This window comes from Pistacia vera, unplaced genomic scaffold (assembly GCF_008641045.1).
Source record: "Pistacia vera cultivar Batoury unplaced genomic scaffold, PisVer_v2 Contig338, whole genome shotgun sequence".
NCBI lineage: Eukaryota > Viridiplantae > Streptophyta > Magnoliopsida > Sapindales > Anacardiaceae > Pistacia > Pistacia vera.
Genome location: NW_022196155.1, coordinates 1,611,365 through 1,673,058, shown reverse-complemented (window position 1 = coordinate 1,673,058; position 61,694 = coordinate 1,611,365). Strand labels below are relative to the sequence as shown.

At 33.8% G+C, this 61,694-nt stretch overlaps 1 protein-coding gene across 1 annotated transcript; it reads right to left on the bottom strand.

Annotated features, from left to right (window-relative positions):
- Positions 1–8,538: 8,538 nt before the first annotated feature.
- LOC116138065 (RNA-directed DNA methylation 4-like) lies at positions 8,539–13,656 on the bottom strand. The gene is made up of 10 exons (XM_031423783.1): positions 12,810–13,656; positions 12,624–12,704; positions 11,610–11,698; positions 11,357–11,431; positions 11,194–11,235; positions 9,773–9,927; positions 9,574–9,692; positions 9,034–9,112; positions 8,884–8,954; positions 8,539–8,792 (listed from the first exon to the last, which is right to left on the bottom strand). Exons 1-10 carry the CDS (start codon positions 12,919–12,921, stop codon positions 8,539–8,541), a joined length of 1,077 nt encoding a protein of 358 aa, XP_031279643.1. The 5' UTR covers positions 12,922–13,656.
- Between the last annotated feature and the right edge of the window lie 48,038 nt (positions 13,657–61,694).

Sequence of the window (61,694 nt, the reverse complement as noted above, 5' to 3'; positions counted from 1 at the left end):
AGTTGAGCTTGCCATGTCTTCCTTCAGTTACAGACGGAGCTTCCATCACGGTCACTGCTCATATTTCCTCTTTTTCAATCAAACTGTTAAGGACAGGGGACAAAACGCGAAAGCCTCTTGTAGCTTTCACCAAAGAGGACAGACAGGGGAGTCAGTTTACTGGTGTAAATTTTTATTTGCATAAACAGAGTAACACCCTTGATTTTCATAAAAACAATGCAGCCAACATCTCGGCAGTCCGGTTTCTTCTCCTTGGTCAAGCAGGTATCTCTAGTGCTCCAGTTCTCAATTTAATTCTCTATCAAGCACGCTCTTTTTTTTTTTTTTTAATTAATTTGCGGACAGGTTGAGAAAAGATTGACACTTGAACATCAGACACAACACCCCTTTTCTGCAAAACCAGTTGAAGAAAGTAACTCTAAGTTCAAATCATCAACAGAATCGCTTGGCTTCCCCATCTATCTCCATTTAGACCAAACCCACAGCAGCCCAACTCTCTAAGAAAGTGGCAACAGTGAAGCCCCACAAGCATTTTTATCTTTGTCTCCTAAATTACCACCTTCAACCCAACAAAGGCCTTCGCAGATAAACCCAACAACGACCGATGATCAAGAATCTAATGATGTTGATGACATTAAAATATTAATGCAGCTTCTGGGTATATCCGATCATTTTGAAGAGAGAAACGAAAAAGAGGAAGACAGGGGTGGTGTTGGTCATTGTTGTGAATGTGAAGGTGGGGTTTTATGAAAGGATTGTTGGAGTTAAGGGACCCAAGTGTCTGAAGGAGTGGGGAAACTGGAGGGATGCATTAAGTACTTTTTGGGAAGTTGCAAAGATGAGGAGCCTTTGTGGTGGGCTTATAAAACTGGTCAAACTAACTTATTATAAACTCTAAAATTAAATTGACCTGTTTGTTTATAACTTTTTTTAGTTTATAAGCAAAAAAAAATAATAATAATAAGTTGGGGGGAGGTATTTTTTTTTTTTTTTCCTTATAAGTAGAGTTTGACCAAGTATATTACTACATTATCCTTGTTTAATTTTAAAATTCTATAGTATACCCTTGTTTAATGCAGTACCATTTTTAGTTATTTTATAATAAAATGTACTTATAAGCCACATTTTATCAAACACGTCAACTACTTATCAGTAACTTATAAGTATTTTAACCAAATACGTAATTGTTTAAAATTTCAAATGCTTATAAGTTAAAATTAGCTTATAAGCACTGTTGCTTATAAGCTAATTTTCATAAACTCAGACGAAAACCCCTTTATTTGCTTATGAGCAAAGCTGATTTTGCTTTAGATGGTGATGAATGTCGATTTGGTGGCTTGGAGTTTCCTTGTACTTTATTTAAATTTGCAATTAAATTTTAGGATTTTTTATTTATTATTATTATTATTTTGTAAAATAAACCATTGCATAAACATATATTTAACCGTTTTTTATTGCAATATGAAATCAGTTTTAATAATATACTAAAAAGTTTTGCAGATTCTTATACTTTATAAAGAAATGATATAAATTCAAATTTTATAATTAAAAAAAAAAAAAAATCAAATTTATCGACTTTGGATGAACTCCACATGCAGTATCCTTTGCAAATCTTTCTCAGAGCTTTGGATTGTCAAACTTGCAATTGAAAATGGCCGACGCTTTTGTTCATGAACAAGGTCATGCCATTACCAATTTCTTCTGTCTCCGAATTTCCACTTGCTGAAATAAAGCCATTGGCCAAATTCATCTAACCTCTCAATAATCTCTCTCATTCAATTGCCAATCTCGTGACAAAACAAAATAGTAGTGGGACGAAGCCTGTTAACGAAAGAAGTGTTTACCTTGTTGATGAACCTTGAATTTTGGCCTTTAGACTCTAACCAGGAAGCTTCCGTTGCGCAATCATCCAAGATGTCATTTACCTTATAAGCTGCTGCTTTAAGCTTTCGCAACCAATTCTGAATTGCCTTTTCTTTTAGTTGCACGTCCTTGGCATCTTCAAGCATAGCTTGAATAGTTGATAGCAAGCTCGAAAGTTTTTTCATTTCATCGTTAACACCCCAGAGCAACCCAACCTCCTTTCGGATGGATTCAAATTCTCCAGCAACATTTGAACGAGAGCGTCAATCATTTTCACTTTCAATATGGAAATCCAACGCTATGAGTGAAGTTTGTAATTGCAAAAAGATAGAACAGGCCCTCGAAAATAATACGAAAAGGCCTTTGCGTTCTTGGAAGTCGATGAAAATAAGACTCTAGGACATAAAAAAAACTTGGAAATTTTACTCCCTGTAGTTATCTAGAATTCCGATTCCCGGCTAAGAAAATTATAAACTGACTTAGAAAACAAATCGAAGCCTTAAGTTGCCAAACTTGCCAGAGGCCTTGAGGCATATCCCTGCTCCTTTGTGTATATCCGGCTACCCTGATCTAGCATCATTGCCTCAGTGATTGGGAGACCTTACATCTCTTCAGTCTTTGTACATTTTATATTTGTCCTAAGTTTGTTGGATATGGTTCATGCTTTGCATGGGCTTGAAGCCCCCTACGTAAATGCCTTCAGGGGTAGGGTTTTCTATTATATATTTATGATGTAATAGTGAAAAACCAAGATTAAGAAAGAGATAGAGAGAGTGAGCTGCCGTCACCATAGATTGGAATTATTGTAGAGCTCTTAAACTTAATACAAAATCTCTATTTGAATGTTAGACGTAGTTTCTTAATCGGAACGAATCAAGATAAATCAAGTGTTCTATTTACTTTTTTGTTTTATTTTATTGCATGTGTTTGACTGTGGCTTTAACACTAAGTTTCTCATCTCTTCCCACCAGCACTCACAGTCTTAGCAATCTAAAAAGTTAGTATATTTTTAGTTTGCCTTGTACTGATTAAGCGATGTGAGATTGGTAGAATATAGCTCATATTTATGATGTTGAATTGAAAATGGAATAAGATGTTAACATGCAAATATGGAAGGTTGATATTCTGTTTTCTTACCCAGGAACATTACAAGCACTATTATGAGATATTCCAGTTCATCACTTATTGTAGCAATATTATGTTTCCTTACATAGTTATTGTACTTTTATATAAATAGGTTGTATATTCACATACATTTCACAAAAACTCAATTCAAATAATTCAATAATAATCGAATTCACTAAATTATCTCTTTGAATCTCCTTTATCTATCTTTTACTGTCCTAATCATAGGTTCTGATAACTCTTCACCACTCATAATTATGACATGGTATTAAAGCCTAGGAATAGGATAGTGAGTAGCTATTTATGACATGAGATTAGGATAGTGGATAGCTATACATATGGTTATATGCATATCTAGGAAAATTTTGTCAACAAAAAGATAAATGTCTAAGACTGTTGGGTTTTAAATGGGACCGTTTATGACTCCTCCAATGTTTCCTAGGAATTTTCCTAGTGCATATTAAATCATTTTCAGCACTTACTACTATCTTGGGTTATTGAGTTATTTCAAAGTTTTCATCGTCTTAATCAAGCTACCACTAATCAACCCACTCTAGCCTTAAATTCTACTTCAGCCTGCAAGACACATAGACACTCGGGTTAGATAACCACTCCTTGAGTACTACTTATCCCACATCTAATGGCAGACAACATTCTTATCTACCATGCAAGCTTGAAGTTTATAACTTATACAAATCACAAGTTTAAGGGGAGTGTTGATATGCGAATATAGAATGTCAATATTCTATTTCTTTACCTGGAAAGATTACTAACATTATTATGAGATATTTCATTTCTTTACCTATTAAGATAATATTATGTTTCCTTACATAGTTACTGTATGTTTGTATAAAATAGATTGTGTATTTACATACAATTCACAACAACTCAATACAAATAATTCAATTTAATTTAGTACAAGCTTCTCTCTTAAAGATATCTCTCGGACATACTTCGACTCTCCGACTCTCTTCAATTGTCTCTTAAGTCTTTTAAAAAATATCTCTCGAACATACTCCGACTCTATTCAATTACCTCTCTTGTCCTCTCAATTTTGACAAGATAGATTGCACAAACAAACTAATTGTTGCATGAATTTGAGAGGTATGTGCACCCTTAAGTTCATATTCTGCTTAAATTTAACATTATCCACTCATAAACCTCATGTCTTCAACAACTGCAGATATGATGATGAACAGTTGATGTTGTGCAAGTGTTGGGGGATTGTTCCTTCCTGTCAATTTATCGTACCGGTTGAAGCATGGAATTGTAATTATGAGTCTTCCCTTCTACAAACATTGCCTATGTGTTTCCAATTCAGGGTAAATAGTAGTCCTCTCGTGCCAATTCAGGGTTTTTTATTTGCAATCCATCTAGAGGAAATACTGGTTATTCAGTATTGGACCATCTATAGCAGTCATATCAATTCTACTAAGTTATTCAGTAATTCCTTTTAGTTATCACCTTGTTTTAGCTGATTTCAATATCGATATTTTTTTATGGATTGCCATTTCAAGTATTGCTCTTATTGGACTTCTTATGTCAGGATATGGATCAAATAATAAATATTCCTTTTTAGGTGGTATGCGAGCTGCTGCTCAATCGATTAGTTATGAAATCCCACTAACTTTATGTGTTTTATCAATATCTCAAATTCATTAATGGGTTGGGCTTCTCAAGATGAGTCCAGTTTTTGTTGATAGCCCAGCATTTCCACTTGTTGAAATAAAGCCATTGCCCAAATTTCAGAATATGGTCTTATTTTTTAAACAGAACGCCACTGATTTTCCCTTGTTTTATAGCGCATCAAGCTTCCTAGAGAATTCACAGCTAGAGGCACACCTTTACATTTCTTCACTATCTCTTTCCCAAACGCTACAAGGTCTGTACGTTCTTCTTTTTCTTGTCCAAATGCACGTTCTTTGAATAATGACCAGCATTCATCCTTCGATAAACATGACAAGTGATATGGCGGAAGCGTTCCCATAATGGATGCAGCCTTTTTATTTCGAGTGGTTACAACGTTGAATCACCTTTCGACCCACATGCTACACACACCTTTATCTATCCCATTTCTCTTCCTCTTCATTCCACACATAATCCATCCAACACAAGCAAAAACATTTCTCTTTTCATTAAGTTCTGAAGGCGATTCTGCAATGGGTCTAAGTCTAAAGATTCACATTGTATAGTTCCCTAAGTTTATTGAAGTTCCTATTAGTCTTTTTTTATTTTTTTTATTATTATCATAAGGTGTCCAGACCAGCTTACGTATACTTCAACTAATTCTTCTGGATCCTAAAATTAGCAATCGGATAAGAGTTCTAGTGGTTACTTACTGTCCCTATTAACAATTGATGAGAGACTCGAATTCAAGATCTATTTAATAATACACCTAAGAGTTTCTATCGAATCATTTAACCACCCAGAGAGAGAGCTAAAGTTACTATTAGCCATTATAACCATGTTTACAAAATCTTTTTCTGCATAAAATCAAATTATTCACGCTGAATAATTTAAAAACTTGACATGATGCTGCGGTAACATGTTGAAATGACCGTAGAAAGGAGTGCAAATAGTAATTCTTTCGTGCCTTATTTGCAATATCAAATTCATTAATGGGTTGGGGTTTGAAAAATGGGCTTCTCAAACGGATAAAGAAAGAACAGAAGAGCAACTGGGTATATCCGATCATTTTGAAGAAAGAAAAGAAAAAGAGGAAGACGGGTGGTGTTGGCAATTGTTGTGAATGTGAAGGTGGGGACCCAAGTGTTGAGAAGGAATGGAGCATTAAACACTTTTTGGGACGTTGCAAAGATGAGGAGCCTCTGAGGTTGGCTTATTTGCTTGTGGACAAAGCTGCTTTTGCTTTAGATGGTGATGAATGTGGATTTTAACTATAGATGAATTCTTAATGGCTGATCAAATTCCATTAACTGTAATCTTATCATCTTTAGGGACCGGCTAACTAGGAGTATGACTGGGCCACACTATAACAGAAAAAGTAAGTTTTTGTAGAAGCTGTCGTTTCATTTTTCTCCTCAATCATCAATCTGAAGTTAGTGAGTTCTGTCGGTGAAGGCATTTATCACCATTACTGTTACACTAAATGTGTCCTTAACATTTTGTCCCCATAAACATAGATTATATTTTGTTTTGTTGCAGGTATGAAGAGCTACTGATATTGCAGGAATGCCGTGAAGGTATGAACTGTTAGTTGATGCTTATTGTATAATTATTAATTAATGTGAAACTTTCATGTAATAGTATATGTATATACATGTTTCTGCTTTAGTATATAACCTAAAACCATGAAAAGGCTCTGTGACCAATTTCATTTTGGTTATGCTTTTCTCCTTGTATGGAGAGAACTAAACTAAATTGCCACATACTGGTTTTTCATATTCATTTGTATCTAAATTTTTGTTTGATTGTTTGCGAAATTCTTATGGAATTCAACTGGTATGACAAGAGTTAGCGGTTTGCTTGGAAGGAAGAGTTATTTAAATTTGCAATTAAATTTAACAATTGAAGAAGGTGACAGTTTCAAGCCTCAAAGACTTAAACCTTTGGGTCAACTTAAATTAAATTCCGGCGATGGAGAAACTGAACGACTGTTGCTGGTCCATAATGGCATTCGTTGCCATTAGCGTTACAATTTTCATAATTCGTCTTCTTTACATTCTTTATTTAANATTAAAAAAAGAATGCAAAACTGTTGAATTATATTATATAAAGAATTTAATTAAAAACTTGTATTTATAGAATAATATTAAGTATTAAGGCTCATCCTTTTAATATAATATTTTCGTAATTATTATCTTGCTTGAAATAGATAGGTTGAAAATATTAGAATAAAAAAGCGAAACTGTCTAATAATTGTATCTACATCAATTAATATTCATTAGATTCTAATTTCACTCTATTAAAAACATATTAAAAAAAAATTCCCCGGTTAAATTAATAAGGTCATGAAAAGGATTTCTATTTTTTCTTTTTTTAATAATATAATGGATTTGCCTGGACCAATACATGATTTTCTTTTAGTTTTTCTGGGATCTGGTCTTCTAGTAGGAGGTCTGGGAGTGGTATTACTTCCTAACCCAATATTTTCAGCCTTTTCCTTAGGATTTGTTCTTGTTTGTATATCTTTATTGTATATTCTAGCAAATTCCCATTTTGTAGCTGCTGCACAACTCCTTATTTACGTGGGAGCCATAAATGTTTTAATCATATTTGCTGTGATGTTCATGAATGATTCCGAATATTCCATAGATTTCAATCTGTGGACTGTTGGGAATGGGATTACTTCAGTGGTTTGTACAACTATTCTTTTTTCATTAATTTCTACTATTCTCGATACGTCATGGTACGGGGTTATTTGGACTACAAGATTAAACCAGATTTTAGAACAAGATTTAATAAGTAATAGTCAACAAATAGGAATTCATTTATCAACAGATTTTTTTCTTCCATTTGAACTCATTTCAATAATTCTTTTAGTTGCTTTGATAGGTGCAATTTCTGTGGCTCGTCAATAAAAAAGGTTCCAATTAGTAAAGACCAAAGAAAACTTTGTGTTTGTGTATGTTATGATATTTTTTTCCGTTCATTCAATTTGATTTGATTGAATACTATTTCATTTTTTAAATATAAATTTTTATATTATATATATATTTGAAATTTTTTCCCTAATATCTAATATAGTTTTTATTCGTACTTTGTTGTTATATTCTAGTTGATTGAATCCGGTGAATTGTTTTTATTATTCATATTGAATAATGAATCAAAATTGATAAGGAGTTGCTCAATGATACTCGAACATGTACTTGTTTTGAGTGCCTATTTATTTTTGATTGGTCTTTATGGATTGATCACGAGTCGAAATATGGTTAGGGCTCTTATGTGCCTTGAACTTATACTCAATGCAGTTAATATGAATTTCGTAACATTTGCTGATTTTTTTGATAATTCCCAACTAAAAGGGGATATTTTCTGCATTTTTGTTATAGCAATTGCAGCCGCTGAAGCAGCTATTGGATTAGCTATAGTCTCGTCAATTTATCGTAACAGAAAATCAACTCGCATCAACCAATCGACCTTATTAAATAAGTAGCATAAATCAAAAAATTATAGGTTTAAATTTGCATATATGATAGGTTATGACTTACTAGATTAAATTTGTGAAAATTTAAGAAATCAAAGTATTTTAGCCCCATTTTTTACCAATTGAGCCAGAATTCATTAAAAAATTCTATTAAAAGAAATCATTGCTTCATCTAGTATTTTAATTTAATATATCATTTAGTTATAAGTTTACTAGATTGAAAATTTATGACATTCAAAAAACTATAGATCCAATGTCACATTCAGTAAAGATTTATGATACATGTATAGGGTGTACTCAATGTGTCCGCGCCTGCCCCACAGATGTATTAGAAATGATACCTTGGGATGGATGTAAAGCTAAGCAAATAGCTTCTGCCCCAAGAACCGAGGATTGTGTTGGTTGTAAGAGATGTGAATCTGCCTGTCCAACGGATTTNTCAATTAGCAATTAGAATACAACCAGTCATCGTCATCATCATCATCATCATCCTCTTCATTACCATAATAATCACGATGAATACCGTCATCACTAAGATCATCAAAATGTTCACTGAAACGGCCTACATCACTTGGAGTGCTGCTACTCTCTCTCTCACTCTCATCTTCTGATTCATATTCTTCTTCCTCTTCCTCTTCCTCTTCCTCTTCCTCTTCCAAAATCTCATCTGGATATTCATTTCGTGGATTATCTTCAGCTGAGAAACACCAAGAAAAGAACATATAAGTCATTTGGGATCATTTTAAAGTTCAAATAAAAGAATGAGCAAGGACAATAAATTATGATACCATTCGAATCCTCACTATCGTATTCTGATACATCAGGTCCATCGTAGAAATCCTCTTCATCAACTTGGACCCTGAACCCGGAAAAAACATCAATGTCAAAGAAATAAAAAGAGGTGCATATAAAGAAATAACATTGTATACAACACTTACAGAGGAAATGAATGCGAAGCTACTTCTTCGTCAACATTCATGTCATCATTCACAGCATAATAATCATAGACATAATCATCTGAAAATGACATGAATGTCATCATTCACAGTATAATAGTCATAGACATAATCATCTGAAAATGACATGAATGTCATCATTCACAGTATAATAGTCATAGACATAATCATCTGAAAATGAGATTAAACACGGGAGTATAAACCATCAAGGAGTAATCTAGAATCAAACAGCTACTTACTGCCTCTGATATTAATAAAATGACTAAAAATGTAACCACTGGTTCCCCCACCACCCCCCCATCCAAAATGTAAAGCTTTTCCGGCACACTCAAAGTGGAAATAAGCTTTTCTCCCTCACACCAGCCTAAAATATTATTTAAATCAGGTGGCACCCAGCTGTGGATCTTAATTTCTTTACAAAAGATTGAAACCACTTTAAATCAAATGACCAATTGCTTAAGAACAAAATCAATGTATTACGTAAAATTAAAGTCTTCTATGAAAATGGAGTAGAAGCAGAACCTAGTGTGGACATATAAGAGCGCACATCAGCTTCAATCTCTTCAGCAGCACCCGGTATAAATTCTCTCAGCATGGGCAGATAACTAGACAACAATCTGCTATCCTCGAATGATGTATCTCTGCCATAAAAAGAGAGTATCATTTTCAACATCATGCAAGATATCATACAAGAGATAAAATCCATGATGACAAAACTTACTTCTGCTTTTGCACCTCATTGGGTTTTTGTTCAACATCAACACGAACAACATCATAAAACTGACACATTTCATGTAGTGCTTCATCCCTCATTTCCTCTTTGTTTCTATTTCTGCTCCTCCATATTTGTTCAAAGCGTGCAGTTTTTGCCAATGCCTAATGAAAAATATAAGAAATAAAGAGAAATTTCAACAGAAAATGAATAAGAAAAAATGCATTTTCAAGAAGTAAATGATATACTAGATTTATGATGCTGTTTTGTTGATAGTCATTTTTCTGTTCAGCCCAAAATCATGTTAAGAAAATCAAAAAACTTCGAGAAAATATTTTATAATAAAGCTACAGGCCCAAAAAAAGATACTAATTTCCTAAGGTTAGGTTAAGTCACACAAAAATATATAAAATTCATATCATGGTTGCATACATTGATGCCTTTAATACTCAAGGCGACTAGTCCTAGGAAGTTCTCAAAATAAAAGCAAGAACATCTATAATACCAAATTAAGGAAACTGATAGGAACTCACCCCAACAACTCAAACAATTGGGCTAGGCCATGAGTCTTTCATTGTCTTGGATAGAACTCTTCTTTTAAAACTGGTTTGCCAAGGTAGTGTTCCCAAGCCTTTATAACCCACATGCCTATCTTTTTCCCTTCCAATGTGGGATCTTAACAAAAACGCAATATAGAAACGGTCAAGTAGGAGGGGAACACATTATGCTTTCTCAAAGATGCTAAACTAATAAATCTAACACCCATCTAATTAATTATTAAATCCAGAATTCTTAAACCATAGTAAATTATCTCGGTCAAGTCACTGGTGTTCCTATTTCCCATCATCATTATTGTGATTATACTTCTTCAAGCTTGAATATCTTCTTTTCTTTGAGTTCACAAGTTTTAGAACATATTGAATAGGTCCCTTTAAATATTTAATCAAAAATAAAATCTGCATTACTTAATTTAACATTCAAGATTCCAAATCATACAGCAAAACTCAGCTTCAAAACAAATTATTATGGGCAACTCCCACTAAGATGAGCTTCATTACCACTTGAAGAATTAAGTAGATGATGAACCTAAAATAAAATCCAGGATTATGGAAATAAGTGAATTCAAATTCTTCAAAATTGAATGATTTAGCATCTGGCATAGTTTGATGAAAAACAGAAATGCAACGACAGAAGATTCCCGACAATATTTTAAACCAAAAAATATATATATTTATCTAAAAAATGCGCAGACTACAACAACCACAAAAATATATGGAAATGGAGGTTTGAATAAAATTCCCTTTGATATGATTCATAGCATAATGAAAAAAAAAAGTTCAGATCTTTCTAGTAAAGAAGAAAAACATCCTTGTATGTTAATGAAATACTAAGTTTACAGTCATCATCAACAGCTCTTCCATGTGACATACCTCCTGCTGTTGCCTGGCTTTAAACAAGGTCTGATCCAGCCTCTGCAGATATTAAATTGGAACCGCCAACATGTTAGATACAGAGAGCAATTGAACGACCTAAAATTGAAATGCAAATCCAAGAAGTACCCACTAATTGGTAATTAGCGAAAAAAGCACTTACATTCTCTTTCTTTAAAGAACATCTACGTTCCTTACTCTTTGTTTCACCATGGTGTGCATCAGCAGAATTAGACAGCTAAAAATAACAGTTACCAATTAAAAAACCTATAAGCATATCATCATAATGTAAGATGAAAATGAGGACTGGGCAAAATTTGGCATAATTTCTTCGAGAGGCAGAGAAAATAAAATTGAAACCCAATCTACAAAATGTAATACGTCAACAGAACCATGATATGGATCATCATACTGACCACAAATGATTGCACAATATCAACAGTGGCCTCAGAAGTGGTAACTGTCTCCACATGCTGTACAAAAACCTTCTTAGCCTTCAACTCCTCTGGTAAAAATCAGCAACAATGCATTAGCCAGTTACACAAAAAACTGAATCACGTTTAAACCACGAAATCAAATTTGTCAGTTTGCAACAAATTTCGGTAAAAATCATATGAATAGCAGATTCAGATTACCAAAAACAAAACCAAAAAAAATATCTGATTATTGTCACGTTCAGCCATGTTTCTAGACAAACTGTCCAAAATTTTGCCCAAAATTTTACAGGTTAAAGATATCAGCTCTGTATTTACAAAGTTGAATACAAGTTTCTTACGATTATAAATTACATTATAAGACATAATTCAACATGCACCCACCAGTTGCTTGATTGTTTGATTACAATTAAAATACAATAAAATAAAATGAGAGTTAAAATTAGGAGAAAATAACTATGAAATCAAATTTTCCTTTGCAACTAATTACATATGAATTGCAGATTCAGGGTGAACCGGTTATTTCTTGTTTAAATTAACTGAAAAAGAATAAATAAGTCAACAATAAATAACTAAATTTGAATGTAACCAGACACCTTATGGCCTTTGAGAGAACCTTTTGAATCAAGTAGTGCAGTGATTCAAAAGATTCTCAGCAGCTTCCACCAAGTTTTGTTTCTATATTTGCGCTGTCCTATGTTTGTATTCATCAGTCCCTTTCCTTTCTTCAATTCAATTGGATGTTAATTTAATGAACCATAACTATGTAACCCGATTCCTAATGAATTGACCCTGATGTAGCATACCCAAATCATAAGAAAGCCCATAGGAGCCACAATTGCAGAATTATTCAGCCAAGGTTCTACACAAACTGTCCAAAATTTAAAGATATCATTTCTACATCTATATAATTCAACACGCATGTACCAGTTACTTACTTATTTGATTACAATTAAAAATAAAATAAAATGAGAGTTAAAATTAGGCGAAAATAACCTTTCCCAGATGATTGAGAGATTGATAACTTCTCAAAGTCCAACAATGGCCGCTTCAATGGTCGCTCATTGATTTCAAGCCCTAAAAAAACAATCAATTACGATCTAATTAACACCTGCATTTTGTTAAAAAAAAAAAAAAAAATAAATAAAATAAAAGAGTGAAAAGAAAGAGTGAATGAGTTACAGAAAGCGTCGAGCCGAGATTGCGTGGCTTTGCGTTTAACCCTAACAATGACAGGCTTGTCGCTTGTGGGTTTTGGCGGAGACGAAGAGCTCTCCCCGCTTGTGCTCGCCATTGGAGTGTGAATTGGGACTTGGGTTTGGGTTAGGGTTTAGAGAGATTGATATAATTGCTGTTGTAGTGTAAACGGTCGGATGACGGACGTTACTATTTCTAACTCACCTTTTTAATGCCTTTCAACCTTTAATATAAACATATTTTGAATATTAAAATAAATAGATAATTTTAAAAAAAAATTAAGTAGATTCAAAAAGTTCCCAAAAAGGCCACCAGAGTTCGTCACCAACATCAAAATTTCATCTCTTCTATGACCAACACAGTCCACCACCATGAGAGCATCTTCTTCCTACCGCACACAATTGAAACACAATAAAATTAAAATCATCTCTGCATATCTCAACCTATGCCACCCACCAAACTTCAACCAATGTCTCAACAAAACTGAAAATTTTGTAAACAACTCTCAATCCACCCACTTCTATCAATCCATCACCATCAGCAACAACAACAATTCAATTAAAAGCATAAAACTATTTAGTATGACTGGATAAGTTGTTCAACAAAAAAAGAAGAAGATTAGGAGCAATAAGATGAGAGATTAGTCAATGAATTTGGCCCTCATACCGAACGGAGGTTCTATTGGGCGTGGACGTTGGTGCGGCAGCCGTCGCCTGGTCCTGGCAGCGGCAGCCAAAATCGGGACGGCAGCCGCCGATTGAGATGGGGAGATGGGAGATGACGGGGTGAATTAAAGGTTTTGATTTTGAAATTGGGGGTGACGGAAATCTTGGCTTAGAATTTTTTAGCCTTTTATTTATATTTCTTTTTTAAAGAAATCATTTTTATTCTGTTTTGTAATTTTTAAAACTTGTCAAATAGTTTAATATGTAAAAAGTTTAATTCACCGGCAGTATTCCTTTTTATATTTTTAAACTTTTTTGGGTGGGTTTTTATATTTTAAAAGTTGCAATTAGATGACAAGTCAAATGTGCCCTCTCTCCGTTTATTTAACACTAAACGTCAATCAAGTTGAAAGATGATTTTGTAGGGTGGGCGGGAACCGGAACCTAAAAATGATCAATTACCCCCTACTTTCTAAAATTACAATACACCTCCAATAGTTTATAACAATTACAATATACCCTAATTGTAGCTGCTTACAGAAATTACAAAAGCCTTTCATATTTCAATCCAAGGGTTCTCCTTTCATCATAAACCCTAGCCGCCACCCCGCTCTTCACAAATCCACTTTGCTCTCCCTCTCACAACCCAATCAATTCTACTTTGTCCTTTTCCAATCGGTTCTTCTTCTTCTAATCGATTCTTTTTCTTCCAGTCGGTTCTTCTTCTTCTTCTTCTTCTTCCCCTAAAATTTCAATTGAATTGTAAAATATCCAAACGGTCCCCATATTTTATAAAAAAAATTAAACCTCGATTCTCGGTTTCGATTTCAGTTCCTAAAGTAGTGGAACCAAAACTGGAACTGCACAATGTTGGTTCCACCACTCCTGAAACCGAAAACGAACCTATGAAGGCCGATTCTAGGTAGGAACCGAAACCAGTATCCTGGTTACCCGTCAGTTCCAATTCGGCCAATTCTTTTGCACACCCATAATTTTGTTAGTAAAAAATAAATGAGAAAACGACTGGTTCCCACCCAAAGAATAGTGAAATGGCAAGTTTACACCCCTTGTTTCATTTATTCCAAATTCTCATCCTTGAAGTAATAGAAAATTGTTTAATGTAATGGTCAAAGAATAAAGTGGTCATTTTGCACTTCCTAGCCTAATTGCCCTTAATTTTTTTTATCTCAACTAGTTGCCACTAGCCTCACCTACAAGCCTAATGTTGACCAATTTGCGTTAATCCAATTGGATTCTTTGCCAAAACTGATGGAATTCATCCCCAAGCCCGATTGCACAACCCTCTTGCCTCATTGATCACCTTTTTGCCCAAATTTGGCCTTTTTCGGCTAATTTTCTCAACCACGCATGTTTCTATCTTCAGTCCGATTTGGCCGGAATTCAGAGTTGTTGGCCTTACTCGTCACCACCACAAGAACCCCTAGCGTCCCACCATCAAAACCCCACCCTTTTCCCCCTCATTGCACACGTCGTTCACCGGCCATAACAATTGCGGCGCTCAACTGTTCTTTGCCAGATTTTGGCCGATTTTGGCAGCAACAGCCCTCCCACCACCACCTCCCGACTCACCTGTTTTTCCCTTACAAAACCCCCATCCTCCTCGACGATGGCAACCCACTGTTCACCGTCTGCCACTCAACCTAGAGTTTTTGCGTTTTGTTGAAATTGGTTGTTAAAGGTTGGATTTTTTTGTGAAAATGAAGCTTGGGTTTTGGTTTGATTATTTGAAGTGTTTTTGCCTTTGATTCTAGCTTGAAAACTAAACCAATCACTGTCGATCACCCTGCCAACTTCACTTGCCCACCACTTGTCTACTGTTTTGCCTCAACCAACCCAGACACGTACTTCACCAACCGTACGCCATAAAACGCACGCCAACGCACCCTTCCAACACGTGTGCATGCATGCCTTTTGCATACAGCAGCAGGCAGCCCTCGATTGTCTATATTGATGTTGATGGCGGTTTGTTGACTGATAACGGTGGTAGATTTTGTTGATTTTCATTTTTTTCATTTATTTTACCCTTTTATAAATAAAAATGTTAATTAAAAAAAAAAGGCTAGATGGTGACAATGGTTGGGTGCCGACTATGTCTAGGTGGTGGTGGCAGTGGCAGTGGCAGTGATTGGGTGGTTGGAAATGGGGATGATGTGAAGGTTGAAGAAGAGGGTGTTATTGAAATAAATTTGAAAGTAAGATAGTTATTTTCTAATTATACTAATTTAGGGGTTAAAAAGTAGTTTATTAATTTATTTGTCAAGGGCAATATGGTAATAGCACCCTCACATTTGTGTTAAAACCTAAAATCGCTAACGATGTCACTTTAAGGGTGAGAATCTGGAATAAATGAAACCAGCAGTGGAAACTTGTCATTTTGCTAATCTTTGGGTGGGAACAGTTGATTACTCAAAATAAATTTATCCTTGATAGTAGACCAAAAACCAAGGGACTAAAATTAATTAACTTCGTTTTATAATATTTGTTGGGGAGAATTTCACAAAATACCCCTAAGGTTTAACTAATATTTAAATTTGTTAGAGTCTTACAACAAATCATCAAAAACTATCCTTAAATCTTAATTTGTGTAAGCTTGTTGAATTAAAATTTTAAATATATCTAAGTTATAAAATATGTCAAATTAAATGACTAAAATATCCTTAAACGTTAACTTTACTTTGATAAAATGAAGATTTGAAAGTAGTTTTTGATGATTTTCTACAAAAATATCTTAGGTTTAAATATTAGCTAAACCTTAAGTGCAGAATCAAAATATTTCCTTAGATATTTGTTATGGCTATGGGTAATATACGTAAGTGTACATAAAGAATGAATAGTCGTTGGATAAATCCTTATTAGAAATTTGATGACAACAGAAGGCAAGGTCCAAACGAGTACAGGTAAAACAAGTGGAATGTCTAAAGGGGTAATAATGAAACCCTAAACCCGAACCCAACCTTGCAAGGATGGGTGGATGCCTAGGTCACCTATTTTTCTCAAATCTACTCTTGCTTTTTAAGATTCATCCCAACAGTACCTTGCTTTTCTCAAATCTAACATTTTTTCCTCTTCATTTTGATTTCAAATCTTCTTTAAAATCGTATAATATTAGTGGAAGTTCCAGTCTTTCCATTTTTGCTTCATTATTCTTTTCTTTTCTTTTCAAGCACAAGCACAACATTATGTTAATCTCTGACACTTTTTACTAGGGGTGAACATGGGTAGCAGGTAGAACCAAAATTGGAACCTATTTGTAATCGGCTTTCACAAGGTCGATTCTGGTTCCAATTTTTTAGAACCGACATTGTGCGAGTCTGATTTCGGTTTCTGCACAGACCTAGACTTGGAATGAGAATCAAGGTCGAGTACCCAGGTTGGAACCTGTCTTGGAACCAATATTGAAATGTAGTATTAGTAAAGAATGGGGGTCTATTGTAATTTTGCATATAAAAAATTAAGAATAATACTATATTTACCGACCCAAATACTGATTTTTATATACCGACTCACTACCCAACAACCCAAATCTGAAAATTTAACTCAAGTCGGTATGTAAAATCTGTGGCTGAGTCGGTAAGCCTAGCATCACTGAAAAATTAAAATGGGATGAAGACACTTGGGTGACGTGGCGAAGAAGTAGGTGGAGGCCCCTAGTTGGTTGCTAAATAATCAGTAGATTATATTAAATAATAAATATTATAGGGCATGTTTGGCTTATTATTATTATCCATATTCCCAATCCTATTATCCAAATAATGTTTAACACATTATTCCAGAAATATTACCCTATTTTTTTAATTACATTTAGACCTCAAAAGGTTATTAATTTCATTAAATACCCCCTGAAAAAAGTTTAAAAATTAAGAAAAACACCCCTGTGACCCATACTTGCTAGATTCTGGCTACCACCGTCGTTGGCTTATTATTATTATCCATATTCCCAATCCTATTATCCAAATAATGTTTGACACATTATTCCAGAAATATTACCCTATTTTTTTAATTACTTTTAGACCTCAAAAAGTTATTAATTTCATTAAATACCCCCTAAAAAAAGTTTAAAAATTAACAAAAATACCCCTGTGACCCATACTTGCTAGATTCCGGCAACCACCGTCGGTGGTAGCCTGAATCTGCCACAACGGTGAATTACCGACCGAAACTGGACGGTAATTCACCGATCTGGCCTTTTCCAGCCAGATCCACGTGGATCTGGCCAGAAAATGCCAAATCTGGCCGTCAGCGATAGCTAAAGAAATGGCCGTCGTTGACGGTCAACGATGGCCAAATCTTGGCCATCATTGATCGAAAACGACGGCCATATCTTTGGCAGTCGCTGACGGCCAAAGATGGCCGTCGTTTTGGCCTTTTCCGGCCGTCGACGGCCACGGCAGGCTGTAGATCTGGCCTGAAAAGGCCATAATACGCGTTACGACATAGATCCAACCGGTCTGTGTCGTAACGCGATTTTCTGGTCACATTCTGGCGGTGGTGGCCGGAATCTGGCACTGCAGGTGGTGGGGGTATTTTTATCATTTTATATGTTGGGGTATTTATTAAATTAGCAAACTTAGGGGGTTTTTTGTATAAATTTTAAAATTTTACCTCGTAATACTCCCATATTCAATTATCCAATACTATCCCCAAAATCCTATCCAAAATAATAAATCAAACGCACCCTATATATATATTATAATATTTAAGTTTTGATTAATTAAGTGTACAATTGGAATTATGATCAAATTAAAAGTGTTTTAATGTTATTAAAAGAATTATTTTTAAATAAAATAGTATATTTGATTGAATAATATTTTGTTCAATTATCAAATTCTAAACATATCTATAATAAATAATTAATTATGTATGATAAATTGATGAACATTAGTACATTACTTAATTAAATGATTATTATAACATTATAGTATGACAACTCATGATACAATATATTAAGAAAGGTAAGTGTTTTGTAATCAAACTTAAATTAACGACATAAAACAAACTTAAAGTAATACTAATTATTTAATTAAAGATTCATAAATTATATTAATATGAATATTTAATTTGATTCTTTTGTCACAATTAATGTTAGCTTAACTTATGGGCAAGTTCAAAAACTTAATTTTCACTCTAGTAATTACAATATTATATAAATTATCTATATCTATTCATAAGTATCAATCTTTTGAGGGATGAATTGATAAAGTTTGCAAGAAAAATTTTATCTTATGTCAAATGGATTGATTAAAAGACAAAATTTTATTAATTTGTACCCCTAAAAATTAAATATGTATGCATATATGACTTACATCTAACCCAATTGTAACTTTTTACTGAAAATATTATTTAAAGTAAAAAACCCTAATGCATCCTCAAAATTTTCCATTCAATTTTCAATTGATTTAGACCATTCAACTAAAAAAAAATTAATGAATAATACTATATATACAAAATTCATACACAAAAACTTTCATACAAATGTGACAATAAGAAATAATGGATTAATTAACATAAAAAATTAACTTAATAAATACATAATAATAAGGTTGTATGATATGTTAATATAAGAAATAATAACAAATCACTTGAAATTTTTAAACATTACCAAGTTCTTAAAACTAAAGCGGAATGGGTTGTTTTGTTGATTTTAGTGTTCATTTTTCATCATTGCAAAACAACCAACCATGAAACAAAATAAAGAACACTATGGGTTTTTACATGGTTCGGTAAAATGCCTACATCCATGGGACCAAGTCCAGATGAAACCAATCCACTATTGTAAACATTTATAATTCAATTACAAAGCCAAAATTAAGCATCAGTTGCAAGAACACTGCTTGTTTTGTAACACTTCAAACTCTACCCTTTGGTTGAACTTCAAACTGCCACAACAAGCTTCACATTCACAAGACCACCTGGTTAGCCTTGAGCTCCTCTCAAGGATTAACACCAAAGATGCACTTCAGCTCTAAAAGCTTGAAATCCCATCAAACATTACCAATGGAAACCCATGTTCTAGCCATAAACAAATAAACAAAGTTTATCAAAGGTATTTGTAAGCCCACCTAAGGCATACAAAATCTGATTCAAAACAAAAGAAACCTTAAGGAATTTTCAGAGTAATATCAGAGAAATAATCAGGCCTCAGAAGAATTGCATTGGAGAAGACGAATATATAGAATACTTGGGCTCCGATGGGCTCCAATGTAAGGGGACAAGTGGCCAAAAAAGATACTTTATGCTTTTAACTTTATGCAAAAGTTTGTTCCATTATCTTGATGCCACCTATCCAAGAGAATAAACTTTCCAACACATTGAATATCAATTTGACAAGTGTTATGGACCACACAAATATCTCATAAAACAATATTGACAACCCATTGGAATTTAGAAATACAACACGTATTACCCAAAATATCTGTCAGATGCATTGTGATCACTCTGACTTAAAGGTGCTAACTCGATATAGCAGATAAACAACATAGTAGAAGGTGGTCACTTTAACACAAGGTGGTCACATTGGAAATTTAAACAAAACAATTGTGCTAAGATAAAGTGAGGTGTTCATGCCATGACTTAGTGTTACACCACTAGAATCATAAGTTGACAAAATAACTTACAATCTCCCCCTTTGTTAAACTTATGAACAAAACACAAGTTTTTTCATCTATAAACCTATCTCAATACATATCAACAATCAATCAACAAGAAACAAGAATAAAAACAACACAAAAACATATCTCATAAGGACATAATCATCAAGGCACAGAGATAAGTATAAATCAAAGACAACAAGCAAAACATAATCAATATGGTTCAATTAAAAAACAGTTTTGCAAGATAATAAATTGAACTAAAAAACTCCCCTCAATTAGTATACTTCCCTTGAGTAACTAAAACAAGTCACATTCAAGTCATTATCAATAAGAGCAAAAAAAGGGGTTAGTTTAGATAAAAAAAACAAAGACTTTGTTCTCTGCACATGAAAGAACAATATTAGCAATGACAATTTAATCAATATCAAACATGCAGTTTCAAAACTATAACAACTTAAAAAAATCGCTGCACAAACCATAGACCATAAGAACAAAAACTGTGTTAGTACCAACAAAAATAGATTTTAAAAGTTCAACAAAAATATCAGCAAGTGACCACTTCTGCTTAGAGTGATCACATCAGAAGTAACAACCAGCAAGAAAAAGATTCAGCTTTCACTCCCCCTCTTTGTTCATAATTTCTCAACCCTTGCGAAGCACATAAAATTGAAAAAATTTAAGCAACTCATCCATCAGGTGGTGACACAGATGTCAATGTGAGCATACAATGATCATTTTCTCAATTCAAATCAACAAATCAGTGAGTGATGACTATCAAAACTCATGTGAGCATCGTGAAACAAGCAGGTTATCACATGAATACTCAAGGTGTTGACAAAGACACAAAGGCAACAGACTATAAACACTTAAAATTTAAAAATAAAGACAAGATAGTCACAAGATCAATCAAAATTTTCACAAGATTTAAAGAGACAAGTCATATTGATCTGATTAGAAGATATAAAAATTCATTTCTCAACCTTTGAAAGAAATGCATGAGGAGTACCTCATCCAATGAAAATTCAACAACTTAAAGTAATCACTCCTTTAAGTCATATATGAGTAACAAAAGCAAGCATTCTTTATCATATGTGTGTGTAGTGTCCTCAAGGGGTGAGTATGACTCATTGGTTAATTTTGAAATAAAAACAACTCCTCTTTCCGTCATGCCCTTTTTCTTTTTGATAATTCTTTTTCCTTTTGAACATAATCTCAACATTTTGTATTTTCTTTTTTCATATCAGTAGAGATTAATGGGCATAACTCTCAAGAGGTAAGCAAGTGTAGCTTTCACACTTTTAGCTTTCACACTTTGCAAGTAGGTAGTCCTCTAAATGGTTGATTTTCCAAGGACATAGGGGTCTCTACATCCTAGAAAATTACTCAAGTATAACTTTCACACTATAGACAAGGTAGCTCTTTCCCATGGCGACAAGAAATATGCACTAAGCACTCAAAGATAAAAGAAAGTCATTATACTTCTTAAGGTGAAAAAGAAGGTGGACACATCATTTACCACTCACATTTCAAAGAGAGACAAATCTTTATGATAAAAAATAGATCATATATACTTGTAACTTTAAAAACAAAGAAAAGATATCTCATGACATTAGTATTAAAATAAACTACTCAAGTAGAGTTAGTCCAACGAACTTCCTCAAATTCACAAAAGTTTGAAAGTCTAAAGCCTTTGTAAATAAGTTAGCAAGTTGAGACTCTGTGTTTACATGTGCAAGTGAAATGACCTTATCCTCAACTAAGTCATGAAGATGACCATCTCTATAGGTAACATGACTATTTTCCAAGTATTCAAGCTCAACCAATAAAGATTTATTACTTGTCATGTGTCTAGAACAACCACTATCAATTTGAGAGGCAGGCAAAGAGGTATGGGTAACAAGACAGTTAGCTCTAAACTTGGGTCTCCACACTTTTCTATTTTTGAAAAAATTGTTTTGGCATGTTGACATGAGAGATTGAAGTGGTGACCTTATAGAATTAAAATCATGATTTTCAATGCATCTTTTTAAATAGGAAATGAGTTTAAAGCAGTTTGGTCTGATGGAAAAAAAAAAAAATTAATGAATAATACTATATATACAAAATTCATACACAAAAACTTTCATCCAAACGTGACAATAAGAAATAATGGATTAATTAACTTAATAAATACATAATAATAAGGTTGTATGATATGTTAATATAAGAATAATAACAAATCACTTGAAAGTTTTAAACATTACCAACTTCTTAAAACTAAAGCAGAGTGGGTTGCTAAGTTGATTTTAGTGTTCATTTTTCATCATTGCAAAACCACCAAACATGAAACAAAATAAAGAATACCATGGGTTTTTACATGGTTCGGCAAAATGTCTACATCCATGGGACCAAGTCCAGATGAAGCCAATCCACTATGGTAAACATTTATAGTTCAATTACAAAGCCAAAATTAAGCATCAGTTGCAAGAACACTCCTTGTTTTGCAACGCTTCAAACTCCACCTTTTGGTCGAACTTTAAACTACCACAGCAAGCTCCGCATTCACAAGACCACTTGGTCAGCCTTGAGCTCCTCTCAAGGATCAATACCAAAGATGCACTTCAGCTCTAAAAGCTTGAAATTACCAACGGAAACCCACGTTCTAGCCATGAACAAATAAACAAAGTTTATCAAAGGTATTTGTAAGCCTACCTAAGGCATATAAAACCTAATTCAAAACAAAAGAAACCTCAAGGAATTTTCAGAGTAATATTAGAGAAATAATCAGGCCTCAGAAGAATTGCATTGGAGAAGATGAATATATAAAATACTTGGGCTCCAATGTAAGGGGACAGGTGGCCAAAAAAGTTACTTTATGCTTTTAACTTTATGCAAAAGTTTATTCCATTATCTTGATGCCACCTATCAAAGAGAATAAACTTTCCAGCACATTGAACATCAATTTGACAAGTGTTATGGACCACACAAATATCTCATAAGATAATATTGACAACCCATTGGAATTTAGAAATACAACACGTATTACCCAAAATATCTGTCAGATGCATTGTGATCACTCTGACTTAGAGTTGCTCACTCGATAAAGCAGATAAACAACATAGTAGAAGGTGGTCACTTTAACACAAGGTGGTCACATTGGAAATTTAAACAAAACGATTGTGCTAAGATAAAGTGAGCTGTTCATGCCATGACTTAGTGTTACACCACTAGAATCATAAGTTGACAAAATAACTTACAATCTCCCCCTTTGTTAAACTTATGAACAAAACACAAGTTTTTTCATCTATAAACCTATCTCAATACATATCAACAATCAATCAACAAGAAACAAGAATAAAAACAACACAAAAACATATCTCATAAGGACATAATCATCAAGGCACAGAGATAAGTATAAATCAAAGACAACAAGCAAAACATAATCAATATGGTTCAATTAAAAAACAGTTTTGCAAGATAATAAATTGAACTAAAAAACTCCCCTCAATTAGTATACTTCCCTTGAGTAACTAAAACAAGTCACATTCAAGTCATTATCAATAAGAGCAAAAAAAGGGGTTAGTTTAGATAAAAAAAACAAAGACTTTGTTCTCTGCACATGAAAGAACAATATTAGCAATGACAATTTAATCAATATCAAACATGCAGTTTCAAAACTATAACAACTTAAAAAAATCGCTGCACAAACCATAGACCATAAGAACAAAAACTGTGTTAGTACCAACAAAAATAGATTTTAAAAGTTCAACAAAAATATCAGCAAGTGACCACTTCTGCTTAGAGTGATCACATCAGAAGTAACAACCAGCAAGAAAAAGATTCAGCTTTCACTCCCCCTCTTTGTTCATAATTTCTCAACCCTTGCGAAGCACATAAAATTGAAAAAATTTAAGCAACTCATCCATCAGGTGGTGACACAGATGTCAATGTGAGCATACAATGATCATTTTCTCAATTCAAATCAACAAATCAGTGAGTGATGACTATCAAAACTCATGTGAGCATCGTGAAACAAGCAGGTTATCACATGAATACTCAAGGTGTTGACAAAGACACAAAGGCAACAGACTATAAACACTTAAAATTTAAAAATAAAGACAAGATAGTCACAAGATCAATCAAAATTTTCACAAGATTTAAAGAGACAAGTCATATTGATCTGATTAGAAGATATAAAAATTCATTTCTCAACCTTTGAAAGAAATGCATGAGGAGTACCTCATCCAATGAAAATTCAACAACTTAAAGTAATCACTCCTTTAAGTCATATATGAGTAACAAAAGCAAGCATTCTTTATCATATGTGTGTGTAGTGTCCTCAAGGGGTGAGTATGACTCATTGGTTAATTTTGAAATAAAAACAACTCCTCTTTCCGTCATGCCCTTTTTCTTTTTGATAATTCTTTTTCCTTTTGAACATAATCTCAACATTTTGTATTTTCTTTTTTCATATCAGTAGAGATTAATGGGCATAACTCTCAAGAGGTAAGCAAGTGTAGCTTTCACACTTTTAGCTTTCACACTTTGCAAGTAGGTAGTCCTCTAAATGGTTGATTTTCCAAGGACATAGGGGTCTCTACATCCTAGAAAATTACTCAAGTATAACTTTCACACTATAGACAAGGTAGCTCTTTCCCATGGCGACAAGAAATATGCACTAAGCACTCAAAGATAAAAGAAAGTCATTATACTTCTTAAGGTGAAAAAGAAGGTGGACACATCATTTACCACTCACATTTCAAAGAGAGACAAATCTTTATGATAAAAAATAGATCATATATACTTGTAACTTTAAAAACAAAGAAAAGATATCTCATGACATTAGTATTAAAATAAACTACTCAAGTAGAGTTAGTCCAACGAACTTCCTCAAATTCACAAAAGTTTGAAAGTCTAAAGCCTTTGTAAATAAGTTAGCAAGTTGAGACTCTGTGTTTACATGTGCAAGTGAAATGACCTTATCCTCAACTAAGTCATGAAGATGACCATCTCTATAGGTAACATGACTATTTTCCAAGTATTCAAGCTCAACCAATAAAGATTTATTACTTGTCATGTGTCTAGAACAACCACTATCAATTTGAGAGGCAGGCAAAGAGGTATGGGTAACAAGACAGTTAGCTCTAAACTTGGGTCTCCACACTTTTCTATTTTTGAAAAAATTGTTTTGGCATGTTGACATGAGAGATTGAAGTGGTGACCTTATAGAATTAAAATCATGATTTTCAATGCATCTTTTTAAATAGGAAATGAGTTTAAAGCAGTTTGGTCTGATATGACCTTTCTTTTGACAAAATTGATAGATTGGAATGAATCTTTCTACCTTCAAGGTCTGATCACATGAGGCAACAACAATTTCTGAAATTGATTCAGAAGCCTTGACGAAGGTAGTCACACCAGGTTTGGAGGTGCTCACACCAGAAGAGAATCCCAACCCGATTTATCACTGAAGATCTTCTCTTGGCCAAGAACTTCGTCAAGCTTGTATGAACCTGCATTTAACCTTTTAACAATGGCCTTGGCCTCAGTTAGTTCATTTAAAGCTTGATTCAACAAAATTTCCTTATTGGATAAATCAGATTATAAGGCTTTTAATTTATCATTCAAAATCTTCCGATCTTCTATCAAAGAAGATTTTTCAGATTCAAGAGACTTGATCCTCTTGATGGCTTTTAACCAGGCCTCATACATTTTGTCATAAGCCTCCTGTTGCTCTTTATAAACTTCACTTGAGTCATTCGAGCACACACTGTCACTATGATCCTTATTAACTATAAAGGCTAAACGGTTTTCATTCTCAACTGACTTATCTTCCTCACTCTCTTTTTCTCCATCATCTCCCTCACTCAAGATATCAGCCATTGCGTTACCCTTCTTCTTTTTTAGAGTGCTAGCACACTTAAACTGGACATGGCCTTAGCCCTCACACTCAAAACACCTAATGTCTTTGTTCTTCTTTTCATTTTCTTTTGAAAATCCTTTTGAAAAGACACCTTGACCAAAATGGTCACCAAATTTTTTAACACAAGAATGTTTGCCTTTTCTAGCCACATTTGGTTTTCTCATATTCTTTTTCAAAAAATTTGTATAGTTTTTTATGAGAAAGCTACATTCATCATCATCCACATCACTATCATTAACATCATTAAAGGTTTCAAAAATTATCTCATGTTTAAATGCAAGGTCATTACCTAATTTTTGCTTACCCTACCTTTTCAAATTCTGCTCATATGCTTGAAGAGATCAAATCAGTTCATCCAATTGCATCATATCGAGGTCACGACATCCTTCAATAGAGGTTGCTTTGGACATAAATCTTTGAGGCAAGGAGCACAACACCTTTCTAACAAGTTTAGCATCAGAAAAGATTTTACCTAAAGCAAAAAACTCATTAGTGATATCACATAATCTGCCATGAAAATCAGAGATTGATTCATCATCATGCATAACAAGGTTTTCATAGTCGGTTATTAATCTACTAAGCCTAGTCTTTTTCACAAGATATGTTCCTTCATTTTTTTTTTTACTTGGAGTCTATCCCATGCATCCTTTGCAGTCTCACAGTTAACAATATTTTTCATCTGACTTATACTAACAACATTAAATAAGGCATGCAAGGCTTTTAAGTTAAAGCTAGACTTTTCTAACTCAGCCTTGGTCCATTGATCAATGGTTTTTCCTTTGCTCCCACTTGCTTCTTCAACTTTAGGTTCTTTCCAACCAACAATACAAGCCATCCAAGCCTTCTCATCAATGGATTTAAAAAAGACACTTATCTTAGGTCTCCAAAAAGCATAGTTGGTTCTCTCCAACAAGGGTGGTCTATTGGTAGACCCTCATTCACTAAACAAACTTATGGTAAACAAAACAGTCAGTGTGGTCACACTAAAAACTGAGGTGGTCACCCTCAAGTTCAAAAGAGAGAGGTGACAGTACACACACAAAGGTGGTCACAACCAAAAAGTTCAACACGGGGTGGTCACACAACTCCAAGGTGGTCACCATAGGTCTGTAGCAAGAAAACTGCAGAAAAACGTGAAAAATAACCATAATGTAAACAAAGATAAAAGTGTGATAAAAACACAATCAACAAGCAAAGATCAACTGAAATAACTTTCCAAAACAAGCTCTGATACCAATTGAAAGTTTTAAACATTACCAAGTTCTTAAAACTTAAGCGGAATGGGTTGCTAAGTTGATTTTAGTGTTCATTCTTCATCATTGCGAAACAACCAACCATGAAACAAAATAAAGAACACCATGGGTTCTTACATGGTTCGGCAAAATGCCTACATCCATAGGACCAAGTCTAGATGAAGCCAATCCAGTATGGCAAACATTTATAGTTTAATTACAAATCCAAAGTTAAGCATTAGTTGCAAGAACACTCCCTATTTTGCAAAGCTTCAAACTCCACCCTCTAGTCAAACTTCGAACTACCACAACAATCTCCACTTTCACAAGACCACCTGGTCAGCCTTGAGCTCCTTTCAAGGATCAACATTGAAGACGCACTTCAGCTCCAAAAGCTTGAAATCTCATCAAGCATCACCAACGGAAACCCACGTTCTAGCCATGAATAAATAAACAAAGTTTATCAAAGGTATTTGTAAGCCCACCTAAGACATATAAAACCTAATTTAAAACAAAAGAAACCTCAAGGAATTTTCAGAGTATTATTATAGGAATAATCAGGCTTTAGAGGAATTGCATTGGAAAAGACGAATATATAGAAAACTTCGGCTCCAATGGGCTCCAATGTAAGGGGACAGGTGGCATGTAAACCCCGCGTCAGCGTTCCAATGCTAGGATTTTATAGGCCATTTTGCATCAATAAAAGCGTAAAATGGTCATTTTGCATGCATTATCAGACGTGAATGTTGTAAAGTGTTAGGAATTGATGATACTGATAAGAAATATGGTTAAAGGGTCAGAAGGAGGTTAGTAGGGTTAAACGGCATAAACAGTTCCCAAGGGGTATAATGGTCTTTTCACAATAATTTATAAGAATCAAGTATCCATGAAAGTGTATTATGGGTAAATTAGTTAATTATCTTATGGAATTACTTGGTTACCAAATAGAAAAGAGAAGTCAAATGGCATTAAAGGAGTGTAATAATTATGTTGTAGTGGAAATGACCAAAATGCCCTTATATGCAAAATTTATGCCAAATGACCCTTATATCTAACTTTTGATGGTCAATCCCATTTGGGAATTAAAAAAATGAAATGTTTATAAGATTTTTTTTAGTTAAGTCAGCCAACACTCTTAGAACAGCAAACTTTCTTCTTTAAGTCTTATTTTCCTCCATTAAAGGCTTTAATTCAAGCTTTCTCTCTCTCTCAAAATTTTCATAGGATTTCAAGTTGAATTTTGAAGGAGATCACCACCCACACTTAAAGAACTTCAATTTCAAGGTTTAAGGTGAGTTTTAAAACCCTGATTGTTGTGATTTTTAGTTAAAAAAGATATTCATAAGTGGTTACGTGTGTAAGGTAGAAAGGGTGAACCTTTGGAGCTACGGAGGAGTGTCTTTGTGCTTTGAATACTAAGGTAAGGAAAAAAAAGATATCCCTTGTGACTAAAATTGATAACACCTAGGTTTAATGACACTTACATTTATTTATGTTAATTTGAGTGTGATGCTATGTTTTGGTTATGGATTGTTTAAATGGGTGTGTTGATTGGTGTATGTGTGCATATGGAGGATGATTATGCCAATTAAGAGATTTGTGGTTGGACGATGTCTTGGCACATTTTGGTTTTGTAAAAAGGGAGGTTTTTATGGCCTTTTATACTAAGAGTGATATGACAAATATTATGAATTTGCAAATGAATGTGACATGGTTGAAAATGAATAGAATTCAGATTTGGCTTTTTAAGACTTATATTGTACATGCTTTGCTGAATTAGTCATAACTGAAGTTATAAAAGTCAGATTGAGCTGATTCTTGAAATATTAAAAAGTTGAGAAATAGACCTAAAACTTTTATGTTTTAGCCAAGAATCAATTCGAATTGGAAGATGAGGAAAAAACTTCTGGAAAAGTGATGAACTATATGGCATCCACCTACTTAATAAAAATTTCCATCTTTTTTATAATTTCTAATAAACTACTGAATAATCCTATGGTCTAAAAAAAAATTGATAAAAGGCACCTGTTGAAATTTCTTGTGTTTTATGAGAAATCGAATGAATTAAGTTAATGAATTTAATAGGAAAATATTCATGCCAAGGAGATTTGCAAAATTGATTGATGAATTGTACAATTGGCCAAGGGTACATGTTAAATGAATGAATAGTATGATTAAGCTTTTGAGATGTTATCCCATATGTTTGCATTCATAATGGTAATGCATATAGCTTATTTAGTTGACTTATGAAAAAATTTATGAAATGTTAAAGGATGAATTCTGTGAGTCTCTTGAGGTGTAAACCAAGATTAGAGGAATGGAATTTTTGTGAAACCATGATTTCTTTGAGGTAACGACCAAGAACAAGGTAACGGTTCAAATGAATCCAATCGGATAATAAAGAGTAATGAAAATGTCAAGTACAAAGACAAAAGAAATAGGCATGCCATGTTTATGAATATTGCATAAGTCATCTATGTTCTATGTTATATTATGTATGACTATGTTATGACTTATGTTCATGAGGAAAATCCAAAGTGTATGACATGTTTTATGAACTTGATAATGTCAATGAATGAAGGTCATGTCTTGTAGGTAGGTAAAGTCCTGAGTAATGTGTTTGTTTAATGAACCTTAATAGTTTATAAATGGTCATATTCCCTTACTGAGCGATTAGCGCTCACCCCATGAAATTTTTAAAATGTTTTGCAGGTAAGGATTAAAGCTTGAAGCTGGGAGAGGCTACTGGGGAATGATATGCACATGAAAGAATGCTTTTGCTATGTTTTGAGTTTTGATGTAAAATAATATCAAATGGTTTTTGGTTTATGGATATTGAAGTAAATATGTTTTAATAAACCTAGTATGACCATTTCCTTGTCAAATGAATGAAAAAGGTTAAATGATTTTAGTAAATGATATTGTATACTTATGTTATTAACTTCATGGGAAGCTAAATTTCTTGAATCATTTTATGGATATGGGATGTTTAATAATATGTTTAAAAAAAAAAAAAAAAAGAGAAAGAACAAACAAAAGTATAGCTTTTGAAACAAACTCATTTCCTAGGCGTGTCTTTTCTAGGTTCTCATGGTCAAGGGATACTTAGGAAATACCTTGCTAGGGAGGGGTTTTACATGGCCAAAAAAGATACTTTATGCTTTTAACTTTACGCAAAAGTTTATTCCATTATCTTGATGTCACCTATCAAAGAGAGTAAACTTTCCAACACATTGAATATCAACTTGACAAGTGTTATGGACCACACAAATATCTCATAAGAGAATATTGACAGTTCATTGGAATTTAGAAATACAACACGTATTATCCAAAATATTTTCCAGATGCATTGTGATCACTCTAACTCAGAGGTGCTCACCCGATATAGCAGATAAACAACATAATAGAATGTGGTCACTTTAACACAAGGTGGTCAAACTGGAAATTTAAACAAAACAATTGTGCTAAGATAAAGTAAGGTGTTCATACTATGACTTAGTGTTACACCATTATAATCATAAGTTGACAAGATAACTTACATCACTTATATGCAAGACTGTATAAGCATATTGTACATCAAATATTTATTTTAAAGCTTTTAGAAAGGATCACTTCAAGTTATAGTGACACATCCACCAAATTAATTACATCTACTCTATTTTACATACCATATCATTCTTATTTTATAAGTTATGTAATTTCATAATTTTAATTTTGGAATTTACAATTTTGAATTTCTGATTTCTCAACGGTTTAGTGTCATTTTTTATTTGAAGTTTTTAGTTTCTGTAAAGTTGAATTGGAGGTGGAAGTTGTAATTGAAATTTTAGTTAATAGGTGGGGGATATTTGTAATTTTAAGGGGTTTTTTGTCATTTTTAAACTAATAAGGGGTAAAATGTAATTTGTTTGGGTACCTGAAATAGGAACCTATGTTTCAAGTTTTGGTTCTAGTTTCTCGGAACTGGAACTGACTGATTTCGGTTCCTTAAAAAAGGGTAGGTACCCAGACCCGCTTCTCTATCTTTTACTTGAAAAAAAAAATTGATTCAAGCCCCTTCATAAGTAGGGGTGAGCGGTTCCGAGTACCCTGCATTTTCCGGAGGAACCGGAACCGGAACCACACAGTGCAGGTTCCCAAAAAAAGGAACCGGAACCGGAACCAGAACCGCACAGTGCAGGTTCTTCAATTCAAGGAACCGGAACCTAAAATGCAGGTTCCGGTTCCTTTCCAGGGTACCCTATAAAAAATCAATTACCCCCTATTAGTTTAAAAAATAACAAAAACACCTTATAAGTTTACAAATACACCCCTAACAAAGTTTCATTATTCATTCATTTGTGTCCAATGTAACTCATAACCTGTAATCTCTAAGCAACACTTAAATTGTTAATCATTTAATTAAGTATTGTAATATTGTTTATAATAGAATGTTATAATTAATTAAATAATAATACCATAAATTTATAATATAATGTTATAATAATTTGATTAAGTATTGTGTAAATTAGTAAATTACTAATGTTTATAATATAATGTCATAATCAATTAAGTAATCATTTAATTATGTAATGTTATATTAATTATATGATCATACTATAATAGTATAATGTAATGTTATAATGAATTAAGTAATCATACTATAAATCTATAATTTAATATTATAATTAATTAAATTTCAAATCATTTAATTAATATACTAATGTTTATAATGGAATGTTATAATTGATTAAGTAATCATATTACAAATATATAAAGTAATGTTATAATTAATTAAATTTTTAATCGTTTAATTAAGTAATGTAATANTTTTTTTTTTTAATTTTGTGTGGGTACCCACAGGTACCTACAAGCATCACTCGACCCACCGGAAAAAATAACGGGTGGGCCGGCTATGAGTACTGTTCCCATAGGTCCTAAATATATTGACTCATACTCACTTAAATTACACAGGTACAGGTAAACCTGCAGGTATAGTACCTGTTTTTAATTACCCGAGTATTGGCAGACTCGTGAGTACAGTTAAGGCTGTAATCGAGCCGAGCCGAGCCAAGCCAAGTATCTAGCTACTCAATCTCGGCTCAGCAACTACAATACCAAACTTGAGTTCGAGCTTGAGGCCAGTCGAGCCTGGTGAAGTGGAATCGAACTCAAATTCGTGATCGACATTTGTTATGGTCTATACGAGCTCAAGCCAGCTCAAATTTGATATAGGCTTGATTTCTCTCGAATGCTAATCAAACAGGAAGAAAATACAAAACTTTCAAGGAAATTCTACATGTTTAACAATTAAACAAAAAGAAAATGAATGCTTTTAAAGATCTGGTGTCATATTAATAAGCCAATAATGCCAAGAGATGGAGTTTTATAGAGAATTGAAATTTATAAGACAATCGTTAATCAAAATTGAAACTTAATTCACCACCAAACCAATGTCATTAAATTCAATAAGAATGTATAAACAAATATTTGTTTCAAACAGGGATGAAGAAGAGACATATATTTAGATAGATAGAGAAAGATGTACAATGTAACCATTAACAGATCATGTATAAAGTATAAGCACTTGTTTCTTCGTTTTCAACCTACCTGAGAAGGTAAGAGTGGGACGAGAGAAGCAGAATGACGACTGAGAAGGAGAGGGAAAACAACGATGGAGAGATGGCGAACGGCAAACAAGAAAGAAGAACAAAGTAAATTAGGGAAGAATGATCGAAGGAGCGAGACAAAACTTTTAGAGTTAGGGTTTATTCTAATTTAATTTCCAAATTGATTTTTACTTTTTGAATATGGGTGGAGGTAAAATTTTAAAAACTGATAACATATCATAATTCTATGGCCCCCTGTTATATGAAAGTTGGCGAATTAACCCTCAAACTAGGAAAAGCTCGCAAGCCTCACGATTCGAGCAATTTGTGTTCGAACTTGGCTCGGCTCATTAGTCAAGGCTAGCCAGCTCGAGCTCGACTTATCCAGTGATAGGCGAATTTGAGTTTTGAGCGAGTTGAGCTCGAATAGCTAGACTCGACTTTCACCCCTAGGTATAGTATCCGTTTTGCCCAGTCTAATTATAATCGACCTGTCATATTATTAATTTCCCTTGAACTTTTAGGCAAACATTAAACTTCCCCTGCATTTTTTGAGATCCGTGCTTTACTTCCATTGAAATTTATAAATTTTGGAAAAGCTCAACTTTAAAATATAATTTATGTACTTGAGGGACATAATTTTTTTTTTCTTCTCTACGTATCCTTATTGTATACAGGATTATTGCTTATTGAATATTTCAGATAAGTTTTGGTAATTGTTCCTTAGCAATTCTAGGATTCTTTGCAAAATATTGATTCAAATATGCTTTCAGCCTGTCAAGCTTATTTCCAGTATATCTTCTCCCAAACTCAATCACAATTAAATTGAATTAATGTTAAGGACTCCGTATGTTCACACCGTTGGATTTAAAGCACTAACACCATTTTTACTTAAGTGGCATTTAGTAACTAGTCTGATAGCTATATAGTATTGATTATTGAATAAATTTGAATTACTAAGATTGAATTAAATATTTACGATATACAGGACGTAGCCAGGATTTTTAGTCAGTGGAGGTCAAAACATCAACTATAAACCGAAGTCCCAAAAACTTAGGCTTTTCAAACAATTTCTATTTACCCATGAAAACTCATCAAATCCAATTCTAAATATCAAGTAATTAACCAATATATCAAAATTAAATCAAATCCCCAAATTTTTACAACTTAAGGTTTCATCAATTATTTAAACATATTCAAAATTAACTCAATAACTAACCAAAATTTATCAAACCCAACTTAAAACAACTAATTAACTTATACCTCAACATAAGAAATATTAAATCAAAACCTACATCAAAATCAAGGAATTTAATGTTTCAATTTCAAACCTATTTATTAAGCTCAACAAAAACTCATAGCTCATGATCTTTTATCAATTAAAAAAGTTCAAATAAAAGATTTTTAAGCAAAATTAAAAACAAAAAATGAGCATCATCTTGCCTTGTAACCTCCAAAGGAGTTGCATTTTTTGAGTAATCCGATCAAAGGAAGAAGAAAGTATGAGAGAAAATGAAGAAGAAAGAAAATGTGAAAATTGTTAATTAAAACAAAATTTTGTGGGATCAATATAAATTTAAATGGGGTCAAAATTGTCAATACTATAAAATATAAAACTTTTTTTAAATTTTTTTTTAAGTTTGAGTGGGTTCAATTGAACCCATATTTATATACTAGCTACATTCGATATATTTGTTTATAATTTTTGAATGTTTGATTATAAGTATCAATTTATTGCTTTTACAAATTTTAAATATCTAAAAACTAGTATTTTTACATCAATATCTTTATCAATATTATGAATGATATATATATTTATAGTTTCAGAAAGACCAAAACATTTTATTTTCGAATAATTAATAGATTTCATTAGAATTTTTCCTTAAAATTAGTGTTTACCTAAGATCACTCTTTTATCTTTTCAAATTGGAGTGTGACAATTATTATCTTAGCCAAGCCATGTATGCCTCATAACCTCTTTTTCGAGGTGCAATTATTGCCAACAAGATAGGTCATACTGTTAAGGGAGAACAACATTTTCCCACCCAAGGTTTGGCAAAACGACTCTTTTGCATCCTTCAAGTTTCAAAATGTCACTTTGCCACCCATCATTACGTTCTGTTATGTTTTTTGTTAATATTTGATTGGAAAGACAAAAATACCCTTAAATATTTTACTTTATTAATTTTTTATTATTTTTTAATTAACCAAAAAGTCAAATATTAAAAAATCAAAAAACAAAAAAAATAGTTAACCCCAACTAAAAAGTTAGGAGTAATGCTATGAAATTATTTAAAGTTAAATGACCTTAATATTTATTTATTTATAATGTCATCAATAGCCCATAACTAGTATTCAATAATCTACTAAATTTATAATATTTTTCATTTTTACTAATTAACATAGAAAATCAATATTCCTAATTAATTTAAATCAACAAAGGAAAAAAAGTATCTTTACACTTGAACTAATAAATAATCACTTTGATTTAACTAAATTTTAATTTATAATAAACTATTTAAGGGTATTTTTGTCTTTTCAGTCAAATATTAACAGAAAACACTAAACAAACCTAATGAAGGGTGGGAAAGTGTTATTTTGAAACTTGACGGGTGGAAAAGTGTTTCGCCAAACCTTGGGTGGGCAAATGTTGTTCTCCCTACCGTTAAACATTTTCTTTCATGTCAATCAACATGTAAATAAACATAACATATAAATTCATATACATGTTTATATGAAGAAAGCAGCAGAAATTCAATCGACACTAACCTCTCGCCATAGCAATTCGGTTGTAGATCACTTGCTAATCTTCACAGTATTGTCTTCTTGAAGTCTACAGATTCTTCCAATTCAATAGCAATTATCAGTACAATGGTTTTGGGAAATAGAGACAATTGATCACATGAATTGGGGATTTGTGAGGTTCCATTTTTTATATGCAATTGTCTTTCCATCAAAGACAACTACTAGAAAGGACTGCTTAGTAACCGTTCAGCCGTTTATAAAACTACTTTAATTAAAAGTGCAGGACCAAATGAATTTTAATTAAACTAAAATTCTAACATTCTCCCACTTGGTCCAAACTTTTATTGCACAATCCACAACAAAGTAGTTTTATATTCTTTATGTTTAATTAGAAAAATAGAATTGCATGAGTCATAGAGATAAGTCCATTTTAAACAAGTATTACCTTCCATGTATTACTAGGCAATTTTTCTCTTTCTAAATAAACTCAAAATGTGGAAATTATTATATGAACAAACCTCAAATGTCTATTCTAGGTCCTTTAGAATGTTTGTTATTCTCCAACCAAAATGTATACAACTTAAAGAGAAAACAAACTAAATTACAAAGTTTTAGAGAATTAAAGTATTACCTTTCAAAGGGACAAAGTGGGACGTAGTCCCATTTGAACTACATGATCCTTGAACGTCTTTGGTGGCATGTCTTTTGTCAGAGGATCAACAATCATCTGCTTGGTATGTATGTGTTCAATGAACACTTATTTGGCTTTAATGTGCTCCCTTATTGCTAAGTACTTAATGTCGATGTGTTTACTTTGACTTCCACTCTTATTGTTCTTAGCTAAGAGCACAGCAACTGAATTGTCACAATACAACCTTATTAGTTTAGAGATAGACTCAAAAACTCCAAGCCCAGAAATGAAACTTCTCAACTAAATACCCTATGTAGTAGCCTCAAAACAGGAAACAAACTCAGCTTCCATGGTATAAGTGGAAACCAAAGTTTGATTGACACTTCTCCAAGATATAGCACCTCCAGCTAGCATAAAAACATATCCGGATGTTGATTTCCGAGAATCAACACAACCAGTGAAGTCTGAGTCTGAATATCCGACGACCTCCAAAATGTCGAACCGTCTATATGTAAGCATAAAACTTTTAGCTCCTTAAAGATACCTCATGACCTTCTTTGCAGCTCTCCAATGATCTAAACTTGTATTACTTTGATATCTTCCAAACATTTCAACTGCAAAACCAATGTTAGGTCTAGTACAGACCTAAGCATACATTAGGCTTCTAACAACTGAAACATAAGGAATGATTTTCATTTGTTCCTTTTCAATCTCAAGTGTAGGACATTGGTTCAGATTGAACTTGTCACCCTTAACAATGGGTGCTACACTAGGTGAACAATCCTTCATCTTAAATCTCTCAAGAATTTTTTTAATATAGGCTTTCTGAGATAGTCCCAAAACATTTTGAGACCTATCCCTAGGAATCTTAATGTCAATGACATAAGATGTCTCACCCATATCCTTCATACTAAAATGTTGAGAGAGAAATTGCTTCAGCTCATGCACCAAACCCAAATCTTTGGTTGCAAGTAGAATATCATCTACATATAACATAAGAAAGATGATTTTGCTCCCACTGACCTTGTGGCATATACACTTATCCATAACATTCTCTACAAAACCAAATGAAGAGATAACAGTGTGAAATCTTAAATACCATTGTCGGGAGGCTTGTTTAAGTCCATAAATGGACTTCTAAGCTTGCAAACCAAATGCTCACCATCACTTAAAATGAACCCATCAGGCTGTTTCATATAAACCTCTTCCTCCAAATCTCCATTGAGGAAAATTGTTTTCACATCCATTTGATATAAATCTAAATCAAAGTGGGCAACTAATGCTATGATGATGCTGAAGGAATCTTTTTAGAAACTAGAGAAAAAGTCTTTTTATTATCTATTCCTTCCCTCCTTTTGCGTGAACCCCTTGGCAATAAGCCTAGTCTTGTATCTCTGAATGTTGCCTAATGAATCCTGTATGGGAAAAAAATCATCTTGGGCTTGACGAGACCCTATAACAAAATAAACATGTCATGACCCAAGGCCTTAGCCCAATTCTGGTTGGGCCTACTCTTGAAGTCACCTTGTGAACTGCCCACTCTATGAGTTGGGTTATCCTACAAGTTAAGCTAAACTGAGTTTTGGCCTATTAGCCTACAATAGTTCATAAATAGGAAATCAGAAATCCATTTTATTTCCTCTTCTGCTAAAATCCTGAATCTTACTCAAGCTAGTAAACCTAATTTGATAAGGACAAGAAAACATCTTTTTTTCCTGATAGGGATTATCTCCCAAAGTAGGACTTAGGATTCCAATCCCTCGGGTTCACTATATAAATATAGGCATGCCCTCTCATAATGCATTCAATTTCCACTACTCAAAACCACTTACTTGCTCCTAAGTTCTTGCTTCCGAGAACCTGACACCTTCGCCGTAGTCCTGGTCTCCGAAAAAACTCATGGTAATCCTTCTTTCCCTTATTTCTTATTAAATAGCCTTGCTGACTTGAGTGTCAGAGTGCCTACAACAAACACCACCTCAGTGTTTATCGTAAGCTTCATGATTGTCTCTTAGTGTCTGCAGGTCCACCAAATTGTCAGTGGCCTCAACCTCACAAGAGCAGTTTGTTTCGTGATCATAGATTTTTTACAACTACAGTTTGGTGCCTATCGTGGGGCCCTGATAATCATCTGCCAAAGACGACTTGCAACATGGAGGAGGCACAAAACTCCCTTTGACTGACATCGTTAATCAGAAAGTTTCATCACAATAAGAAAAGTTTTACTTTACTTTTCTTCATTTGTTTTATCTATTCGCATGTCATATTATATTTATTCAACATATCATAATTTGTTTTATGCATATTATTTCTATTTAGCGAGTAATATGACTTTTTCAAATCACAATTAATTCAAATATGGATGCTCACCTCTTGACTCATACAATTATTCTTCTTTTTCCTTAGTTCTCTAATTGCTTTTATTTTTGCCTTATGTACTTTTTGCTTCTTGATGATAGCCAGACCCTCTTCCACCATTCTTGATATTCCGCCATAACCCAAAAAAAAAAAAAAAAAAAAAAACAAAAACCTTCTCCTGCCCAGGCATCATAGCTATTTTTGTTCGCCTCCAACTTATTCTCCACCAACAGCACCAGTGCAAAGCCCCTCGCCTCTAACTTATTCTCCACCAACAACACCAGTACAAAGCCCTCCGCGTCTAACTTATTCTCCACCACCAGCACCAGTACAAAGCCCTCCACCTCCTACCCATTCTCTTCCTCTCGAAACTCCCCTTCGAAAGTCACAAAATCCCAAGAATCCTTGACCTTCTTTTTCTAAAATCTCAATTGCAGTACTACAAAATACCCCCATTAACATTCTGTAGATGTAGTAAAGAAAACAATCAGTTCGACCAAAATCCCCCAGCATCTTTCACCAGTCGCTCGGTCAAAGTGAAGAGCCAGGAAACTTCTGCTTGATCTTCAATAATTCATTTAGGAAAAAAGCCGCTATCTGGCAGGACAGAGTTGTTAGTATCAGATTTAATACTCAAGGCTAGTTTTTGCAGAGCCTTTATTGCAGCTTCAACTTCCAATATATATATATAAAATAAAGTATTTCAAACTTCAAAAGTTACAAAACCTTTTCATGTCATTTAATGCACCTTGTTCCCAAACTGCCATATGGAAACTCTTTTTGAATGGTGAGCATTCTATTCTCGCCTCCTGCACAATGAGCCCATATTCATGTATTGTGCTCACATGTTGTGATACTCCTTAAAGTATTATTTGAAATTTTTTTTTTTTTTTTTTTTTTTTCATTTGCTGAACTGAGTCAACGTCCCCAATCGACTCGATTTGCTAAGGGGGCATTAAATAAGCAACACATGAATTTCGTCTCAATTGGCTCTACAAGTCCCACTCATCCTACCGAGTGGATTCAGGCAAAGATATATTCGTCTTGCCTGAGACATTTTCATGCTATTATTCCATTCAACCTCATGCTTTCAATGAAAATGAGCCCCACATAGCCAACACGTGTCACCAAATTCGTTCTCTTGGCATGGGGGACATCACTCACTCCAATATGACGGATGAATGGTTTTCATTCGACTAAAATTCTCCATTTGGTTCAGTCATCTCCATTTGGCTCATTCACCCTCATTGGTTTTTTTTTTTTTTATTTCTTTCTCCATTTGACTTATTATTCATTTGGTTTGTTACACATGTATGCCATGCTGCCATGCATATTATTTCTCCCTACGACTTATTCTCCATTTGACTTACTCGGTTTATTGTTGATAAAAGCACTCCATGCATGTCACTTCTCCATTTAAATTTTATTTTGCATTTGGTCTTGCACATGCACGCTATGAATCACCTGTCCATTTGGCTCAGTCAGCTTCAAACGAACATCGAAAACCTCATGTACACAACCTCAAGCTTCATTCAAACTCAATGGCTTAAAGAAGATTGATTCAGCGTCAGTCGGCTTTAGACTCCATCTGGCCAAGCACCTTCATTAGGCTACATGCATCTCCAGTTGGCTAAGCACCTTTACTTGGCCGTATGCGTCTCCATCTGTCCAAACAGCTTTATTCGGCCGCATGCATCTCCATCCTACCAAGCACCATCATTCAGTCGCACCATTCGGCCAAGCACCTTCATTCGGCACTTTGCATCTCCATTCAGCCAAGCACCTTCATTCGGCACTTTGCATCTCCATTCGGTCATGCACCGCCATTTGGCTCCATACAAGCTCCACTCGACATACATTGTCTACTCATCAGCATGAGCCGAGTTGAGTAGAAGGTACATGTCACCATCTTGAAATGACTCCATAATACTTTGCCTAAATCCATACGTGGACGAACCAAGTCGAATCGACTCGACCCTTAGAGGGCTATGATTCACATATTCTTACACCTCCGGAAGGAACAACATACTCTCCGAGATACTCAATACTCCCAACTCAGGTTGGTCGAGCGAACCTCCATATTTCTCCCAACTCCAGTTGATCGAGCATTCACCTCCCAACTCAGGTTGGTCGAGTGACCTTTCACGTTCAAAAAAATGGTCCATTCAACCTGACAAGTTGCTATCACTGATCTGCTTAGTCCGCACTCATTCGATTAAATTTACTCTTTAAGCTAAATACCCTTTAACTTAGAGAGTGGAGGGGCTAACTATAAGGGTAGAAAATCGTTTTAGGCCCGATGAGGCCCAATAACAAAATAAACATGTCACGGCCCAAGGCCTTAGCCTAATTCTTGTTGGGTTATCCTACAAGTTAAGCTAAATTGGGTTCCGACCTATTAGCCTACAATAGTCCATAAATAGGAAATCAGAAACCTTTTCTATTTTCTCTTCCACTAAGACCTTGAATCTTACTCAAACTAGTAAACCTAATCTGATAAGGATAAGAAAACATCTTTCTTTCCTTATAGGGATTATCTCCCAAAGTAGGACTCAATGTCCTACTAGGATTCTAACCCCTTAGGTTCACTATATAAATAGAGGCTTGCCCGCTCATAATTCATTCAATTTCCACTACTCAAAACCACTTACCTGCTTCTAAGTTCTTGCTCCCGAGAACCTGATGCCTTCGCTGTAGTCCTGGTCTCCAAAAAAACTCCCAGTTTTCCTTTTTTCCCTTAATTCTTATTAAACAGCTTCTTTTAGCCTTGTTGACTTGAGTGTCAGAGTGCCTACAGTAAACACCACCTCAGTGTTTCCCGTAAGCTTCACGCTTGTCTCTTCATATGTGTAGGTCTAGTAGATTGTCAGTGGCCTCAACCTCACAGGAGCAGTCCATTCTGTGACCATGGATTTTTTGCATCTACAAATCAATCTTGGTCTTAAATACCCATTTACAACTAATATGTTTCTTTTTAGTGGGCAACTTAACAAGGTCCCAAACTTTATTATCTGTCGTAGAATTCATCTCGTCAATCATGACATTATACCACAACTTAGATTTACTGTTGTGAATACATGTCTACGTCATCTTCAACACCTATGTCATAGTCAGACTCTTGTAGATACACTACATAATTAGTAGGAATTGCTGATTTCTTTGTTCCAGTAGATCTCTTTGATGTTGTATCAATAGTCTCTTGTTGAGACTGTTGCAAAACTGGTTGTTCCTCTTGTCATTACAAGAAAAATGACATTCTGCAACCATTTTTTTTAGCAACTAACCAGAATTAGTTGCAAAAAGGCTACATTTACCAACTGAATTGCCATTAGTCGGACAAAGAGCAACTCAATTTTGGGGTCCACATGTTCCAACTTTTTGGCGTCTAAAGTTAATGTTCTGCGACTATTTTGTTAGTTGCAGAACAAGTTGCTTTAGTGACTAATAAATTTAGTTACAATTTTTGGTTGACCATTTTTCCCTCCATAATTTGACAATTTGCATCTAAAATATTTATTTTGCATCTACATTATTGGTTACAAAAAAACCTTTTTTGCAACTATCCTTTAGTTGCTAAATTATTGCAATTAATTGAGAATGTATTAGTACTATTTATTAGTTACAGAAAAATTAAATTACCAAAATATCCCAATTTGGACAATAATTACAGGCCCTGAGGCATTTTTAGCGACAAATGTTTGTGTTAGTTGCAAAAAATTATATACAGCAACTAAATTCGGTTTAGTTGCCAATTTAGTTGAAAAATTCATCTTCCCCCCAATTATTTGTTCCCGCCAGACTTGCAACTATAACTAATTTTTTGCTGACTAAAAATTAGTTTACAAATTGATTTGTTTGCAAAATATATTATATTTAAAAATTAAACAACTAATTACTAGTCATTCTTTTCAAGTTATTTACAAAAAACCCTAACCTATATAAAGCAAACCTTTCCCCAATTCCCCAAATTCCCAATCTTCTCCACGCACGCAAATCCCTACCCTATTTCCCCAAATTCCCAACTCATAACCTTACCTACCTCTTCTCTTCTCCACGCAAATCCCTCCCTGTTTCCCCAAATTTCGAATTCTTCTCCACGCAAATCCCTGGCGATTACCCCAATAGAAGAAGTTTCAGTTGCTGCTCATTTGATGATTGATGCCCCACGCCAGACTTGTATGTATTGTGTTAGAAACTGTTATCTGATTTCACTCTACTGGGTTCTAAATCTTTGTACATTTTGTGCACAAAATACAAACTCCCTTTTGTGCTTATTTAATTTCTTCTATGATATCCCCAATTTATTTACATCTAAAGTCATTTGTGCCATGCTTTTCTTTTTCTTGGATCATTCTAGTGTTTGCTTATAATATTCTATTAAAAATACATTGGTGCTGCTTGTTGATCATATGAAGATAAAAATAGCTAATTATGGGGTTGAACTAGAACCAACGACAGTAGCTTCTTTCGGGTTTACTGAAGAATATGCCACAATAAACTTCTTGATTGAAGTCTAAATTGTCAACATCCATTTCTATATATATATTTAGTATGCTCTGAGGTTGATGATTTTACCAAATACTGTAATTTGCCTTGAAAATGAACCGAGCATCCTGTAAGTTACACTAAATTGCAAATCAAGGGCAGTTTTAGTTATATGCTATTTTTATTTATCCATCAAATCAGAGGTTTGCTCCTCCAAGAGTTAATGCTTGCTCATTCCGACTAAAGTGATCTGACTTTAGTCAAATGTGCATTGTAATTGTATATGATAATTATCTTACTTTCATTAATGTTTGTTGTCGTTCTTGTATAACCATAATCAGAACCCAGCTGCTTGGTTCCTCTTCTTTCACGTGTGCTCAATGAAATTGCAATTACCTGCAATTATGATATAGTAGATTTCATGTCATAGAGTGCGTTGTGAAACAGTTATTCAACTTGCAGTCTGCATCAGATTGCACAAACAATGTGTCTTATAAACATTAAATAACTTGTAGGATATGAATTATTGTGTTAGTTGTGTACATTTGCTCGTTTCCAATATTAAACTGATATTCTCATTTCCCATGGAATTTCGATTAGGTTCTCTTTATAGATGTTTTATGGTTACTGTATTTTCTTATTTGTACTTATTCTTATTATGTTTGAGTCTTGTTTGTTGGTGACTGACTGAACATGGTCTGGACATGCTATTTCTGGATGTAATGTTCGTTGTTGTATCAATATAGAGAATTACTTCATTCTGGTTCTGGATTTGATTGTGGTTGTTGGACAGATTCTTGCTGTTGTTGAGTCATTTGCAGTCAGGTTCTATCAGATAGTGAATGTATGGAACTTGACCTCTGTCTTTTTACTCTTAGTTTTTTTTATTGTTTTACCCTTATCTAACTAGATAGGGCCACGACAACACAATTATTTAAGGCTGAAATACAATGAAAAAGAGTGATTGTTAATTAATTAATAAATAAATAATAAACTAATTTGAATTTATTTATGTGTTTTAATTAGTTTAAATAAAAAAAGTTTTTAATTTGATTTCTTGATTCAAGTGAAAGAAAAGCATTGATATGGCTTTTCCCAGAGACAATTTTCAGAACAAGAAAGGTAGCCTTTCTTTGCAAGGTTTTATTTATATTATGGTTTATTTATTCAACTTAACCTTAATTAAATTAGAATTTTATAAATTTATTAAGCGAATTCAAAATATTCTAATTTAGTTCTCCCTTCATGGTGATTATTTTAAATTAGCATATTTTGCAGGTCAAGTTCCTTTGACTTTAATTTTAGCCTTTGCTTGCTGATTCATTTAATTTAGAGTGTGGTATTTATTTTCATATAAGGAAATGACATATTCTTGATAATTATAAATTATAACCCAATTATTTTGTTGTAAAAGGTATTTAAGAATCTTAAAGTGACTTGAAGACCGAGGCTAAAAGTGCGGGCACCACTGCTACTAAACCATAAAACAAAGGTTAAGTTACGTAAATTGATAATTAATTAATTTATTGATCGTTTATACCCATTTACATTATCACTAGTACTAATTCTTTGTATGGATGAATGTGGTTTATTTGGGTTGAGTATTGTCTTTGTATAGAACATATTTATGATACTGAATTTATGTTTTGTTTGCGAACCTAGAAGGTCACAATGGATAGAAGATGGATTTGGTTGTCTAATAGGTTGTGCGATGAATTATTCCAGGATTGACTCTTTCAGACATTGCAAAACAACATTTGATACTGAGGGTAAGACCCGCTGCCCATGTAGATCTTGCTTGAATACAAGATCACATGATATAACACATTCGCTACATTTGTATAGACATGGGTTTTCAAAGTTATGATGTATGGACTTTTCACGGGGAACACTTGAATGTTGGAACCATATTGATGTCGTGTCTGGCGACGAAGTCGACAATGAATATGAAGATGATGATGCATCATGGACATGCTTAATGATGCTCGTGGTCCAGTAAACATGCATATGGATGGGATCATCAAATGTGTGGTAGTACAACCCATAATTTTAGGACGGTAGACTATGAGAAATTTGATGACATGTTTGCATATGCTCAACAAGAATTGTATCCAGGGTGCACCAACATGTCAATCCTAGAGTTCATAGTTAAATTGTTGCATATAAAAGTCTTACTCACATGACTGATAATCATGTGACTTGATAATACAGTTGATAAAAAGTGTGTTGCCTAAAGGATCCAATCTCCCCGAATCCTACTACGAAGCAGAAAAATTAGCAACAATTAGGCTTAGGCTATATCATACATGCATGTAGGTTTGATTGTGCATTATTTTGGAAGGAGCATGCGAATGCTGATAAATGTCCTGTATGTGATGAACCTAGATATAAGATTAATGATGGAAAGGGCAAAAAAATTGCACATAAGGTTTTGCGTTACTTCCCACTGAAACCTGACTCCAACAACTCTTCATGTCAAGGCACACAGCTGAAGATATGTGTGGCATAAGGAAAAATGATTAAATACAGAAGATATGTTGAGGATCCTGCTGATCTGAATCTTGGAAAGAATTTGACAAGATATACCCTTCATTTGCACAAGATGCCCGAAATGTCCGGATGGGTATTGCAACTGATGGTTTTAATCCTTTTGGGAACATGAGTCTATCTTATAGCATGTGGCCAGTGGTACTTGTCCCGTACAATTTGCCTCCATGGAATGTATGAAAGACCCTTACGTTATGATTCATTGCTCATTCCAGGGCCTAAGCACCTGAAGAGATATTGATGTGTATTTGCGTCCATTGATTGAAAATTAAAAAGTTATGGGTTGATGGTGTAGAGACTATGATACAGCTGGGGAGAACATTTCGTTTACACGCCGCTATGATGTGGTCAATTAATGATTTTCCCGCCTTAGGCAATTTGTCTGGATGGAGAACCAAGGCCACAAGGCTTGTCCTGTATGTAATGAAATACTTCATCCCAATTGTTGCAAGTAAAATATGCTACATGGACATCGGCGATTCTTGTCTCCAGATCATCGGTGGAGGCGAAGCAAGCAATTCGATGGGAAAAGAGAATAGATCTCCGCCAAAACTAATTCAGGGATGAAAGTCATGAACACATCTCATGTGAACGATGTGCGTTTCGGGAAAAATTTATTATCAGTTGATAGAGGTAGAAAAAGGAAACGAGTCCTGGTGCATCAAATTGACAAAGAAAGTATATTCTTTGAGTTGGAATACTGTTGTAAACTTAAAATCAGACATAACCTTGTGTGATGCCATTGAAAAAACATATGTGACAACATCATTGGTACATTTATGAACATGAGGGAAATCAAAAGAACTGTAAAGCTAGCCTGGTTGGCTGATATGAACATACGCGCAGAGTTACATTTGCAACCTCATGTGATAGATATTTGAAACCACAAGCATGTTATACTCTTACTTAGATGAGAGAAGACAATTTTGCCAGTTCCTGAAATCAGTGAAGTTTTCCAGACGGTTATGCAAGTAATATCTCCCGATGTGTCAATGTAAAGACGGCAAGGTTCATGGTTTAAAAGAGTCATGATTTCATGTCCTGCTACAACAACTGCTGCCCGTTGGAATGGTCCATTTTTGGTCAAGACGTTGTACTGCACTTGTTGATTTGTCCTACTTTTTCCAACAATATGTGCTAGGACGTTGTCTGTAAATGATCTAAATAGATGGGAACAAGATATAGTCCTAATTCTTTGTAAGCTTGAAATGGTTTTCCCTCCGCATTTTTTGATATTATGGTTCATTTGGCTATACACCTTCCATTGGAAGCTAAATTGGGTGGTCCAGTTGGATATCGGTGGATGTATCCAATTGAAAGGTTTTTGGGAAAATTGAAAAAATATGTTAGAACACAGCTAGACGGAGGGCTCTATTGCGGAGGGTTATTTTGAATGAAGCACTAACATTTTGTTCAATGTATCTGTGGGGAATTGAAACTAATTTAATCGAGTAGAGAGAAATGATGACAGTTTGCATGGACAACCAGAAGAGTATTATCAGTTTTCTGTCAAAAGGCTCGTCCATGGGGTTCAAGGAAGTTAATCGAACTTCCACCAGATGAATTGCAAAGGCTCATTGGTACGTCTTGAACAATTATGAAGAACTGCAACCTTTTCTAGAATGAGTCCCTTTTTAAGTTTAGTTGAACCTGTTGACAAACAAATGTTTTAAACTGTATATACTTGAGCATTATAACCATAATTGTCTCTTTTCTTTATGTAACAAACGAGAACACTTAAAGAGTTGGAGGCCCTAAATTGTGATAACATATTCAAAACACAAGAACAGTTATTTCCTAAATGGTTTGCAGATCGTGTAAGTATGCCTTAATCGTTTATAAAACATACAAAACAAGGTTTAATATGTTTTAGGTTATGCTTATGATTTGGAATTGATGTTTTTGTGTAGATGAATACCTTGCATGTTGACAGGTCAATGATACACTAAGGAACTGTACTTCTTATCTTGTGGTCCTGATTTTCGTGTTAATGTTATAACAATTGTATTGTCAATGGAGTGCGTTTCCATAACAATGATCAATCACATTGTCGAGTTACACAAAATTGTGGAGTGATGGTGCCAGGGGAGCATGATGATGCCAAGGGAGCATGATGGTGATCCAATTGATTTTTATGGTGAATTAAGTGGTGTGTAGAGCTAAATTATGTTAATGGGTTTCGGGTTATGTTATTCAAGTGTAATTGGTTTGACACTGATGCAAAAAAAAAGAGGATACAAAAAGATTATCATCTCACTTGTATTAAGTTTGGAAATTGTGGTATGAAAATGAGCCTTTTATACTTGCCATTCAAGTTCACAGTATTCTACGTTGATGATTACAAACTCGGGACTAATTGGAAAGTGGTTCGAAAAGCTCAACATAGAAACCTATGGGATGTACCAGGATGATAACACAAATGAAAGAGGAGATATTGTTCCTGTTCAGGAAGATGAGTTTGACAGGACATTTCATGGACAGGATATTGATCCTGACTTGGTTGATGCAACAATTACACATGTTGGCTGAAGTGGTGGGAGATGATGCCAATGCTGATGTTAAGAAGAAGATGATCATTGATTGATTATTGTACTGATAATGAATAGATTTAATGAGTGATTCTGATAACAACTTCTGATGGTATGCTTGTATGATTATATGTACCTTTACTATTTTCTGAATGTGTAAATATAGTTAATGATCTAATGTCGTGAGATTAATTGTATAAATTGACATAATCTACCTGGTACAGTTTCTCTTATGTTGATGTTTGCAGATTCCGAAGATGGCTCCTGGTAGAAGAAGGACCGTAGTCGACGTGCAAATGTTGTTCAAGAGATCTGTCTTGTACCGACACCTGAATTGCTCAATCACTGGTAAAGTTATGATATTGGTCCATATAAGCATACTGAAATATATACTTGGATTTTAGATATCGAGTACAATGTTTGTTTAAAATTTAAGAATACATTTTACTTTACCACATGTAAACCGTCCTTGTGATAACATAGTATTAACTGTTGATGCATTATTTTGATTTTGTAGAGAATATAGTGGCGAAGAACGTGAGAGGGAAGACTAGAGGAGTTGGATGTGAAAGACTCCTACAAACAGCGCAGTCAAGTTGCATGTAGACTTTCAGAAAGAAGATGGAGTACCTACTGGAGTAAATGCATCAAAGTTGAGTACTGAGGTAGGAATAGTTGCAAGGACTATGCCCCCGTAAGAGTGCTTACTTGGAAGAAAGTTTCGTACGATGTCAAAAACAAATGATTGCTCGGATCACGGTAATGTAGTTTAATATCATTATCCATATTGTCATACTTCCTTACAAAAATAATATATAATACCCATATAAGTTTAATGCATGTACATTATTGATGAATTTAGACCAAGTTTGACATTGATGTCCAGAGCCCCATGTACTGAAATGGCTGAAGCACAAATTGTGTAAGAGATTCAACAGCTTCCGGAGTGCCCTACACAAGAAATTCAAAGCAATGCTACTAAGGAGGAAGCATTACAGAATAGACCAGAAGAAATTAAAGATCCTGATGATTGGATTATCTTTGTGACCTTTTTTCGAGTGAAAAGTTTCAGGTAAGGTCAACATGGCTTTTAATGCTGTTATATATGTATTGTATTTTATTTCCTGATTTTGTGTTGTTAGGCACGGTCAAAACTTACTCTGAGAACCGGTCGAAGAGAGGTGTAACCACCGCGTGGTTCCACGAACTTTATCCAGCCCAAAAAGGAGAAGGTATTTAATATGATTCACCTATACAATATACAACATTGTTGTCCTATTTACTAATTTATTTCAATTTATGGTCAATGACGATATGATTGTGTAAGGCCACAGTTGGGGAATCTGTCGGTCCTATACAATTATTTCATGACACTCGTTGGAGCGCGGAGAAGGGTGGATTAAAACAAGCAAGAGGCTATATAAGTTGATCATTTTTCGTAACTGTTCCATTTGCCATGCTGGATTTGTTTTATTTGAGTCTCATTGCATTTCTCTGTCATCTTTTGTCACCTGTAATTATGTTGTTGCTTATGCATTTGTTTGATATGGCATTAGTTTCCTGAGTGTACCAAACTTTTAATACTTGCTGTGGTTGGCTAGTAGGAAAAACTTGTATCATGGTTTATAACTTTGCTGTGGTTGGCTAGTAGGAAAACTTGTATCATGGCTAGTAGGAAAACTTGTATCCACTTTTAGTATGATTTTTCTGAGTTCACTACACCCGAAACATAGATACATGGGAGTTTTATGAAGTAGCTGCAAAAAATTAAAAAGATAAAATTATGAAGTAATTTTCAGATCATTCTGCAACAATAAAAATGAGATGCCTCCAAAGAATCTAATATCCTTTACGAGCATTAATTTGATTAATGTCTCTCAATTTACATGCTACAGCTAAAACCTAGATCCATCAGAGATATCAATCTCTTTGTTTCTCATCTCAATGTCGCATGTAGGTAGTTGTACTACATAGAATTTACAGTATTATAATTATATGTGTTGTTAGGCTATGCATTTTGATCAGAACTTTTGATATGAAAATCCATTAACTTATTTTGTAATAGAGAACTGAATGAATGGAAAGCAATTAGATGAAATAAATACTGTTGACACCATCAGTTATCCATCAATTTGATAATTTTTTGCTGGTATGATGGTACATAATTGACAATACATTAAACAAAACACCTTTTGACACCTAAACAATTTTTTACCACAGTACTCTTTTGTTTTAACATATAATTTCATTTGTAGACTCCAATTATGCCTAGTAGAACTGATATATTAGACTTTGACCTCCAATTAGTAAAAAAGATCCATCTATGCATTCCATAGAATCTTGTTAAGTTTTTCCTCAAGATCCATCAAATCAAATTTTCAGAATAGCCATTCCAAACTTTTGTTCAACACAATTACCATGTTTGCATGTCATGAAGTGCACGGCTGAAACATATACAATAATCTGTTGCTTATATGGTTATAAGAAAAACTTTATGTCAGAAATTTCCTTTTAGTATTAGATTGATAATGTTGGAGATACTTGCTTCTCTACTCCATCAGACTTATTTTTCTTGCTGCTGTTTATTCTTTTATGTTCTATTTAGTTTTTTTGGTTGACTTATTGATTATGCATTCAATTGATGGTAGGAAAAAATGATAGAGCTGCAAGAGAAACACACGAGGGAAAGTGAAAAAAACGAGCTGAGATATGTAGGAGTTCTGGGTAAAGCTTCCGGATTTAACAAGAATTTGCATTTTCACAATTGAGCATCAATCCACTGCAGCAGAAGCTGAGTTAAGGTGCATTGTGCAACAACAAGAAATAGATTAAACAGTTGGAGACCAGCTAATCTTATTTGATCAACAAAAAGAGAAAATAAAAGCCTTGAACACCAACAATTCATCCTGTTAGAGATGATGAAGCAGCTAACTTATCCCTTGAGCTAGAGAAATCTGATAAAGCTCCAACTCGACAACACTTGCCTTCTCGAAGTGATGATGACTCGTCCTCATCAGCTACACTATTTCAAATACCGGAAGTGGTGACACTTGACTGCTAACGGTATTGAAGTTTTTTTTTGTTTTGTATGACAAAAGAATTTTGACATGGGGGTAGAACCATCTTTTTAGGATTGTTTGCATATATGTGTTAGATGGTGGTACAGGGGTGGCATTTTTTTTTTAGTTATGCACAGATAGATAGGTAGAGAAAGGAAAATATGGGTGCATGCTGTTCCTTTGGGTTATGCACATGTGATAGTGCATTTTGGATTTTTTGCTCATCATGCATAAAAATCCATGTATGGACTATATATATATGTATGAAAATATGATTTTGATTTAGTGATCAGATTTTTATATTGTGTCTATTATTTTGTTCATGTTGAATGTATAATGTAGTCAATACGAAATGCTGAAAAAAACACATTCTGCAACTAATTTTTTAGTAGCAAAAATTCATTTAGCATAATTGCATTCCGTTGGACGTCAATATGAAATGCTAAAAAAAACACATTCTGCAACTAATGTTTTAGTAGCAAAAAGTAATTTAGTATAATTGATTCATATTCAGCGTCTAAAAATAGTCGCGATAACATTTTGTATTCACCATTCAGCGTCTAAAATGATACAATTACCACTAAATTTTTGTCATAAAAGATACATTCGGCCACTAATAAAATAGCACAAAACTTTGGATTTCACATTCAGCGTCTAAATGATAACAATTAACCACTAAATTTTTGTCACTAAAAGATACATTCGCCACTAATAAAATAGTCACAAAAACTATTGGATTTCACATTCAGCGTCTAAAATGATAACAATTAACCACTAAATTTTTGTCACTAAAAGATACATTCGGCCACTAATAAATAGTCACAAAAACTTATTGGATTTCACATCAGCGTCTAAAATGACTATAATTAACTACTAAATTTAGTCATCAAAAGATATATTCGGCCACTAATAAAAAGTCGCGAAAACCTATTGGATTCCACATTCAGCATCTAAAATTACTATAATTAACAACTAAATTTTAGCACCAAAAGATACATTCGCCACTAATATAATAGTCGCGAAAACTTTGGATTCTACATTCAGCATCTAAAAGAGTTACAATTAGCCACTAAAGTTGGGTCACAAAAAGATACATTCGTCGACTAATAAAATAGTTGCGAAAGCCTTTGGACAAATTACCCTTACACCTTTGGCGTCTAATTTGTGTGGGATTCGCGACAAATTTTAGACACTAAAACTAACATTTTGCAACTAATTGATTAGTCACTATACAATTTTACCAAATTACCCTTCAACTTTTAGCGTCTAAGTGGGGGGACTATTTTGAACAACATTTGCCGACTATTTTGATAGTCGCCAAAAAAAAACTTTTTGCGTCTAAACCACAATATAGACGCGCTATGAATCTGCGACCAGCCTACTGCAACTAAGGGGGCGACAACTGAATTTAGACGCTAAAAATGGCTTAGCGTCTAAATGTGACTTTCTGCGTCTAATTTTGTTAGACGCAGAATGCCAGTTTTCTTGTAGTGTATGGTAGAGGTTGTTCAAAATGATCTTCTAAAACAATCTCAATAGAACGTGGACTTTGAATGATTGGTTCCTCATTGTTCACTATATTTGGATAAACAACCAATCTTTTACTTGATGTAGGAGCATTATCTGAAACATCAATTTTCTCAAAGACTAAGTCTCTGAGTTGATCACTCCTACTAACCACGTCATTCTCAAGAAATTTGGCATTTCTTGTTTCAACAATTCTACTGCAATGGTTCAGATAATAAAACCTGTATCCCTTGGATTTCTCAGCATATCAAATAAAATATACACTAATAATCCTAGGATCTAACTTTCGTTCTTGTGGATTATAAATTCTAACTTCAACTGGACAACCCCAATTGTGTAAATGACTTAAACTAGATTACCAACCTTTTCATAACTAGAATGGCATTTTGGGAACCACCTTAGTTGGAGCTTGGTTTAATATATACGCTGTAGTTTTAAGAGCTTCGATCCACAAAGAATGAGGAAATTTGGATTTACTCAGCATACTCCATACCATATCCATTAATGTTCTATTTCTCTGTTATGTTACACCATTTTGAGATGGTGTGCTAGTCAAGGTGTATTGAGCCACAATACCATGCTCATGAAGAAATTTAGTAAATGGACCAAGTGCTTGTCTTGTACCAGTGTATTTACCATAGTATTTACCACCTGTGATAGATCTCACAATCTTAATTTATTTTCCATACTGTTTCTTTACTTCTGCTTTATATATTTTAAAAGCATCCAATGTTTCATCCTTGTGATGAAGCAAGTAGAGATACATATATTATGAGTGATTATCATTAAAATTGATGAAATATTTCTGACTGCTAAAGCTCGTGTCAAGGCAACAAATATATGTGTGCATGATTTCTAAAAGTTTAGAACTCATACTGACACCTTTCTTGGATTTGTTAGTTTGCTTTCCCTTAATGCAGTCTATACAAGTATCAAAGTCAGTAAAGTCAAGCGTTTCAAGAACTCCAACATTTACCAACCTTTTTATTCTATCAATGGAGATGTGTCCTAATCTTTAATGCCACAAAAAGGAAGAATTTTCACTCATAACAGTATGTTTAATACCAGTACTAGCATGTGAAGTTAGAAATTGAAATCAAATTCCTAGAAAAACTAGGAATATAAAAGGTTTGCTCCAAATCCAAAATAAAATTAGTACTTAAAACAAGTCTAAATGTTCCAACAGCTTCAATATGTGAAGGCATCTTGTTTCCTGAATAGATGCTGCATTCACTTCCCATCAGTTTCCTTTGATCCAGAAAACCCTGTATGGTATTAGAAACATAGATTGTAGAACTAGAATCAATCCACCAATCATTATGAGAAACACAAATCATATTAGATTTATAACACATAAGAGATGTCAAGTTACCTTTCTTGTGAAGCTAGACCTTTCTTTTAGTACAATCATTTTTCTTGTGTGCCTTCTTTTTACAGAAGAAACACTTGGTGTTGTCTTTATTTCCTTTGCTCGTAGCCTCATGCAACTTGCTTTTCCCTTCCACTTATTATTCTTAGTTGAAGTGTACTTGACATTTCCTGTCACTAGATGTGCAGTTTCACTAACTTCTTGAAGCAATCTCTCCTCCTCTTGAACACACATAGTCAAAAGTTTATTGATTGACCATTTAGCCTTTTGTGTGTTATAGGATATCTTCAAAGGAGTATAATGAGATGATAGAGAGTTCAGGACATAATGCACTAGGAAATCATCATTAATCACCATCTGAAGGGATTTCAACTGAGCAACAATGTCTCTCATTTTCATAATGTGCTCACAAACTCCTTTAATACTAGTGAGCCTCATGGATGTCAACCTACTTATAAGGGTGTTGCCTAATACCTTATCTGATGTTTCAAACTAACCATGAATAGCATCCATCATATCCTTGACATTCTCACACTCTGGTATTGATCCACGAATACTACTCATAATCTGAGATTTGATAAACATCATGCTTAAATAGTTGGATCCCTCCCACTGTTCACACAAAACAATCTCAGCCTGAATACTAATATCGTAGGTGTAGGTGGCTTTTCCTTACGAAGAGCATAGTCAAGATCAATGCACCCTAAATGAAGAAGGACAACTTCCTTCCACTTTTTGTAGTTGTCACCACTTAAATAAGGAACTTTATCCTCAACCCACATCAAAGTTTGATAAACTGTAGGTATATCAACAGATATGCTTACTATATAAATTATGAAGCACAAACCATCAACGACAATGATAAGTTTACCAATGTAAAAGAAATAATGACTCATAAATGAATCAACATATCATTAAATCTCCCTGTGGGTAAAGACATTACATATTATGATTCATTATCCTTTAATGATGAAACTAAAAATTATTAATATTTCATAATACCCGTGGGCTAATTAAGAAATAAAAATAATTTCTATTCCATCCTAATTAATCATGAAAATATAACATTCCCTATGGGTAAAATGATTATATTAACATGATTAACTACAAAACTATGTCATTAACTTTAATATGATCATAATAAATATTACTTAATTCACATATTATCATAATTTAGATATTGTGGCCACTCTAAATTAATCAAACATATACGATCATATGACACCACATAGTTATAACATGAATTATAGCACATAACACAAAATAGCACAAACCAAAGCAAGAATATCACATTATACAGTATATGTATAATAGACAAATATGAGCCATAAAAACCATCACATGTGTTGTCACAGACACCCACATGCCACCACACACCACCTTGACCCACCATGCACCTTCACGTGTCAAAAAAAGTGTCTCACGCATGGCCATGCTCCTACACGCACGTGACATGCGTCATGGTCATAGCGGGTCAGTTTGACTCATTGACTGGGTCAAGTTGGCCCGGTTTGACCCTGCTTGACCTGTACAGGTCGGGTTTTGGACTGGGCCGAGTTGTTCAGGTTGACATTGACCAGGTCAGATTTACGCAGTTTGACTTTAATAGGTCAATTTGACCCTTTGATTGGTTCGTTTCACCCGTTTGACTTTTTTTTAACGACATGTCATTTTATTTCCCTAAATAAAAATGACTTGTCATCTCAAGTCATCTTCAACCTTCAGTTGGATCTATAACCAGATATTTGTCCCTTAAAATGACCCAATTCGAACCCTAAACTTCAAAATGCAATATCTCATTTATTTTAACTCCGTTTTTGTTGATTCAAAAACCATATTTCTCAAAAATTCACAAGGAATTTAATTATTTAATTAGTTGTACGAAAAAAATTCCCAAAAATTGAATTTGGATTATCAGAAGTTATATTTTGGAATTATACGCAAATCAACTCAATTATGCACAAACCAAGTGCAGAGCAATCATACACACAATGCTTAACAAATAATTGCAAAAACGAAACCTAGATTCATGTGTAACCATGTAACTTAGCCATTGCAACAAAATGCTAGGTAAAGATTAAAAAAATGGCTCTAATACCACATGTTAAACATTATCTTTCATGTCAATCAATATGTATATAAACATAACATATAAATTCATATACATGTTTATACGAAGAAAGCAGCATAAATTAAATCAACACTAACCTCCTACCATAGCAATTTGGTTGTAGATCACTTGTTAATCTTCATAGTATTGTCTTCTTGAAGTCTATAGATTCTTCCAATTCAATAGCGAATATCAATACGATGGTTTTGGGAAATAGAGACAATTGATCGTATGAATTAGGGACCTGTGATGTTCCCTTTTTTATATGCAATTGTCTTTCCATCAAAGACAACTGCTAGGGAAAATTGCTTAGTAACCATTCAACAATTTATAAAACTACTTTAATTAAAAGTGTAGGACCAAATAAATTTTAATTAAGCTAAAATTCTAACACATACCCCTATTGAGTGAAATAATAAACTTCGTGATACTAATGGAGAACTTCTTGAAGATGCCACTCTTTATTGACAACTAGTTGAAATTATTGTCTACCTTACTGATGGGGAAATTCATGACTATTTTTACTGTTTAATAAATGCTCCACTATTATTACTTCTTCTTGGGTGACTTTAATTTCATTAGGAGTGACAATACAATTTCCCACTATACTTCATTGTGACACTCTTAGTTTTATTCAAATTGTTTATAATGATATTTTTCATGAGCGAACAAAACATATTAAGATTGATTATGATTATGTTCATCATCATCTGCAAAAAACACATTTACAACTTTCTTCCATTAACACTCATGATCACCAATTGATATCTTCACCAAGCCTTTACCTTCTGAAAAGTTTATTGACTTGATTTCAAAGTTCAAGTTGACTTCTACACTATATCAGCTTGAGTTCGAAAAAGGATGTTAAGAGTTTAGATACCTTTATAACTATGAAACAGTTGAAAAGTTCGTAATGTAGGGAAATAAAAAATCTTACCAAACCAATTAATTTTTTTTTTTATCAATAATAATTGGGAATTAAAAAAGACAAATTGAGTCTTCATCCTCAATAGTGAGTGAAGTTGTTGAGGTTGCCACGTAGAGAACGACACTACCTTTCAAGGTGTGTGTTGCCACCAACATGGGCTTCGTGGCCCATATCATAACAAGAACTTGACCTTGCGAGCAATGCCACAAATAGCCATGAGCCAAATATCCGAAATATCAACATTTGAAATGGGTAGACTCGACTCAGATTAAGATATTGAGTGTGAATGAGATTTGGTTAAGTAATTTTTGAGATTAAAATTTTAGGGTTTGAATGTTATTTTATTAATTTTAGGTTTGATTCTTTTTTTTTTTTTTTTTTTTTTTTTTTTTTTTTTTTTTTTTTTTTTTTTTTTTTTTTTTTTTTTTTTTTTTTTTTTTAAGTTTTAGAGTTTGGTAAGATCTAATGTGAATTGTTGGCTTCTAAATAATAGTTTTGAAATGATAAGAGGAGAGAAATTGATTTTCGACCCATAAAATACAAACAAAACTTTAGAATCAACTTACAACTTACTAGGCAACTTTATAATCCATCGCTCCTAAAATTTATGTAAGCAGATTTTATTAAAGTAAAGCTTATACGAATACTTCTATGAAATATATGTGTAGATGCTAAAATCTATGGTTATAGAAGTAGGGTCTAATCTCGTAAAGTTAAGGCCATTGACAATCCATTGCACCTACACACAAAGCAAACAAGCGTGAAGCTTATGTAAACACCGGTGTGGTGTCCGCTGTAGGCACTCGACGCTTAAGTCAATAAAGATGAATGAGACAATTTAGTGAGGGTTTAAGGGAAGGAAGGGTTATCGGAGGTTAAGTCGGAGACTAAGAACCACGACGTAGAAGTATGGCTTTCAGGAGTAAGAACTTGGGTGCAAGTAGGTGGTATTGAGGCTGAATGCCTAAACAGAGGAGTGACCTCTGTTTATATAGCAGTTGTAGGATCTTTGTGTCCTAGCAGAACTCTGAATCCATAAGGGAAGAGGCCTAGTGAATAGGAAAGATCCTGGTTCACTTGACTCATTAGTAGCAGGAGTCCTAATTCACCTAAGATACAGAATCTTGGGTGAATTAGGATAGAACCAAATAGGAATTCCTACTTACCTTGGTCTGGAATGCTTGGTCTTAGGTGGGCTACTGGTGACACCCATTCTGGAGGAAGGTTGGATTTGACCCACGTCATGAATTCTGATGTTGGCCCAACCGGAATTGGATTGTAACCTTGGGTCATTGTAGTAGAAAATGCCTGTTTGGGCCTGATAAGGCCCCAGGTGATTTTTGACCCCCACAATATGTTAGTCGTTTGACTTGAAAAATGTAAAAGAACTTTGAAGTACTAAATTATTAAGAAAAGATTTTAATGTACAAAAATAAAATAAAATTAATGAAATAAGGTGAAATTTTACAAATTCTAATAATTTTAATAAGCTCAAAAAGTGATAACTTTTTTAAAATTCTATATACACTTTTGAAATACAAGAAGCAACCTAAAATAATTTTAAAAATACTTATATCTTTAAATAAGCTCTTTTGACTAATAGATAAGCCCAACCAAATAGACTCTTAAAACTAAAGACATTATTGCTATAGGTTTTGATATAATAAATATGTAATTCTTAGTCTCACAACTTTGATGTTTTGCAAACACAACGGATTTCATAATGATAATTTCCCATTTATTTAAACATAGATATATTCAAATTAATAACAATAAATACAAAAAAAAATTATGATTAAATAATAGTTTGGCAAAATAAGTGTTATATTTTGCACACATTGATAAGGAGAAATAATACCCTGAACTTTCATATGCCAAAAGTGAAACACATTATGGATTTTAACTGACAAAAATTAACCCTTCACATATTGAACCCACAAGCTGGAGGACATAAATCCAAGCATCTCCTCAAGCTCAAGTTCATCCATTCTCTTCACCAAATATATACACAATTGATGTGAGAGCCAAAGGAATCAAATTATCATGTTCATATGTGATAGGCAATTCATATCAGCATATATTTATAATTATAAACAAAGTAGTTATTGTTATCAGATTACCACCCATTATGATAGATTGTAATCTTCAAGTCTTATACTTGTTTGAGACAAGAAGTATTTGACCCACATATCTCAATGTGGTGTCCTCAAATGTAGTATAAACTATCAAATGTTTTTATACCCAGACCAAGGCTTGACCTAGTCAAGGGGTCGGTCCTCGAGTTGGGCGGTCAGCGGGTCAAACTGGTGACGTCAGCATGAAATCCTAGTATGAAACTTAACAAACATACGTTTGAGAAATTACCATCAATCCTTACTGGTTTGAAATTCAACAATCACATCCCTGCGATCTGGCCAGGAAACCCTAGTCACCTCAACTGCAATTCACCCCAAATAAGCCAAATCCCAGACAAACCACCACCAGGCCACCACGAAAACCCTAATCCACCATAAATTAAACACCACAATCATACAAATCCTTATTTCAACAAACACATAAATTGTCTTCATGCAAATGAATTAAATAATCAAAATGAAACCAAACCAATCCAATGAAAGTAAAGTTGTGATTGTGAGTTATGACAGAGACTTACAAAAGAATCAAAGATTAAGGTAAAGTAAACTGTGACAGACGCCGGATGGGTGAAGGCAAACTGGCAAAGTCGCATTGTCAAGATCGCAGAGCGGTGAATGTAAAGAAAGGGACCCGATTTAATTTGTCCTTATGGTTGAACGCAGATTAGTATTTTTCATGCCAGGTCACTCCCTGACCAATCTGGTCCAAAGGCAAAATCAGGTTAAATCATGTAATCAAATCAGATTGGAGTCTAGCTACCGGTCGGACCGATCGGTCCGATCTGGGTTTTAAAATAGAGTATAAAGACAAGTTCTTCATCAGATATGTGGAATTGAAGCAAATAAGACATATTTGGACATGGCATGTGCTTTTACCAAACATAAAATTGCTACTAGTGCTATTGAGTAAAAAAACTTCAAGAACTACATATTTAGTAGGAAGACCAAGCAATTGAGAGTTTGGGTCTGTTCATTTTTACCTCTGAAGACTTAAAAAAAAAAATTTGAATATTTTATAGGTTGTTTGGTTTTACCAATTAAGAGTGAGAATCAGTCATATTCCTCTTAATATAAAAAATTAAAATCTTTAGCTGTTTAACTTAAGACTAAAACTTATTTGTTTGCGTTAAATGACATCTGCAAAAATATCTTTTTTCTAATTTTTAAATTCCAATCATACTCTTTAACGTATTTTATTCACGTGTTTATTTTATTTTTGTCGTGGAAATCAAATAATTAATTTGCAAAATTAACATATTCAAGTCCACAAAGTTGAGAGATTTGTCTTTATTTCTTAGAAGACTCAAGAACCAAGGTAAGCGGAAGCTTTCATGCCAAAATCTACTAAATACGAATCCTTCAATCATCTACGAATCACAATAAACTATAATGAACATATAACTCAGTGAGCAAACTAGTTTTTTTCTTATGAAAATACATACACACACAATTATATTATATACAATGTACATGGATACCAATATTAAATGAACTTCTAACATTTAAAACATTTTTGTATTGGACTTTTTCAAAATCTTAACACTTTCAAATAATATGCATACATTTCAAACTTTCTTTCAAAACTTCATCTAGAAATATCATCATTCAATTACTACTCAGTAAGACCTTAACATATCACTTATCACTTATCACGTATTGAGCTATAAATCACTCTTCGATGATATTCCCAAAGGACATTTCTCATCATACGGAAACACTTATCATATCAAACATTTATACCATCCCGAAGGAAGGCCATATACACTTATATAGGGGCACACTATATAAACATTTAATGAAATTAAGTACTCTAGATAAAAAAATTCACTTTTCCAGAACACTTTTCAAAACCATACTTTCTTTTGCATTTCATCAAGAATAACAATGCATGTAATGCCTCATGTCAATGCACATAATATATGTAGGCTTACGTATCACCTTCAAAACATAATCCATGATGAAAATAACTTTTTACATCAATAACACTACGGACACCTACAAAATTGCACCGAAATTTTGTACCTACCTACGTGTAACGCATGTCTGAATTTTTTTACAATTTTTTTCTAGTGAACGGCCGTCCATCACATTTGGACGGCCGTTCACTCGCATGGACGCCCGTCCATATTATATGGACGGGCGTCCATACACAAGGGACGGGCGTCCCTATTTAAAGGACGCCCGTCCCTAATTAAAATACAATTAAAAAATTTATAAAACATTAGGGACGGCCGTCCATCTATTATGGACGGCCGTCCATTAATTTTGGATGGGCGTCCACAAATAATGGACGCCCATCCTTCACTCAAATATAAAAAAAAAGAAAAATTTCCATGGGGACGCCTGTCCACCAATTGTGGATGACCGTCCCCTTACGTTTGGACGGGCGTCCATTTCCTAATGGACGCTCGCCATACTTTAAAAAAAGAAAAAAACATTAAGCCTCTTCT

Coding starts and splice junctions, on each gene's coding strand:
- LOC116138065 (XM_031423783.1), bottom strand. CDS start 12,921: ATGGCGAGCACAAGCGGGGAGAGCTCTTCGTCTCCGCCAAAACCCACA. Junction 9,693..9,772: donor AATGAGGTGCAAAAGCAGAA/GTAAGTTTTGTC, acceptor TTTTTATGGCAG/AGATACATCATTCGAGGATA. Junction 9,113..9,573: donor CTCTTATATGTCCACACTAG/GTTCTGCTTCTA, acceptor TGTCATTTTCAG/ATGATTATGTCTATGATTAT.